This window comes from Rhopalosiphum maidis, chromosome 3 (genome assembly GCF_003676215.2).
Source record: "Rhopalosiphum maidis isolate BTI-1 chromosome 3, ASM367621v3, whole genome shotgun sequence".
Lineage (NCBI taxonomy): Eukaryota > Metazoa > Arthropoda > Insecta > Hemiptera > Aphididae > Rhopalosiphum > Rhopalosiphum maidis.
Window position 1 is genome coordinate 50554554 of NC_040879.1, and position 72089 is coordinate 50626642.

Consider the following 72089-nt stretch of genomic DNA (forward strand, 5'->3'; position numbering starts at 1 on the left):
TTCATATATACTCCACAATACACGATTGTACGTAAAACGTTTGTGGTTATTTCTCTACTGCTATAGGTCGTAGCGTGACGTTAGACAAACAAAAACCTTCTTCAACAAACGGATGACTATAACACAAAAATAATTATTCAAATCGAACTGGTAGTTTCAGGAATTAGCCCGTTCAAACGAAAACTCCAGATTTATAACATTAATAATATAGGTAATTTAAAATGCTTTTAATGCGTGCTGTGGTTATAACGTTATGCAACACTAAATAAACATTTGCAATTATTTAACGTAATTAAAACATAAAAAGATAAACGAACAAAATAAAATACCACTAAACAAAATATAGGTATGACGATAAACAAAATAATGCGTTTAATGGAAATTGAATAATTATTTTAAAAAATATACCAATAAAGCCAAAATCACGAGTAAATGAAAATAAAATCGTCCTTATAAAATAATATATTATTATTATTTCACTGTGTATTACCCTATTACGCGGACGGTGGCGCGGTCGCACAATTAAGAGGACGTTATTCCCGTATGGCTGCATGTGTTGCCCCTGTCTTATAATGTAGATCATAACAAGTTTTCGTTCAGCAGAACACATTTTGTGATGTTAGCTTTAATATTAGAGTAAACTTACCCATAATCAAATTTAAAGGTAAGAATATTATCTAGGGCGTCTTATAGGCTTTTATTGATATCTTAATTTTAAAGTGAGTTATGGTTATGTAAAATATTAAAACTTTAAAATGCTCGTAACTCGCTTAAAAATTAAAATACCTATAAAAGCCTATGAGATGCCCTAGATAATATTATTACCTTAAAGTTTGATAATAGGTAAATTGACTCTAATATTAAAGCTAACATCACAAAATGTGTTCTGCTGAACGAAAATTCACTATGATCTACATTAGTAAGACAGAGACAACACATGCGGGTATAAAATACTCTTAATAAAATATATTTCCAATAGTCCATAGTAAGTCGCATATTATAATATTATAAAGAATATTTTTTTTTATCTAAACTGGATAATTATTACTGGTTTACTAGGGAAACTTTATTTATACTTGTATTTTATGCTTCATTTTAAACTATGTACGTAGACATTTGTATTTGACAGGCTATACATTAAAAAAAATCAATTCGACTCCCCAGCCGGATATCGCGAATTGTAGCCGCAAATCAAAGCAGTGTTGGATTAATCACATTGGGCACCTCTAATATATAAGCACAAGGCTCAAGGCAGTAATACCTACGACTAATGGATGGCGTATAGACGATATCAATAACAAACGGAAATTTCATCATAATACAAATCGGGGAACTCGCTCTGTCGCGTGTACATACCTCGTCGTAGAATTGGTATAGTTACAACTGTATAATGGATATTTTGTTAAATTCTAATGAAGGCAGTGACGTACGCAAGGGGGGGGGGTTAATAGACTAAAGCCTATTAGTATTATTATTATTTTTTTTTAAATCTACCAATGATTCGACATAACGTGTATTTACCCATTTATTAGAACTACGGACTAAGATATTGATAAATATTATATAGGTATTATATTATCTTAGTCTGTGATTACGACCACCCATAGATGGGTATTTATAATATAAATTTATATATAATTTTTTCATATATTTTTTGTTTATTTTATGCTTAATTTAAGTAAAAAATAAAAAAGCAACTATTTTAATTTTTAAGCCAATGCGCTTGTTATAACTACTGAGTATTTTTTTTATTTTCAAGCTCCCCCCCCATTGTAAAATCCTGCGTACGCCACTGAATGAAGGTATACGATGAATAATGATTTTGAGTGGACGGAACAGTCAACCTATAATATTTCTCAGGATATTTTATCACATATTTATACCGATATATTACATACCTATAGTAATTCATTTTTTTATATTACAACGTTCGATTGACTTAATTATTTTTCAAAAACTAAAAATCGTATTTGTGCATTTAATACTTTATTATTGCTATAGTATTATTATACTATCTGTCAATATCTGCGTAGCGTTTTATTTTATATGTTCGTGGTATAACGGCTTATAAAATTAATATAAATATTTCTAAGCGCGCGCCTTTAAGTAATAGTAGATAATAATAAATCCAGAATGACAAGTTCCCCCCACAAACAATGTATTACATCAAATAGATATTTTATTCTCAACGAAGAATAAATAGAGTTGATTAAAAATAGTAATAACAATGATTTTTATTATTGTGAAGTATATGGGGAAGTGAAATGTTATAATAATCGTTATATTATTAATGGACATTGTTATGTCTTGACAATTTAGGATCCTATTTATCTAGGGCCCAGCGAATCGCTTGATCCAACCCTGCAGCAAAGTACTTGCAGTTATATAATTATAAATATAATAAAGCGCACTGCGTATTTTCGTTCGCTAATACGCACGTCATCGAAAATCGAATTAAAAATAAATAATATTGTATCGAACAAATAACTGCAATCGGGTTTGATTTTTATCGTGGAAATAACTTTTTGATTACTAAACATTCAAAAAAAAATGTATAATCTTTAAATTTAACCCTTTTTATTTTTTTTTTAGATTACAACAAAATAACGAGATTTTTTCAAAAATGTTTTTGAATTTTATTAATCAGTTAAGTTTGAAAGTATTTAAAAACAATTACATTTATAAATTTGTAATGCCTCCTTCCCCGTCGGTAATTTCATAATAATAAATAATGATAAATTTATCATCTAATATCTACAGCAGTGTTGTACAATGCATGGATAATCGGAAAAAATGTACCGCATAGTGAACAAAATAAGATAATATTTCACATAATATGTAGTATTTATTAGGTTGGTTGTCGATGCGTGAAAAGATTATAAATTAACATAGTGATGGAAGGGCTCCCCCCCGTGGTTTACAAGTATATTGACATCAAAAGTAATTTGCACCTACTGAGCTAATCTTCAATGTCCGTCGTTGTTCAGCAATTAGACGTTCTTTCGTTACGTATTTTATAATATGATATTATATAGTATCGTATTGTATTACTTGTACAAATACAATACACTATAGTACTAAATATTTTATATATAATTAAGTATGTATTGATCATATTATTCTTGTTTTTTCTTATACATAAATCATGTATAAATGTTTTGTACCAGTAAAGGTTTTTTATGTATTTTTAACGACTAAATTTTAAATATATACATTAAATAGGTACTATATGTATAGTAAAGTTAAACATAATTATTAATTGCAATATTAGTAATACTATAGACATAGGTTCAAGGCTGTAGGCTGTAAAATATTAAAATCTGGAAACTTGTTAATTGTTTTACTTTATTTTCTACTATTTTTTAATAAATAAAATAATAACTTACCTATACTCAAATACTGATTAAGAAGAACTTGGATATATTTTATTTATGAAAGTTTTATTAAATTATAATTATGATGATAATAGATTTTGGTTTTCATTATAATTTTTTTTTCAGTAATATTATTTATAGTTCCAAATATTTATAATTAATAGTAAAAAAAAAAAAAAATATATTAAATAGAAAAAGTTTATAACAATAAAATAGTATTTAAAATGTACTCAAATACTTGTAAATAGACAATATTAAGAATACGTATTAAATAATTGAAAAAGTATTTTAATACCAATATTTAAATATATTTTATAATGCTGCATAATATATGTAAGAAATATGCAGTGTTTATCATCGAAATATTTAAAATATAATTTATGTCAATTTATTGAAAATATTATTAAATTTTTAATTTATTCAATTTTAGTAAAATTTTTATTATAGAATAATATAAAATATTTATTTCAATTAACATGGATTCTCTTCATGGTAAAAAGTAGAACAAGGATTTTAATGGATTAAAAAATAATCGAATATATATTTAAAGTTGTGCACTCTTATGCATCAAACAATTAAAAATATGTGATAAAAAAATAAATAACTATTGAACACCATCGTCACGCATACTATTCGTAATATTCAATAAAAACAAACGTAATAAATGATTTGATAAACTTTGTCTACCTACTGACCGTTAAGATAAAAAAATAGTCTCTATATCATGTTCGTGAAAAAACACAGTTTAATTAAATAGTCGTTGACCTTAATCCGCGAAAAACAATTACTAAAGTGCTAAATTTACAATAAACATTAAAAATTTGCTTTTAAAATATAATATACAATCTATAAATACGCAAAACATGCAAGAGTGTACACTAAGAATGTAACTTTGTGAATTATTAATTGTATTTTTTTTCTTACTATAAAAGCGTACGATAAAATTAACTGAAACGAACTGTGTATACTTGAACGCATTGCCCTAGAATACCCAAAAAATAATGGGCTTTTTATTAAACTCCAAGCTCTTGTGACGAGACACGTATATGTCATAGGTATTTTGTGAAATTGATATTGAGAAGAGAGATTTCATTTAGTGGCTACGACGTATATGTCTTGTATTGATTATAGTTTAACAACAATCTGAACAATCCATTACACAGAGAGGCTCGGGCGAACAGTATACATCATGGAGTTGGTGGTTTTATATTAATGTGTAGGTGTGCACCTCAATACCATGATAATAAAAAGTAAACGTGTGATTTTTAAAGTTAGGTGGGTAGGTACATTGTACTTAAATGGTAGACTACCCATTGGTACAATGGAGCTACAATTATAGTTACATTTATCAGCTGTTACACTTATCAGACAAATAATATAATCGTTATCTATTTATTTATTTTTTGTTAATATTAAAAACCGTCAACACGTATAAGGATTAAGGATTATTCAAAAATAAAAGATTTTTAAAACAATATAATATAGATAAGTATCATATATTTTATACGAATTGTTTTTTTTATTAAAAATAACATAATTGCATTTTCTTGTTACTTTCAGTAAATTTAAATTTATACATCATATTTATACATCATAATATACCTATACACTCATGTATTTAACAATAAATAATTATTTTCTAACACAAAGGGGGTACCTATTTATACGCATATGTTTTTCCGGTGTTACACGATTGAGAAAGATTTTCGGCAAATCAAATAAATAATATTTTACGCCTTATATTCAAACGATCGAGAACGATTTTTCGAGCTACGTTGTCGTTTATCTAAATTTTTAGCAAGCATCTTCCTACACGTGTAGCGATTTCAGTTTTGGTGGAAATTCAACACAAACTGTGACAATTATGAAATCAATCTAAAGCAATATTGACAAAATCATGACCAGTAATCACTATGATCGTATTATTTCTACAATTAATTCTTACCGAGAGTTCGAACAAACTAAAGATATCATGCTTCGTGCGGTATCTAAAATTTATCAGAAATAAGTACTTATGAGTAAAAAATTTAAATTGTATCTTAAACTGATAATTAATTGATATTTGTATATTTTTTAAATGACAAAATTATCTATGTTAAATTTTAATAATACATCATATTAAAATTTAATATCAGATATACTATTTGGTGTTTTCAATCAACGCGGCAACGTTGCATAAAAGTTAGCAGGTATAAAAACGTTCTCAACCGTGTTCTAACAGTTTTTTCAATACCGTATAGCAAAACTCATTAACCGCATAAACATACGTAAAAACGCGGATCTAGCAGAAGGGATTTAACCTCTCCCCGAAAATGTTATATATTATACGCATTTATTTATATAAGAAACAGTTCATGTACGTCTTAAAATATACATATACATTTAAAATATTAATACAATTGTTACTATTGTTTTCTAATCTTATCTATAATCTATTATAATAAGTACTAAAATTATAACTGTATGTTTCTGATAAAAAAGTTGTACTACTTTCCCGCTTCAGATTTCTAGTTTCGCGTTTGCTGCAGGTACCTACAAACCGGGTTGATACAAACCGTACAAAATATTAATGTCAACTTCTAAATTCGAATTTAAACATTAAAAAGTTACTAAAATATATTATTATATCATGTATACCTACTATTAGTTTTTGTGCTATGCTATATTGTTATCGAGTATGATCGACATTTTTGTGCGAATCGCGGCCGCCAGCACCATTGGACGATTAAATTATACAAAGGCGACCATAATTTGAGCGACAGAACGTCTGAAAATCGTTGTTACAATATTCGTTTTGTTAGCTATGTAAGATCGAGAGTATGTTAATGTCATACATATACATACACGCGTAGTTTCCCAACAACATTTGTATGCATTTTTTTCTCAATATTTTTTTTTTATGTGGCCCGCATGGTACCTATAGGTCTTTGCCCCTGCTGATACGTTATTGATATGCCTGCTGCAGCGGGTTATAGTGTTTGGATATTTTTTTTCTCGGGCGTACCCGTCGTTTCGTAAGTCTTCCTATATATACGTTTACAAATAATAATATACATACGTGCATACACGTATAGTCACTATAAAAACAAAATTGAAAATAGATTGACACGGACGATATTAAAATAAAAATCGAAGTTCAATAATAATAATACTTATATTAATAACAGTGTCGTACGTACATGATATTATTATATTAAATTCGCAACAGCAGGTGTCTTTATTATCACACATACACATGCTTACATATAATATTAATATAGCCATACTATAGAGGCGTAGCTTGTGTCGTTCGACGTCGATGACGGGACAGGGACGGGCGCGTGTGGCGTTCCTCCCGAGCCGTATAATAATATAAAATATGTGTATAATAATAAAATAATTAAGTGCACATTGCAGTAGTTTTCATGTACGACTGGTCGATGATGAAACGTATAGATAACTGCATGTCACGAAACGGGTACTGTTTTTCTATAAATATTTTTCGATCACAATGCGTAGGTATACGATTTACCAGTGATTTCAGAGGTGACGAAAATGTATGATTATATTATAACGAATACAATACCGTATCATCGTTGTACACAATAATGTTGTTTTAGTGTGCAACGTTGACAGAGGAAGGGAGAAAGTGTTTAAAGTGTTTTCAAAAAAAAAAAAAAAAAAAAACACTACCGGCTAAAAACTATGTAACACCGGTGATATCAACGTGGTGTAGATAACTTTGAGTTTGTACAGCGACATGTACACGGCCAATTCCAGTTTTTCGAAAAACATGCTCGCGGCGGTCAATATGATTTGCTCGATCATTTTCACGCCGGCCGTCCTCGGTCGGACGTCGATTAAGCCGTATTCGTCGGCGCGGCGGTGAGGATTCGCGTCGAGACTTCGGTCCGTTCGTCCGCGGTCGTCGTGGACCCGCGCGACCGGCGACTCGTCCGCACCGTGTCCGATCCTCAGAGCAGACGCGACCGTACTGCAATCGTCGTCGTTTCTGTTTTTGGCGGAAGTGGCGGCGGCCGCGGTGTTGCACAGGTCGGCGGTATCATTGTCGCAAGCGATCGTGTCCACTGCGGCGGCCGACGGGTCAGTGGCGATAGCCGAGGAGGCGGTTGCGATGGCCGAAGACGCAGTGGCGATGGCCGACGAAGCGGTGGCGATGGCCGAAGACGCGGTGGCGATGGCGGAGGAAGCGCTGGCCACGGCCGAGGAGACAGTGGCGGTGGTCGGCGGCGGAGCAGCGGAGTCGGCGGAAAACACATCGTCCACAAGCCACAACAGCACCACTCCTGAGGAAAAGGAAAATTTTCCGTCAGAATATTTCGTACCATATTTCGTACATTAAACAGTATATATTATATAGACAGTTGGCGTAGCCATGGGGGGGAGACAGTAGTCCGTGCCCCCCCCCCTATCGGTTGATACAACTTAATGTATAAAAATGAACTATTATTGTTAATTGTTGATTATGTTTTTTTAGTATTTTGGGTTTGCCCCCCCTTTTTTTAAATCGTGGTTACGCTACTGTATTAGATATTGTTTCTAATAACGTTTGAGGGCAGCGCCGGATTGGGAAGAAATCGCCGGGCTCTCCACCTAGACCGGCCCAAGTTCCTAAACAATTTTATTCTAAACCTATATGGATCTCATTAGTATTATAAAACACGATTTAATTTACCGACCCTTATTGTAAATACAAACACTACTACTATTTTCCCTTTCTCTAATTTTAAATAAAAAATTTAAACACTAGTTATTATAATTACGAACACGAGTAAAATTGTAATAGGTATGGTTTATTTTTATCATTATTATTGTATTATTATTGTACGACAGTAGCGTCGCTATGCCTTTGTAGACCTGGGGCGGAAATATTTGAGAGGCCCCGCAGACAACGATAAATCATTAACAACTGTTTTAAAAATAAAATTAAGGAAGAAATTAAATACAAAGTATGAGTCATGAAGCTATGAAAGGGTCAAGTATTTAGGTAAGTTTAAAAAAAAAAAATAAAATAATAACTAATAAGCTGAGAACAGTTTTAAAAATACCAATTACTTAATATTTAATTTTTATAATTTAATTATACATTTTAAATAGCCAAATAGGTACTATAATTACAAACAATTATCATTATCAATTATCACAGAACTTACATAAGGCAGACTATAAAAATAAAATAAAAATACGGGATACTCGTGTTTTGATGCAACTGATAACGCAAAAAATGTTTTTTCTCTTTTGTAGTGTGTAGCTTATGTTTGAACGTCTATCATGTTTTATAGAAAACACCGATTTACACAATATCGTACAAAATATTTTTCCAACCTCATAAGTATCTTTTAAAAAAGGAATATCTGATTATAAATTTGGAATGAAACTTCTTTGCAAATTATTTTCGAATCGGACCAAAACTTTCGAATTTTTAGCGGCCCCCCTGGTTTGCCCGGTAGCCCGCAGGCTCAATCCGGGCCTGTCTGAGGGCGGTGTTTACTAGTTGCGGTCAAAATCAAAAATTACGTACTAGTTGCGATCAGCCAATTAAAAGGTTACCTACTAATTGCGGTCGCTGTTTGCGCTTTAATAACTCAATAGTGGGATAAAAGCACAAAAATTTATAAATATTTCTTAAATGTATAGTAATTTTATATTTCAAAAACAATAGTGATCGACTTCAGTTAGCAAAGTACGGTGACGGTTTATAATCATTTACTATACAGTATATTATATAGCATAAAGTATAAACTTACATCAAATGGTATTTAATATCTCGTAAGTCAACTCTAATATAAAAGCATGGAACTTGTACATACCAACAAAATTTCCAGATTGGATTACTTATGCAGCTCAAATTTCAAATTAAATTTTTTAAGTACTCATTATAATATCATACTACTAATATATAATTTCAATTCTATATTATTAACTCATTTTATTATCAGTGTAAAAGCTCAGTCTTCGCTGTGACCGCAACTTAGACATTACCCACAATTGCAGCAACCGCGACTGTTATATTATGTGCTTAACTCAAAAATCATCCATGACCGCAACTAGTATGCAGCCTCCGAGGGACTAGGAAAATAAGTGACGATAACCAATTAACATAACAAGAATCATTCTATCTAGATATTTGTTTTTTTGCCTTTTATTAAAAGTATGTTCATCACAAGTTAAAAAAAAAACTGTTAGTTTTGTTTGCAATGGTTTTTTTCTTATAAAAACCATGCCATTGCATTCGTATGGCCATTATAAGAACGTCATAACAACCGATGCAAATTAGCATATTATTATAAATAAAATGAGGTTTTTAATTTTTATGTCATTATTAAGCCTGGTATGCCACTACAACCGGTATCATTATAATATATAAACGATTTGTACTGTATTTATGTATAATAACACTTGTGCGTTGTATATTAATTAATTTAGATATAGGGGTCGGTATTACCCATATTATACAGAGTGATTCAACGATATGCATGCTCATCCTCGTTTTTCCTCATTGATAATTAATTCATACAAATTATGACTTTTGAAATAGTTCAGTACCTACTTATATTCATACGACAAGACCATATTATCAAGTAATCTGATTTCTTTTGTCATGCCACTTAAAGAATGTCCTGTGGCGATATAAACATTTTCTTTACCAATTAAAATTGTCCATATTTATGTTAAGTTTTTGAGGAGATAATAATGTCAAAAATATAATATATATATTTTGTTTGTTTATGTATACAGATCGAAAGTCAATCGGGTGGTTTTGAATTATTATACTTAAAATACTAAAGGTAATCATAATGGTACTAATACTAATGGTAGTTCATAAATTATACGTTTAGAAGATATTACGTGAAACGGGGTTTATCAAGGGTTAAAAATCATAGTAGTTATTATATTGTTTATAATAGTTCATAATTTATAAAAACTTTTCGAGTATAATAGCAGGTAGATACTAAACAAAATACTTCATATGTTTTATATTTTGTGCCCTTATAGTAGTTAGTAGTACATAAAGTTTAATGACTACCTATGTCCTATATTAAAATCTAGTGACTGACCTTGTTTTTAATTAAGATTTAGATGCGCCAAAATTGAAAAATATTTCACTCGATTTACAATTTACAGCAAACAATAGGGTGTTTTTCATTTGAAAAAACAAAATTCGTAACGCGTCACGATTTACTCTTTAATAGCATGACAAATCTTATTATTTTTTTTTGTCTTTAAAAACATATTATCTACAACTTTTATAAACCTATAATTAAAAAAATATCCTAATATAGTATTTAATTTAATGCATAATATTTATGACATCTTATACGTATCAAGAAAAGTAAAACCAAATTTTATTCTGTTTATTTTTATAGATATTTAAATTCTAGTGCAAGACCTTCTAAGTCTATACATTACTGTATCCACATTGACCTCAACTGGAACGATTTCTATTTATTTAAAAAATGGATGGATATGATATTTGAAAAAAAATATCTTCATGGCCTGTACCCGTAATTAGTATTACATGTAATTGGTAATTATTATTTAATTGTTTATGCCCCTTATTAATGATAATATGTTTTACAAGGAGAGACGTCATTTTTATGCTAATAAATTAGATAACACTGAAAAACAGTAGTACTGCAAGCAATTATAATAAAACAAGACAAGTTATTGGTCGATTTATGAATAGTTTCATTCTTATACTCACGTTTTGAAACATATAATAATCAAGTATTATAAAACGTTGAAATATTCATTTTGTTTTATTATACAAGACATATCAGGAAGACTATGTTAATTTAATAATAGTTTTAATCGAACTATTAGGTACGTTTATTGTTTTATTGAATTAATTACGGTCAAAACAGAAATTTATTACATTTTCTCTGATCAATGTCAATCGGATAATAATTATGAGGCACACATCATACAACTTCGACGTTTTTTAAGATACTGAATGAAATTAAAATATTTTAAATTCAATAGGGTTTCAAGATATTGATTGTTACAACGGACAAAGAGGCTATTTTTTTATTTCACTTCCCCTTTTTCTATTGGATAGAATATACTATGGAATCTATGCGTTGGCGATTAATGACGACGTTAATATTGACATTATAATAATATACTGTACTAATCACAAATAATTTCATAATGAGTAGCAAAACGAGATCAATGTTGTTAAGAGCGACATTCTTAAACAGCTATTTTGTCGGCTATTTATTATGCTTTCCATTTTATTTTTATTGCATACTTGACAGATTTTTTTTTAACAGATAATTTTAATTTATTTATTATGTTATGTAAACCTGAGAGCCGCAATTATTCTAACACTGTTAAACTCAAATCTATAAAGGCAATTTTAAGACATGTCAATTGTATCACCAAAACATTTTAAACATTATAAATAAACACAATTCTTATAATGTATATAAGTCCTATAAGATGTGTGTAGTAGGTGTATATGAATATGCATACATGTTATACGTGTAATTTAATCGTTTTTATCAATTAAAAATAATATGATAAACGACATGACCACTAACAAGTAAATTAAATAATAACCTTACTGATATTTCCTGAAAAAATTAATAGATTGATGTTTCCACAAGGCTTTCTTATACCGGGAAATACAAAATAGATGTCCACTGTCGAAAATAACCAAAGTATTATCACGTGTTCACTGGTATTACCTTTGATTGCAGTTTTTGTTTTTGATTTTATTTTCAAAGTAAATATGAGAGCAAGTAGTCTTAGTTCTTTGGTATTTATAAAAGTTATAGAAACATGTTTCAAAATCTATAAATACCGTAATTAAGAGTTTTATTTAATTAAATACAATAATAATTATAGTACATAAATTATTGTTTATAATTATTTAGAAATTGTCCTAAATATTTATACGGAATAAGGAAAAATGTAGTATGTACCGTATTTTTGCCGAGTATAGTTATTTTACGAAAATTTTTCTTAATAACTGTGCATTTTATGACAATTCACAGAGTTTCAACTGTTTAAATATTGTTTTTATTTCAAATCTACCTTCGGCATATTCACCTATATCACAATTGAATTTTATAATTTTTAATTTGACTTAGGTCATGCATGATGCACGTGTATGTTTATACTACATAATTCCATGTGTATGTTCTCAAAAAATAATTACAGTAGATTCTCGTCGTATCAAATTTTAAAGGGAACAGAAAAAAGTTCGAGATATCAAAAACATTGATATATCGAGTTTATTAAAATTCTTGAAAAAAATGGTAAACAATTTGAATGCTTAAATGCATAATTTGAATACTTAGAGTATTAATATAGTACATTACAACATACATATCAATAAACTACAATAATGAATAAATTATTTTTTTTTCATTTCACTGTACATTGTATACAAATGACTACAGCTATTAGTATAATGTTGTTCGAGATAACGACGTTTGAAATAATAAGAATCTACTGTACATTAATAATTTAAATTGATCTTTTACTCTTAGTATGTGATGACTTGAAACGTACACATTTTTTTTTGGAAAACTTCAAGGAATATCCTAAAATAATCTTTTTAAAGTATACAAACTATTACAGTAACTTGCATAATATGTCAATATGTGTAAAATAGTGTTTAAGAATAGAAAGTTGTTTTTATCTTAGTCATATGGTTTTACCTACTTATACGCTAAAAAGGTGTAAGCTCACGCAATTTTTTTTCGAATAGATACAATAATATGTTACAAAAAATATAAGTAATATTAAACAAACCGTAATGACTACGGATATAAAAAAAAAAAATTATTCATCATTGTAGTTTTGTTGATATGTATAGTATTTTAATTTTAAGTATTCAAATTATGCATTTTAAACATATTTACCAATATTTTTTTAAGAATTTTAATAAAATTCGATATTTTGAGGTTTTTGATATTTCGAACATTTTTCTGTTCCCATTGAGATTTTACACAACGAGAATCTACTTTATTTATTGATAATTCGAGATGTCTGTACGTGAGTTGTTCGTTGCGCTTTTTCAAGCTGCAAATCCACGTAAAGGCTTATATCTCTGGCAAGAGGCAGCATAGGTTTACAGTTTTACAATAATATGATATGTGACCCGCTGAAATTGGATTGTACGACATCATAGCCGCGGGCACTACATACATACAATCGCAATAATGATCGATTTTTTATACTCAACCATAACATGTTATTTTACGGCGGAATCGGTAGATACTCGAAAATTTTACACACGGCTTTTCAACTCCGTTTTACCTATTGAAAGAAATCGAATAAAATTATTGGTGAGGAGGGGAGCTATAACAAAAATGTTTGAATAATTTCACAAATTTTTAAAACGATTGTTTCAAGTCTCCCCCCCTCCTCTCCCAAAGTGTTACACTGTTTTATTTTCCTATATATTAGGCCAACCAAATGAAGGGGAGGATACATAGGTGTTTCGTTGTGACAATATTTTGCAGGGGCATTTTAATAATTTAACGATTTTTTTATTTTGTTACTATGAACGAAGCTCACGTTATTCAGCTATAGAATATTATAGGTGCCTACTAATATTTTGAGCGATATAATCTACCTTTTTACTATCGTGTAAATTTAAAAATAAATAATTTAGGAATATAGTACTTGTAGGTATAGTTAAAAAGTTACAATGTACGCTCGAATCGCCATAATAACCAGAGAGATAACTCAAGCGAAAAACGGTGAGAATATAATATTATTCTCAAGAGGTAATCCGCTGATTATAAACACACCAGAGTTTACGCTAACTTGTGCAGTTTGCAATTAAAACGTGTAGTTTTCATTCAAATGTAGTTCAGTACGTAAAAATATTAAGACTTAAGAGTTATGAATAATTGTAATGCTTCATTTTATGAATTGTGATTATAACGGCTAAGTGGTTGTCATTATTGTTATGAGCATTGATGATATAATTATAATAATTATTTAATGCGAAATGGATTGCGTGTTTATATAGCTATAAGAAAATGGTTTAAAATATTTTAAATTGTGTGTACAAACCGGGTATGTGGTTGATGAATGTTTAATTTACTATTTAATGGTTAAAATATGAATTATTTAACGTCAAATCGTAAAACATGGTATAACCTGCAACGTTCTAATAATATTTTCTTACCATTTGGCATTTACCAATGTTCGCACGATAAATTATTAACTATATCGCTTATTATTCAGAATCACATCACACTTTCAGTTGTTTAAAATGTTTAAACTGTTTAAATTGCCATTGCCTAATTATAATTTATATTTAATAGTTCAATAATTCAATAAATAATTTAAAAAAAATATATATTAAATCTAATATAAAATATTATTAATTTATGTATTTATTTTAATATTACTAAACTACACTAAATTTTGTATTCATAGTTTGAACGACAATAGTCCAGTAAAATTTGAAAAAAAATCCAATATAGGTATAATTTATCGTAATTATAACTATAAAACCATTGGATTTGCAACTATTGAAGTTTAAACGAAGCAATATGGATATTGGTGAAACAAATAGTTGTATAAATTCATCATTTGCACAAGTATGCATTGTTCTAAAATCTCTAAGATTTCCTTAGCATAAATTCTCTGTATTGGGTATCAATAATTGTTGTCTATATCTTTTATATCATATTCAAAAGAGTAAAAACTATACCAATTCAGATTTCATACATCAGTACTAATAGGTGTGATCGATGTAATAACAACGTGATAGTGATTATATAAACAGATTTTTATTAAGCGTAAAGTAAAGTTCACAAAATCGATCATCGCACTATTTTGAATTTCATTCCTTATGTAACAACCAACAATTTTAAAGTCTCAAAATTAAATTTTTATTTAAAAAATATAACTTCTATTAAATTGAAAAATGTAGCTAAAATGATGATCTATTCTGTCTAAATCTAAACGCTAACTTCAAACTTATAATATTTATCGCTTCATCAAATCGATTAAATACCTACTGCTGTTTAGACGTAAATTAAGGAAAATTGTATTATGTTGCGTGAGTGAAAGACAGAGACAATTGCTAATATCGGTAACCGTCATTCCCTTCGGGGCTTACACACACCTCGTTACGTTTAATGTTCCAATAATATTATGAGTATTATGTTTTAGAGACGAAAAACAAAAACATCGCAGTAACGCCGTTACTAAGGCGCCGTGCGAAATAATAAAAATTTCGATTCAAGTAAGTATCATTATAACCGCCGCGACCACGACTTTTATGGCCTAAAATAAAAAAATATATTATTCCAGCACAGGCTTTGACGTACACTATATATTACTATATGTGTAATTTCTGAGATTCGTTTTAGAACTGTGGCAGATCAAATAAATAATCACAACAATGTGCTTGTGTGCTTGTTTTTTTTTTTTTTTAGTATAAGAACACCATGCGTGGTGATAGGAACAGTAAAGAGTGTCAAAAGTTTCGTGCGTAACCTAACTTAACTTGAAGTGGTAGCTAATAGAAAGAGAGCAAATCGGCCAAGCCCGCTCGTCACCCCCAAAGCTCACAACGCACAGTACATAATTTGACATTGTTTAAATTAAATTTTTATAAAAAAAAAAAAAACCAATTTATCTAATAGTTTAATTATATGTGTAATAAAATAAAATAATATGCAAGTAAAAATGGTGAAATCTATAAGTATATATAATATGCACTATGTATTTATTGCACTTAGATCCTGTATAAGTAGATGTATACCTACAAGGTGATTCACCAAGCATGTCCATCTTCATATTTTCCTTTAATAATTAATATTTACGAATTTTGATTTTTGATTTTTAAATCTACTCTCAGTAACATATTTTCTAATTTTTGAGTGTGTTGATGTGTTTTTTTTTTTTTTGTTAATTTTTGTGTCTAAAGACACATTTTTTGTAAAAAAAAGTTTTGATAATCATTTTTAGTGAATTTTCTGATAGAAAATTGGATCTAATTGATACTTTTGGAACGTCAAAAATTCAAAATTCAAAATTATCAGTATTTTTTAAGATAATCGCGATAAAGCGGATAAAAACACTAAAAACATTTGTTAAGATTTTAATATTATTATTAAAATACATTTGTTTTTGTGACCTTGGAATTACTAAAAAGTCAGACCTTCTTCGAATCGTTACATATTTGTCGTACAAATACAACGATTTATCATTATATTAAAATGTATCTCATCCATTTCAGTGCCTACTCAATGACGAAATACACTTGACGCCTACTGCACAACAGAGCGGTTACCTATTTGGCGGTGTTTTTTGTTTTGTTTTTGGAGTGGTAAGAGGTTACTGTTTTTCTTTAGTTAAATGTTATAATAAACCATTTTACTATGATATTATTGAATTGTGTATTACAAAATATATAAATAGATTAAGGGGTGTTGAAAGTGCGTCTTTTTTTTCTTTAAGGAGTATTCGATAGGCAATTATTATTACAAGCGTGATTGCGTTTATCTATAATACAGTAGGGCTGTACGAGTAGCAAACGATAATTTTTTTGCGTGAGTCTCCAACACCGCCAACATAATTGAACCGTATAATATATTAATAGACGTGTATATTATATACACGATGATCATCTTTACTAATGCGATTTTTGAAAATCTGATTTTTTTTTGAATATTTAAATATAGTTTGACATTATTTCCGGATTCTTGAAATTTATCGTTATATTTGAGGAGTAAGAAAAACTCATCCAATAGATAATTTACATTTAAAAAAGGATTTTAATTTTAAAAACAGAAGTTTGTATCAACACAGACACCATTAAGCAGTAGGTATAAAAAAAAATTTAAGAATTTGAAAATAATATGTTCTTAAAGATTAAAGTATATTAAAGAAAATAGCAAAAATAAGAATTTGAATAAATTCATTATTAAAATAAAAAATAGAAGAAGTAAGCATTTTTATTTTTTTAGTGAATCATCTTGTAAAGTAGATGTAATCATGACAGACTCGAGTTCTCCGTTATGGCTTTATCGAAAACAAGATTGGCGCGGCTTGAATACACGATGGAGGTATCTAGGTAATATTATAAAAAAGAAAATCTTTCCCTTAGCGGGCTTCAGGTGGGATGCGTAAAAGTATATTATACTTGTCGGGTTCGATAAACACCCAAATGTATAAAAAAAACTGTTTTTGCTACTTTAATTTGAACGGATTTCTTTACGCGTGGCTGAACACTGAGAGGAAATATGATTTAAAAGGTCATATGAACATTATATAGGTATATATATTTACTACATATTATAAGTAAATTACTTATGCAACTATATATAATATAATAAACACGTGTACAGGATGATTCACTGAAAATATATTCGACCTCATTTTTTCTTCAATTATTATTAAAGTATTTATTCAAATTTTGATTTTTCAACCAATATTATTCGAGTTATTTAAATATTATTCGGGTTACAAAACTTGCGTATTTTTAATTACTCAGATTTATTATGTATTATATAATATTTATAGAATATCCTCTACGAATTTTTTTGTTCGAATGGGTACCACCTTTTTACCTAAAGTAAAATATTATAATGATATTATGAAGTAAATTATTTTTTTTTTTTTTTAATGTTTATACATCAAAAGCCGCGTCATTCAAATGAGTAGTTTCTAAGTTATTAAATTCTATATAAAAAATATTATATCTTTACTATAATGATTTTACATAAAATAAAATGCAGTAGTAATTTTTAGTCTAATATGTATTACACTCGGACAGTTTTTAAAAATTATTATAAAATGCATAAACTTACGTATTTATATTATTTTATATTTTACATTCAAATCACCACATATTCCTCACTTGAAATAACATTATAACATATTATATTATCATATACGTAAATACTACATTTTATATACTATACACTATACAGATAGCTATACTAAAGCTCAATAGTCTAATCGATTGAATATGAATGTTTACATTATGCGTTATTTTTTTTTTTAATCAGCCGCAGCTTACCAATTGACTGTAACAAAAAATATGGTGTCTTTTAAAAAACAATTTTGTTTCGTTAGATATACAGGAAAAGAGGACACATATTTTTAATGGCATAACAAAAAGTGTACATATATATATATATATAGTTTACACATGGCCTAAAATATAAATGATTAAGTATTAAAGAACAAATGCGGGTGAGGATGTCCTCACCCTGTATATATTGCTTATATTACTATATATACAAATAGATGGTAGTTATTCGCCACGGGTTATTATTAGGTATATAATGGCTGCCATCGACGTTCCGACAACGCAAATATAACTGCAACAATGACAGACTACGTTTAAAGTCCAAACACGGACAATTAGCATTAATAAAATAAACGCACTATCTATGTTTTGTTTATGTCGTCGTAATTATAATATTATATACACGATGACTCATCAGTCATCACCCCGTTTTTTTTTTCAACAGTGGGGTTATTTAAAATCGGATTTTTATAATTTTCAAATATACTTTTAAAGTCTTAAATATACCATATTTTGAAATTCTTGAAATTGGTTGTACTACTTACAGAGTGTCTTCTGCTATAAACTATATTGCAGATAATATTTTGAAAATTTTGACGCATCGAAATCACAATTCGAACGAGTAATTAGAAATAAAAAAGCAGTCAGTTTTTTTTTAGTTAGGTACTTTTTTAAATTTATTTACTAAGGATAATATAGATGCGTTATTAAAGACTATTATTTTTAGTATAAAACATACTAAATTTTAATAACTGATAAATCACTCGTTCAAATTTTGAAATAAGTTGAATTAACATTAAAAAGGAATTTCTTAATCTTAATTAAAAGGGAATAAGGAAGTTAAATCACCCTGTATATACAGTACTGTATAAGTCATATATTATTAACTACTGTCCGAAAACTCTGCGGGAAATATTTCGATAATTGTGATAATATTATATACATATACTAACTATAGCTGATCCTGCATGTCGTTTTCCGTGACAAATTTAATTTACCACTTCTTAAACTTTGTTAAATGTAAACTGCATACAGTTATTTGGAATGTTTTGACACAATATTAAATACAGGTCTAAAATTATATTAGATATTAGATAACTAATATATAAGTATACGTGTAATATATATTAAATAAATATAAAATATGTCAATATGACATTGCGTGTTACGGTCAAAGTCCAAAATTGGCTAATGTGAACGTTAACCTCTGCAGAACGGCTAAAGTAAAAATTCAAAATTATCTGTTATAAACTTACCAATTTAGACGTTAATGATGTATGTAATATTGTGTTTGTTTTGATAAATCGTGTATTTGTATTATTTGTAAATACACCACCCACAGACGAAAGAATATGTGAAAAAAAATCAACTTGTAACTCAACATGTCATAACTCATCATAGTTTAACACGTTCAAATCGAATACAAAGCTGATGGTACGATCATTAAATAAGAACTGATTTGAAACGTAAAAGGGCGTTGGTGTTATAGTTCGGAGGGTTTTGGACTGGGAACACTGAATTCGGTTGGTGTTAGAGATTTTGGATTTCGTACGTTCATATATCGGCTTAAGATAGAGTTTATAAATTGGTAGTTTAATTGTTAATGTGAAGGGACTGGAGGTTAAAAAAATAGTGGAGAAGACGAAATCGATAATTTAAAGATAAGAGTTTTTTGCGTTTATTTAAAGCTTTAAGTTAAAAGTTAAATAAAAAAAAATAAAAATTTAAGTAACAGCTATCTGTTGTATTATAGTCTCAAGTACACCGCGTAGTTGAGTAAGTTATTTTAATGTATCGTTATTTATTAAATTTGAATCAAATAATAATTAATCATTGTATACAAAAAACGATTCTGAGCAAAGACAAACTTTCAGCTTGTCTTACTATAAGCATATTTTATGATAAAAATTAAATGTATTAATATTTTATAGTATAAATGTATAATATAGTGTAGTACTGTATAGTAATGTATTATATTTTAGTTTATATTATATTGCTATTATAATATGGTAGGTTGAGTTGAATATTATTGTCAATAATATTGTACTTGAAAATGTCATTGTGTGTATACAAATATGTATTGAATCATTACACTTATGACACTAATGGTGTGTATTAAACATTTCAAGTATTATAATTAGTACTAACAAATAATATTTTTAAATTACGAGATAACTAAAATCGTTATTATTTATTTAAATATCTAATTTTGTTAATTTTAAACTTAAAATGTCTATGTAATGGAACTGTGCTTGAATATTTTTATGATTGTTTTGGATATAGTAAGAGCTACAATTGAAAAATCTTGTATTAAATTATTAATCCTTAGCTATAATACAAATTGGAAATATTATAAATCTACAACTATAAAATGATTTGAACATTCTCGTAATTTTGTAAAAATGTCAACATCAAATGCTTTACGAAAAAATCATACCATAATTCTTTAATATTTTTAAATAGCTATAATACAAATTTATGAAAAACCTTGTATTAAATTTTTAAGCTTTTTTACTTTGCGATAAATGCTTTATCGATAATTTTAAGAGAAAACTAAATTGAAAATAGAAAATATCTACGAGTAGCTCAAATGCAGTCAAAATTATTTTAGCGCGTATAGAAAATGTTAGTATATAAATATTTGATGAAAACTTCGAGTATTTGCGGTAATTCGTTTTTAAGTTACACCAAATAAATAAAATCGATTATGTAAACTTGATTAACGTACTAAAAGTTGTTTTTCGTGATTATTCATGTTCCGCTCAGAATCTAATATAAATATTAAATTATTCATTAGTAAAAGTAAAAATCTTAATCCATAGTATTGCATACCGAATTATTTACGTATTTTATTATATCTTTATAATATTTAGTATGTATACATAGGTGCCTTGCAACAATATAAATCATGCATTGCTGCTATAAGCCAGTAATACTTTATTGGTTAAAGCTAAATTAGCCGGTTAATGTATATGTTTTATACACAATTTTACAATTTTATTGTTCTTCGTGGCCAAAGCTCGAATAATTGGCTAATGCGTACTTCAACATGCAGTAAGTAAGGTGTGAATACACCTTAGTAAGTAATATACGCACTGCATGTTAAACAATGGCGTATACGGTATACCAAGTGATCCATTTAAAGTAAAACACTATAATAATTACAAAAAATATTCGTTCTTACATAATTTATTTAAAGCATTCAAAAACAAAATTTTTCTAAAAATAAATACTATTTATTTTAATTTTTAGCTCATCTATTTTTTTTTTATTATGTCTATTTTTAGTGACAACATGTATTTATAGAGGAACGAAGTGGATTCGTACTAAAGTACAAAATGTTGATCCACTTTACACCGCCCATCTAAACCTTAATATTTATACATAGCCAATAAACTTCCTAAATAAAATATGTAACTTAAAATTATTTTGAATATATTAGCGAAAGTTTAGTCACGGTTGGTCAACACGGGGAAGTGAACTTCACTCGCGCCCTAGCCTTCTAGAGTACGGCTATTACCGTACAGATTTTATTTTATATTAAGCTATGATATTATTTTAATGTAAATTAATAAAGTAAAATATGTAATAAACGAAGTATATCAACGAATCGGACCTACTTCTACTAATATTAGTACCCGTATTCCTAACACAATAGTCAATAAGTGATAACGTGAAGCCCGTCAAAAATGTCGAGCTTCGGAAAACCATTTATTAATAATAATAATTTTAACGAAACAGGCTATTATGTGTAGCGCGTCGTTTAACGTTAAACACTAGAGTTTCTAGAAAAAACCTAATAATGTATTGAAAAAATATTTATCCAACATAATTTTAAGTCGTTGCAAAACAACATTTTTGGAAAAGAAATTACATTTTTTATCGTTATTATTTGTTTAAGTTTTTTTCTCTTTTGAATTACAATAATATACATTTTTCGTTTTACATTTACCTAAGCAGAATATTATTGTTCGGACTTTTTCGATCAATAAAAATTAAATTTTAAAGAAGTTGTCTAATGGTTAGAAGTATTATAAAAGTCTAGATGACGAGAGGAGAAGTGGACCGACATTTTGTGGGGTATCCTCGTACACGACTTCACTTCGTTATTCATTTATTTAAACGCCGGTGATGTCGTTCAAAAAAATAATAATAATAATAATAATATCACGTGAAACGTTAAAAGATTTTAAAACAACGAGCGGTGTCTTACGTTAAATTTTGATCATCCGGCATCCGGTATATCAAACATTATAGAAGGACATCGTAGAATTATTGGGCATTAAGACCGCAGAAAGGACGTCAACAAGACGATCAAAACGATCGAGTCGATCAGGCGCCAATCGGAGACGTAATATATCGGTTGGAAACGCTATGATAATAATAACGCACGAAATCGCGGACACGCAATACACTCGGAACGACTTCCGGTTCTATAGAACAGTTTCTCGACGCGTATAAGAGCAACAGTGCTTAAACGGTGAGTATGTGGGTAAGTATATTATTTTTCTTTTCAAAAAAATGCACGTTCGACTCGTCATCGTTATCGTATCGTTGCTGTCGTTATTGCGTTATCTTTGCGAACGGAGCGCGCACTATGCCACGAGTCGAGGACGCGGTGACATCTTTCGAGCGTAGTAAATTTAAACGCTTTTTACACGCTCTTCGTAATATTATGAATCGCCATAAATTTATTCGTGTTTTACGCGCGTGATTAATTCTCGGTAAAACTAAATATTATACACTATGACGTAAAATTATGTATCATATTTTATACTGTATGTTATATATACTCGTGGGTACGTAAATTCACTCAACATTATTACGCTATAAATTATAAAGCTAAAGTTTAACGACATTTTTTACGTCCCAAAGCTGCAAGTTCTTGTCGCCTAAAGGATGCGATGATAGTTAGCGCGCTTGTGTGTGTGTGTGTGTGTGTGTGCGTAGCTGGTGTTTTTTTTTTTTCATCGAAGACGAATATTCGGAATATTCGCTTTATTTTATGTCGATTATGACGTGACGCGTTGTACAAAAAATATATAATATATCATAGAGATGGGCGACTGGCGGCCCGCATATACCATTTTTGACTGGCCCTTGCTACATTTCAAATTACTTAATATAAAAATATAAAACGTTAGAATTTTTTTGTATTTTATTTTATTATATGTATATGAAACGGACATAATTTTTATTGTAAAACGTGGGTATAAATTGTCATCTAGTATTGAACTATAAAAATGTCAATTGTGAATTGATTTGACTTTTTATTTTTATTTTTGCCTTTCTATTCTGGCCCGTTAGATTCTCACTCACAACAAATTGGCCCTCTAGTAGTATTGAGTTGCCCATCTCTGTAATACATAGTAATTATGAGCTATCGACAAATTGCGAAATGATCGCATTATTGGTTGTTATATCATTACCTTGTGGCTTGTGCACACGTCATATAGAACGATTGGAAAATGACCTCCAACCGCGGATGGTATTTACCGCGAGTGGAAATAATGGAATAACGTTGACGCCTTAGACACACATAGCATTTCGTCAGCCGACAATTATTTACATTTTATATTTATTAAACCATTAAGATTTAAATTAATTGTTTACTACAAACATATTTTCTTAATCTTTTAGCAGTAAATAAATAAACCACCGTTTATACACATGTACATTGAAGTCGTTTATTAGTTAATAATTAATGTGTGCACTAAAAATGTCATTTACAAATAATATTAATATAATAGTATATCATATATATTACATTATTATAATCTTTGTTACAATCATAACACCGGACCGTTATGATCGTTATAGTGATGCGTATTGCGCGTCTACAGCTCTACAGCTGCGTGTAGTATTAAATATTGAAATCCAATAATTATTATATTGCGACGTACCTAATTGCTATTATAATGAATATAAACAGTATAAACAATAATTCATTAGTTGTTTAAATTACATAATTATATGGACATATAGTCCGCTTTCGGTAAGACGTAAAATGCACATGAAGACAAATAATATTTTACGACCATCTCAAAAATCTCAAAACTAATGAAACACAAATTACTAGTATAGACTGCAGTCGGGGCTTATTGTAGAGATTATTCGGTATTATCCTGATAAAATAATAACATTTTCACTAAAAGAAACATTTATCTTAAAGTAGTATACATAGTGCATAGTATATATTATAATAATATTATACTTAATATTGAATAGTACACATTAAAATATGTTATCAATATTCGTAATAATAATTATTGCTCGGTAAGTAGGTATGTATGTACTGTGTATAGTGTTTCTATCAAAAACGTGTGCTCGTTGATGAATTGGTAATGGGGACGATTTCGGTGCTTCCTTCCTCTTAATATTTACCAGGATATCAGTCTATCGTGGCTGACGATACTGCGTCGGATGTCGAATGTTCTAGTTTCACAGAACGATCGTCGTGTCCGAATACCCGCTATTACGTACTTATATGTAATATATAATTTCCCGGACAAATAATTTTTCGACCGCAATAAATGGCGCAAAACGAAGCTCCTAACGTCACGTTTAGCCACCAGTCACCACCATTGTATAATATATTATAATGTAAGTAAACGCTGTGGCGTAATATCAATACATATTCTATTTATAACGAATTGTAATAAAATAATTATATAGTCGTTATGCGCGGACAAAATGATGGTATAAAACGAGGTACCTGTTATATACCTATATACGAGTATATATAAATAGCGGTTTCAATTATAATATACATTATAAACTCGGGATACCGCAACTATATAATTCCCACGTGTACGTGAATTACACGCTGGTTGGCTTTGAAGTTTAGAACTTATAATACTTGTATATAATATACAAAATAAGCACATATTATATTATGTATTTATAAGGTAGGTACTCGTATAATTGACTAAGCGCTAAATAATTATAAACACGACGTAATACCGACAGCCCATGTAATCGGGAGATCCGTTTAACGTAAGACACTCGTTATTTAACAACTAAAAATAAACGTTTTTAAAATACATATTTTCGAGTCGTTAAAGATAAAACATTGTTAAAGCTGTTCATTTTTTTTCTTGATGAAAATAGTTTAGAATTTTAAATCAGATAATTTTTTTACCCACAGAAAAAAATAACTAACACAAATCAAATGTCTATAAATAGTTTACAAAAGAGTCAAATTTCAAGCTAGTATCTATACGGTTATTTGTTTTTAAATTTCGACGAAATAATAAATGTAGTTAGGAAAATGTCTGTTTTTACCTGCAATAATATAATAATGATAAAGAAAACTAGCTACCCACTGTGAATTTTAAATTTCTTTTAAACTTCTAAAGTATTAAGTAGATTTACTTTCTTACTAGAAAAAGATTACGATCAAAGTTAAAAATATAAGCACTTTTTCTACTACAAAAAGTTTCATAGGACAAACAAATCCACACATCATAGTAAAATAAATATAATATTCATAATGGCTCCGCTTAGAATCTAATAGAGAAGAATATTAACTACATATACAGATTATATTATTACTATAATAATAAGTAGAAATATGGCATATAGAAATATTTTTATAAATACATTTATGAACATTTAAACATTTTTTTATTTTTTTAATTTTGAAGTGACTTAAGAGGATTTCTTAAATTTTTTAATGTTTATACATAATATAAAACTCACTTCAAAATTAAAATATCGAAAAAACACTTCCAATAAGCACAATAATATATTTTTATCATAATTCTTAAGTTAAACACAAATTTATTTTCTTATTTCTTATCACTTTGATGGATCCACCTGTAGATACATTAAACATAGAATACGGCTAAGTTATTATTGTTGCTCCTAAGAGGACGCAACACTCGCGTGTGTTACATCTTTGTTACAAATGTAGGTATGCCATAATAAATTTGTGTTTAGCCGCTTCAATTTTGAGCTCTAATAAGTAAACAAGTAGTAGTAAGTATACACAACGAGTAGTTATGTAAAATATTACAATTTACGAATTATCATACTTCACTTAAGATTTTAAATATCATACAAACCACGTGAAAACACACAATATAATATTTAGGTACCTTTAAATTTGATAATAATTCAATTCACTCTATTATTGAAAGTATGTAACAATACGAATTTGAAACCACTAAAAACAAATTCTGCCATCTTGTATGTTTGTAAGACAGATACAACATAATATGATATTATTATTATTGTTGTGTCAAAGTCCGATATGGTGTCAATTATTTAGACTATATTTGTAAACAATATGATTTTAAAATTATGTTTAAAACATTTATATTTTATATACAGCGTGTACAATAGTGTATGGGTCGATTTAAGGTTAGACGTGTGTGCAGCATGTCTGCGTGTGCTGGTACAGCGTCATTCGGAGTACGAAGCGCGGTGGTTCATTTTTCCAAACGATTTCATTGTGGTTATATATCGAATAACTATAATTCAATGTTTACCAAATGTTAACCATGTGTTTATTTTCAGCACTTATGTTGGGGAGAGGGGGGGCAGCGTAAACAACAACTTAAATATCGCCCAGATTCGAGCTGAACACCTAAAATCGTTCGCTATTTTCGGTGGACCAAATTATTACTAATATTATGTTATTATTATTTCTCAGTTTTATTGCTTCATTGCAGGGTACGCGAACTTAAATGTTTACTGATTAATAAACAATATTTTGCATTAACTTTATCATGGAAAAACTTAAAGTTACAGTGTCTTTCATCGTGACAGAACAGTGTAATAATAACGTATTTAAAAATTGAAACCTAGACACCTAGTACTAGTACTATTTGATAATAGTTTTCGTATCCTACGAAAAAGTTTATTTGCTGAATACCCATTTCGTCATTACGTTGACGGCGTATGTTACCTTTTGAATGGGTATTTTTTACAATTTACTTTTAACTTTATAAAAATGAATTTTGGCCAAAATTGTTTATTCTGTGTTATTTTGAACTTAAATAAAAATACATTTGTCGAATCTATAGTGATTCGAATATTAAAATATAATGAATAATACTAATACATTTTTGTGATATTTGATAACACCGATAATGGTACCAAAATACCGATAATAAGTTAAGATGTGATTGAAGTGAGCTATTTTTTTTTATGGGTATTGTTTCTGCAATCTGTACATTTCCGCCCAATTATTGTTTAATTTTTACTTGTTTTTCATTTATCAAACGACTGAAATTACACCTTTGGAAGTACATATATCGTATAATTACTATAATTAATAATATGTTATGTACCTATATAATATGTTACGATTGTTACGGGCAATGAACACGTTGTCCAGGTAATTTGAATTACGAATATTTTAAAATAATGACAATTTATTTTATTAAATAGTATTATATTATGATTATTTTAAAACAATTGTAATTTATTATATAAAATATAATAATTATATTATTATTTAAAAATTCTTCAAATGCGGATGGTCGTAAAATGGTTCGCAGCTTTGCAAGACAAATAAATGCAAGCATAGAAAATAAATAAATTTTGCGATTCATAAGTGCTATTCTAATCAATCATGTACTTACAAATAAATATAGTTTATGATCAAATTCTAAATAATCCTAATATTATATAATAAATAATAACTCATTTATTTATTTACCATGGCGTTGTAGATATTAATAAAACGTTCAGAATATTAATTATTAATACAATTAAAAATATTAATATTTTTTTCTATTAATATTATAGGTATAATTATTACTAATAGTGAATTTAATGCAATATATATATATATATATATAATGTACAAAATTAATTTGTTTTTAATGTTTCTATTCGCTGTTCAAATTGCCTGGACAGGACAAAATATTTCCTGTAGTTCGTAACTTACATATTATAAATACGTAGTAGATTTTGTACCTATGAAAACAAATATTTACGCAACTAATGTTCAGTTGGCCGTAAAATTGCATTCGAGCTCGACACTTCTCATTAACTTCTAAATTAGAATTTTCCGAGATGCAGCGACTATTTTATTATAAAATAACTATTACCTTTATTTAATTAAATATTGTAGTTTTCGTTTAATCCAAGTCTTAAATTAAAAAAAAAAAACTCAGTTTTACCTATTTTAAGTATTTAAACGTTATCAAAAATTAGTGTTCAACGTTATTTAATCCTTTAAGTTTTACGTTAAAAATAAGATTGTAAGCACCAATGAAATTTAACATAAATATAAGATTTACCAAGTTGAATTTTAGAAATATTCTAATGACAAATATATTATTTAATAAAAAAGAAGAACAACTAAATTGTTCAGAATAAATTAGTTATTTTTGTTAACAGAAGTTAGTCAACATAAAATTTATCTTACCTACAAGTTTAACTAAAATAAATAGAATTTAAGTATTCATTAGAATGATAAGTATGTAAAAAAAAAGTAGATACAACTATTATTTTTAATAACGTTATTTATAATTAAATTTTTAATTTACAAATTTAAATAAGATATTTTTCGTTTTTCTTTTGATTTTTTTAAATATTTGTTTTCCATTGTAACGTTATTTAAAAAACGATTTAAAACCTTAGTTCGATTTTCTATTATACTATTTATGCTATATTATGATAGCATGATCTAGTTGTTCATGACATGTACAAAATTGGCAGTGTTTCTATGTACCTACTGGCTACTGAAACATATTATGCTAATAGTTTTACATTCCGTTGATTATATAAAGAAAAGTTATTAAAGTTTCGTGGTATTTATTTTACCTTTAATTTAACGAACAATGAATTAAATTATGCGTCACGACTCGCAATATTATATTATTTCTGTGAACTCGAAATCTTACAAATTCTACATGATATAAAATATAGGTGTTTAATTTATTTTATACAGTTGCCAAAGCTGGCGATATTTACATTTAAAAAAAATTAAAGATTATTTACTTGGAAATGTTAAACGTTAATTCTTATAAATAAAAGCTTTTTCGATTTATCAAAAATAATTTTTGGTTATTTTTTTTATTTCGTTTATACCTGCGTAGGAGCAAGTTATATTATTTAAAGTTATATATTCAAGTTATTTTGAATATGTTTTGTAGAATATAAGAAATACTTTTTTTGTTTAACAGTACTGTATGAAAAAATGAGGAAAAGAAACATAAAGAACATCAAAGACCTGCTGCACAGCGACTTCGCCGGTTTTATTTATAAAAGTATCGTACAACTACTTGTTGTGTATTTGTGAATATTTTTCTCATACGAAATCGAATATTTTATACGGATTTATTCACATGTAAATGAAAAAATATACATACTTTTACCTAACTGCTTTGCATTATTTTAAAATGAAAAAAATAAAATAATAGAAATCGTTTTTATAGTTATAAATTAAATGCGTGTAATTGCTTATAATAATAATATATGATGGTTTACGTACAAGTAATGAAACTAAAAAACTGTTTCTTCTTAGTCACATGGTTAAAATAATTTGAATTAAACATTCGTTCATCAATGACGTTCAAAAGAATATTAAAATAATAATCTCAAAAAAATTAGTATAAAGTGCTTTGAAACTATTTTTAAGACTCATAATTTAAAAAATATATAAATTTAATTGGAAATAAATCTTTCAACTATAAAATATTATAAATTAAGTGCGACGTGCGTATACAAAACTGTGAAATAATTATTTATAAAACATGTGTAAGCAATTTTAATTGGTAGACATTTTTAAAAATACCATAAAAAGTAATAAAAATGAAAAAATAACTTAAAAAAGTAAAAATACAGAACAATGTGAAATAAAATCGTCAAAATTAAATTGGTAAGTAACTAATCAAAACATTATTGCGTTATCAATTAAACTAATTATTACAGACTACACGCAGTATGTGATAACTAATAGTATTATATTATAATGTAAAAAGTATATTAACGGTTGTCGACTAAAACAAATACGATCCGTGACGGTGGAGGGGAGCTACATAGACTTCTCGGCCTCCCCTTGGCCACGCCACGTCTGGGTAAAAGTATCTGTATAACGTCACTCACCTGCAGTGATCGGGACAAAGACTGCGTACAACGCGTAAAATCGTTTCATGTCTGAAAATCGTCCTGCAGAATCGCGGGCGGAGACCAAACATCTGCAGTCGCGTGTACCGCGCAATGTCGTAGGCAGGTAACTATTATGATATCAGTCCGCGTACGACTGACTACTGCGATGCAGGTGGACTTTAGCTACGTACAACTGTATTGCGGGCGCGTCAAACGAAATCGGGAACGACAAAGCAACCGACGGTGTGCTCGGACCGCCAAACCGCTAATGGAGGAAACGATAATAATATATATATATATATCTGAGGGCCCTCGTCTTATAGGTGCGTCTCGAGTCCAACTAGTCCGCCGATCTATAGCCGTTATAACACCACTGTGGGGCGAGCCGGAACGACAAAATCGAATTGATCGACTGCGAGTCGTTTTCTCATAATATTATATATTATATATATATATCTACCAACGTATATATATATATATATATATATATGTATACAAGTATTTTAGGACGCCCCTGACGGACAATTATAGGTAATAGCCGATTTAACGTTACATATATATACCTAATACGATAAATGAGTAATAATAATAGTGTTACTATTACCACATCGTATATAGTTATAATAGTTATGATATTGTGTTCTGCAAGTAGGTATATACATCTAAACAGAGCGATTATTCGCGCGCAGTTATTTCGGTTTATTTACTTTTTTTTTCTGCGGTGAGACAATAATGTATAGGTCCCGTGCAACGTAATGGAAACGCAGCGCGTTGTTCTATATGATGGCCGCTATATAATATCAAGACACGACAATTATTATAGAATTCTCTGGAACGAAAAACAAAATATTGGACGCACAAGTATATATATATAGGTAATATTAAATTATAGTGACGTACATTTTTGTTGTTGTAATTATTTAATGAACACATTTTACCAGTAAATTTCCAGAATTAATAAATCTCTATTGAACATGATTTATATTATAAATTAATAAATGTTATAGTAAGTTTATAGTGTTTACACCCATTCAATTTTGTAACAATCATTTTCACTATATTATGTACAAAGAAAGCAAATAAAACATAAATACAATAATTCTCGATCTCTTCGATACCATACAATAAAAATATAATAATTATTGATCATGAACCATAATCTTTAATTTGTTATATTTTTTAAAAATTTCAATTTGTATTATAGTCCTAATCTACTGATAAAAAGTACAACAACATGCAAATTAAGTGGTCATTGAATTTTTAGAATAGTTAGCAAAATTGGTTTCGAACGTTTTACTTTTTTTATAACACGATTGCGAAAGAATGTCGCTTATTAAAAAAAAAATTTTAACCGAAAAACGAACAATTTCAAACGTTTTCTATAAAAACGTTGCCAAGTTAAAATTTTTGAATATGTTTTACTTTTTTCGGGAACCCGTATGGGAGCTTACCGTCTTAATGGCCCACCCAATTTGTTTTTGTGATAGAGCTTTAAGTTTTTGTGCACAAACGATGCACAAACGTTAGGTTTAATCAGAGGTTCTAATTTTGAAAGTGCCCCCATCACAAGTAATCAATTATAAAATATACAGGAATATACGCAATTACCAATAAAATATTTTTACACGAAGGTTTTGTATATTATTCATCTGAAGTTTTAATTAAAAAAAACTTTGACCAAAAAATCGATTATATTCGACGTACACATTTATATATAATAATTGCGTATAGATTTAAGTCACGACGTGTTTTATTTTTAATAGGTACTTTCGATTAAGTTTTTCAAAGTTTTTAAACAATCACTTGTCATCTTTATTGGGTCAGCTTTGGAAAACTAAAAATTATTTTAAAATATTACCATATATATATAGCGGGTATCACAATAGAACAATCGATATCTAAACTTATATTAAATCGAAAACAAAAATCAAACTACTGTAGTAGTGTAGTTGTTGTCTGGCAGTGTCGATTAAATTATTATTGTGATAATATATTCATCTCTCGAAAATACAATTCCTAAAGTGCAGAGACTATATATTATTATATGCATTATTATAAAATAATACGATGACAAACAAATAAAATGCTGTGTAGTGTGTGGTTGTGAGCTTAAGTAGATTTTTTAAAATGGAATTGGCTTAATGCAATACGACCAGATGACTCTATTTTTTGGTAAATCTGTTTTATTCGATAAAGTAAAAAATATGATAAAGACAAAATGTATTCACAAGTGGGCAGTGGTGGATCTAATGTTTATCTTATTTGGATGAAAAGTGAAAAAATAATTTTAATATCTCTACTTAAATTAATACAATTACTATGTAATATCTGGTACCCACTGATATTTGATAATGACATTGGAGTTTAATTAATTCACTTAACTGAATAGGTATCTATATTACATTAACCATTACATATTATCATAGATAAATATGGCATATTAAAAGCCCACGGTATGAAATCTGGTATATAGTTTTCAATTAATACCGTTTGGACATTTAGTATAAACCAATATTTATATTTTATTTATTTATTTAATTTATTTAATTTTGTATACACATAAGTATTGCGCCTCACTGCGAGAACTCGTGTGGGGGCCCAGGAGTTCTAAATCAAATTATATATAAATAACATTTCTATAGAAACATAGTATATATAAACTGAAAGTTATCTGACATTGATCATAACTCTTATTAGTAAAAACTTAAGAATAATAAATCCCTGATTAGTGATTATAATCACAGTTGTGTGTAAATATTTAGGAAATTTAAAATCCGAGATCGATTATAATAATATTTAATACAATTCGCGAGAAAATTCCATTATCTATTGCAAAGTGCCTTTTTTGAATAAATTAATTGACTAACTGTATTAAATTATTCAAATTGAGTTCTCTGTGCATATCTAATAAACAAATACCCGTAAGCTGAGCTTCATCTATTCAGGTCGCAACCAAGTTTTCGTTACCTAAGCGAAAATATGAAAAGGTTCTTTCAGCAAATGCTACTCCAGCATACATTGGATTTGAAGATGAAATTATATGTTTGGAAAGCATAGTTCACTATTCACTAGATCTACGATAAATAAACATATAACTATAACACTTATGTTATGTAATTAGACCGGAAAACTTTATTCTAAAAATTCAAAATTGTTGTTTACAATGTTCAAAATAATATACTATATAGAAACTGAATTTTGAAACTCTAAGCTATGGACACATAACTGCACTTGGGCCGCATACGAATTGCGTCCCAATTATCTGATATCAATATACGTATATATGATTGTATAAATCAATAACCGAAACAAGATTGTTAATTTATTTATTACTTTGTTTATATCGTTCCAAAAGCCGTTTGGCGTTTAATCTAATAAAATAAATAAATAACTATTATCTATCGAATAATATTTTGAAACTTATGTAATAAATGTATACGGTAATTATTACTTATTAGTATGTGTTTCGATTGTGAAACGTTAACCATCGTGCGCTGTTATATTTTAAAAACGTATTAAAAAAATGACAGACAGTGTTTAATGTGTTGTAAGAAATACGTAAGTCATACATTAAGTTAAATAATAAAAATAAAATATTAAAAATGATAGTGAGCATAATCATGCAAATTATTCTGATGAAATGCGAAATAGACAAAAATTAAACAACAATTTAGAACACAAGACGATAGACGATCTCTAATGATAATAAGCCATCAAAACTAATTCGTAGGGAATTATCAAATTATATACGGTGAAACCCAAAAGCGCAAATTCATTTTGTGTTTTTATACCTTAGTAGTGTGATAAAAGCGCAAAAATAATCTATATTAGCTGATACAATATAATATAGTATTTGTTACACTGCAAGTTTCACAGCCATAAATTTATAATTTTATCGAAGTGTTTAAAGAACACCAGGCAGAAGTTTACTGAAAAAATTCAATCAAATAGACGAAAAACTACAAATCGCAGTTATAATGTCAATTCTTATACAAAACACGGAACTTGTATATATAGAAAAAAAATTTCCCGATTGGACTATTTAAAAACTGTGGGCTTCTAAGTTCAAACTTAATTTTAAGATACCCATTATAATTATACTATAATAACTACTAATATGTGATTTTAATTTAAAATTTTTTTACTCATTTTACGCAATATTACCACTGTAAAACATTAATTAACAACTAAACGATTTTGATAAAACACACTTTATTTTTGTAAAATTTATTTGCGCTTAAGGAATATTTATTTTTGCGCTTATGGGCCACAGCCATTATGTATTCAAATCGCATTGGACGCAATTACTATATAGTCATATAAATTATATCGGACGCAATTAGTGTAGCTGTTAAATATTATCGAGACGCAATTAGTACATAGAAAAGGGATTTTGGGACGCAATTTGTTTGCTACGGGAAATATGAATATCTGCGGAATCTATTTACACCCACTACGGCACTACAGAGGAAAACACGCTAAAATATGCTACACAGCTAAGGTATTTGGGAAAGGAGGCAAATGCTGTCTTCGTCCCTTGCATCCAACACTTCGAGTGGGCGCAACAGACATAGGTATTTGTACTTCCGAATTATTACTGAACATTATTCGGGAGTGTTGGTCGTTGATGTGAACTGACGTGCAACAAACATAATATAACTTTAGAGATGGTCGCATTGTTGTCGCGCCGATTATATTGTTTTATTTCATTCTTTATAATAGTCCTGAATATATTACCTTAGTCTATTTTATTATTTATTTTCTATTTCATGTGTGAATTTATTAATTAACACGTGATATTATGATCGATAACCAGACAACTCCTGAAAGTATAGTATTTAACTTTTAAAATATTTTAAGATACGAAAAAACTCATCATATAAAAGTTATATTATTACATTTTATAATATTATTGTCACGCAATATCTAATTTATAATTAAATTATTAAAAAAAGAATAATTATTCAATGAAATTTTATTTTTCTCTAATACAGTTTTTACTCTATCTTAAAAACTTCACGTCATATAAATGCAGTTGTCTATGCGCATACGGGAACCATTCGATTACATTTACAGCAGTTATAAAAAACAATAAATCAATATCTCTAGCGTGCAAATCGAATACATCCGACAGAATTAGAAAATTATGATATAATGCTATCCATAAAACAAATATTTGTCAAACGTTTTACATACGTAAAACATATAATATTTATCGTCTATATAAATTGAATCTCCGGTATAGGTACGATATTGTAATATCGTATACCTGTCCTGTATCATGATATCCGACGAGCGCAGCTGCTAAAACTATTCGTTACGGTAAGAAAACAAAAAAAAACGTAGTTATAAGAAAAAAATATAAAACGTCAATACGATACGATATTATACGTTACTGCGTATAAATATTGCAGCAAATATATTTTAACAATTTAAATAATATCATACTCTGAGCATATTGTACATATTGTACACTCACAGCTTTAATGTGTACATAATGATAGATAATAATACGCGTCTACACAGTATAATATTTGTCCAGACGAGACGTTTCAAATGTATATATAAGCAATGGTGTGTAATCTATAGCTGAATGTTTGTTTTGGACTCATCTGCGTTGGCGGTTTGGACGTTTTTCGTATTGAATTTGAATATTATAATAGTATAGTGTTCTCGAAAACCGAGAAATTTCCCGTTTCTGCAACAATAATGACCAATGGGTACAACTGAAGTGATTGTTTAATGGTAAAAAAACAACCGAAGATAAATTTATTTTGTATGTTTAGAATATTATGTTACCCGTCAAATAATAAGATTGAACATTTTTCAACTAAAAATGAATTCATAATTTTCACTATTTTCATAAATGTACCATTAACTTATTTACTTATTTATCTTATACTAAATTAAATTACGTTCTTTTTAATCAAATATTTATTTTTTATTAACACTTAAAATTATTCTAAATATTTTTAAAATGTTATTGAGTATAAAAAATTGTAATTTAAGTAACACTGGAATGTTTCGAGTTCTTACAATTAAAGCCTTTTGAATAGTATTGAATACAACTAAAATCGTTTGATGAAAAATTGAGATTTTTTGCGTGAAATGTGAATTGCGAGTTTGTCAAAACTATGTAATTTCAGACGCTCGTCGTGACTTAGTAGTGTAATTTCATTATTCTATTATTACTATTCTAATAAGAAAAAAATATAAGGGACATTATATTAAATTTTAAACTCAGAGTAGGTATGAATATTGTAAATTTTAAGAATTATATAATATATAGGTGTTACAAAATAATTTGCAAATGTTGGTGATTTTAAGGAATTTCGTAAACATTTTATCTTAACTATAGCTTATAAAACGATGTATTTTAAAAATTGTATATACATAAATTTAAAAAAGCTAAAATATTTTAAAATTATTTCATGTTTAGTAAATTCTTACCTATATAGTTATCTTGATATTTAGTGGAACTTTCAATGTTTTCAGTTATTCATTTATCAGTTTACTACAAAACAAACACAATAAATATCATCAAAAATCAGTTGTGAGTAAAAGTTTTCGTTAATTTTTTTTATTGGTTTTTATTAAAAGTCAGAATGGGAAAACGGTGACGACTAAATGTGAAAACGTCATTGAAATGTTTTTTTTTTTTTTTAAATTTTCTTCGTATACAACGATATATTACAAAACGTGCAATTCGTAATCGTGGCCGATTTTTTTAAAGCTAGTACATGATATGTACTATGATTGCAGTAGTATTTTGCCAGTCAACTGAAAATAGTTTCGATTATAATGTACGTAGTTACTTAAGTGCGGCGCGAAATTTAAGATATGTGACGGTCGACGTTATCGATCAAGATTCTTCGAACGATCGTGCCCGCAGGAAACTAAACCACAGGAATATTAGAGTTTGAATAGAAAAAGGATGTGTATAATAAAGGATAATAGCCAGTTATACAATATATACGTAGTTTAGTTGACGTTGACGTTGAATATTTTAAACTTTAACACGTAGTTTTATGTACGTGCGACGGCCGCACGTCACACGACGTGCATATGTATATGTAAAATATTTATGACATTAATTATTTTGAGGCATAGGTATAGTATATGGCCTCCGACGAGGGCGTACCGTGCGCAGGGATGGGTCGAGGGATATTACAGGACACGAGTGACGGGTCCAACCACGTAATAATATATATACGTATATAATATGTATAGTGCTTTTTTTTATTTTCTCATTGCACCATCAATTTATTATTAAGGTCGTTTTTCTGTCCGTTTTACAGTTGTAATTATACGGAATGCAAATCTTATATTATATATTAACATGGTTTCTAGGTAGATTTCCTTAGTTGTCCATTAAAACTAATTAATATTTAAAAACACATCATCAATCAGCGAATATACTCCCGGGTACACTACAAATCGAATGTATATTCCGCGGATATTCCTGACTCATTTTTTGATAAGCGTGTTTTTTTTTTTAATGATTACGAATTACGATAGATCGGTAATATATATAAGACTTTAAATAATATATACATTTCTATCGGGCGAAATGACAATTTTAAAATTATTAAGCACATTGCAGTTATAGATCGACTGTAGCAAAATCAAGTTTAGCGTTTTTTAATTGGTAACACCACTATATTTTTTAATGCGTTCTGGTAGCAAATTTTTATCTGTTATTATTGCAGGTCGAATTATCAATTTTAGTTTACCAAGTACTTTATGAATTATTATGAACCATATATACGCGACCTTTCAGAGTTTAATAACTCATTAATAGTTTTAATTGAAATAATTAGAATGATTGGAATAAATTGAATAAACTAGTGCAAAATATATTTTTAACTCTGAGTGCCGAGTGGAGGGATGAATTTATCGATTATACAATCATATGTAATTTTGTGTGTTTTGTTACCCTTCGGCGCAATAATTAGAAAAATATAAATAAAACGAAAAAAGTGGAAAAGAATATTTTCCTAGTGGCTTGAATTTTTTAATAAATTTAATATGCATAATAGTATTTTCTATCTTTATTTCAAAATACATAACGTTTTTGTTTTTGTACAAAAAAAGCTTGAAAATTTAGCGTAATAGGTTTAACATATAAGTTATCTCAATTAAAAAATATCGAAAATGTATACTTAGCTAAAGTTTTTCATGAGCGTTGAGAGTTTATATTTAAAGACAAAATATTCAAGATTAAAATATACCAACGCATAAGGGACAAAATATTTAAATTTAAATTAAATTTAAAAATGGCCTGTTTATAATAATTACACATACGTTGTTTATTGTTTAGTCACATATGAAAAAAAAACATTGTATAAGTAATATTATATATTATAATAATTGCTTTATGAAAAACATAAATCTGGTTATATACACTTATAATATCATTTTTTTCGTTATTTTTATAACTATTAATGTCATATTAATTGTAATAATCAGATACTCGGATATAATAATTCTATGAAAAAATAAATATTCAAAACACTAATGATTTTTTAAATTGCTATTTTATTTATTTTTTTAATTTGAACATTTTCTCTTATTCATTGATCATTTAACCACGAACATTTATTTATCTATTAGATACTATTTTATATACTCTGCATTTATTACAGGATATATTGAAAAATACTTACACGTACTATATACAGTAGACTGACTAGACTAGTTTCCCAATTTTTTTTCCCCCCTTTATTTTGTTAAAATAATTTTTAAATATAATTTTTATAAGATTAACATATAATAAAACATACAAAAATAAAAATATTTTTCTCTCACTCTTGGGGTGGATATCTAAAAAGTAACTGATGACCGTACTAGTTAATTATTTTTAAATAATAGTTATTAATCAATAATACAATATGTGTGTACTTCCCAATTCATTATTGTAAAATCACGATTTATTACATTTTTGAAATTTTTCCCATTCGGTATAACTATACTTGCTCAAAAGAACTCAAATCCTATACTGTTATATAAAATAATATATCGATCGACAATCATATTAAAAAAAAAAAAAAACACGTGCGTTTAACAACAGACGATAAACTGCGGCGTTATACTTAAACAAGACTTATATACGCATACAATACACTATTAAATCCAGCCTATAAGAAACGATTGTACCTATTTTATTATTCATATAAAATATGAATGGTTCCGCAGACTACGAAATGTCGTCGTCAACGGTCGACATGTTTTCGCGCAACAATTCCATAATATGTGTTATCTTGTATGGTTGTGAAAGGGGGTAGGTTGAGAAAAATAAAAACAACAAAATAGCATTTACGGGCGGGCGGGATTTTTTTCGCCCAAGAATATTATAGCACTCTCTGACGACCAGCAATTATCAGGTACTCTATAAATATATTGTGTATTTGTCCATCTATTGGTTTATTTCAATAAAGCGTTAAGAACAAAAAAATATATATATATATATAGATTTGAGTTAAGAATATTATAAATTCAAACGTTTTAATATAAAAAATATAAACCGTTAAATCGTATAGTTATTAAATTCATAATTTATGACGATTAAACGCCATTGGTTTAATAAAATCATATCAACTAATCGCTTCCGATTATCGTTGTATTTTTTTTCTCGTCGTACGTCATAAAAATGTGGTCAAAAAGTGGTATGATATTCTTTGGCGCAAAGGTAGAGTGCGAAAACCAAAACAGTTTCGATTCACGAAAAAAAGTAATAATAGACAATATTTATTTATTTATTTGTCATGGCGCGAAGATGACAGGAAATCACATTGATATATAAATGAAAAAACCAAGAAGCGTTTGCACCGAAGCCCACGGCAGTAGGTACGATATATATGTGTGTGTGTGTGTGTGTGGCCGTAAGCCCGCGGAATGAGCTGCAGTAGCGCGAGTCGTGCGCGTGTGCCCGCGACACAGTTAAGTGTTAATCTGCCAGCAGCGCATATCATAATAAATCTATTCTTCGTATACACGTTCGCGTTGTTTTCTCCGTATACCTACGCGTGTCGTGACGATTCTTATAACGGCGGTGCCGTAAACCGTTTTAACGAGGTAAGCGCACACGTCGCCTTCAGAAAGGTAATAATAATATAATAGTAATAGCTACGATCGGGTTGCGCAGATATACAGATATGCGTAACACTAGACGGGTGGGGGGGGGGAGGGCTGCGTATAATGCGTGTACACTGCAAATCGGCAAATCGCGTAATCTTAAAAATATAAATATTATAATGTATTGCACTTTAAAACGTCGTCGTGTCATACAGGGCGATCGACGCGAACGCGCTCGCTCTTTTATTTATTTATTTTTTTATTTCAATATCTAACGATGTCGAATTCGTTCGTGTTCCGGTGGTTGGAGTTTTCGAGCATACTCAGCTGCAACGACTGCATAATACGATGGCTATCATTCGAGGAGTGTCTGTCTAATTTTTTCCAAATTAGAACTATCATACCTTTTCGGCTGTAAATCGTCATGATTTTTTTTTGATGTTTTATTTGAAAATTTTATGAAACACCTAAACCAAAATGTAAACGAGTAGTTATATTTAGAGAAAAAATAAATATATATCAAATGTATTATTGTTTAATCAGTCGTCCGCTTGATAATTCACACTAAAAAAAGATTGCTTTTAACTTAGAAAATGAAATTTGTACATAGACTAACTACGCAACACGCGTTTATAAACAGAGTTCGGTAAACCTTGATTAGAAGAGCTGAAACATGGTTCTATTTTTCATAAGTTTTATTTCAATTATTATAATATTATTATATTATATATTTCATATTAAAAATTAGAATCATCAATCAGTTATTGAATTAAATATAGATTTTTGATCATTTTGATGTATATAAATCAAAATTTAAACTGTTTCTAGTAGATTTCGACTTCTGAATAATTTAACTTTTTATGATTTGTAAAATTAATACGTGTATATAGTACTTATACTATACTAAAATGTATAGCGTAAATACACATATTTTGTATAAAACCATTATTAGGAACTATTTTTCATATAATACAATATTATAAACCAGAAACTACTGTATGAACGATACATTTCTAATATGCTTCAATACATTTTTGATTGACAAGATTTGAAGACAATAGTTTTGTATGAAAAAAATAAGTTTGTATCACCACAGAATTCTCTTCGAGTGATTTAAAAATAATTACATACACATTTCAAAATATGGTATTTGAGAGGACGCTACACTGGTCGTTTTCAGATGTAGAAACTTGTCTACGGAAAACAAACAAAACGGCATCAAAAAATGTTTTTAGAGTAATAATACTTACTATGAAATTTATAGAAAACAATAAAAAAAAAAAAAAAAAGTCTTCCTCCAGAATTCAAAAAATCATATTTTGAATAAATGTGCAATAAAAATTAAAACGATATAGTTGGGTGAGCATGTTTGATGAATTCCTCCATGGCCTGAATTTAAATGCTTAGGTTTGATATAAATATTAATTAATCTATTTTGAGAACAATTATAAATATGCTTCTAGTTATACAGTCTAACTAAAGATTACTTATAAGTAGGTACAGTGTTTTATTTTGAGGGGGAGGGACTATTTATGTTTACGAAGGCTTAGCTTCACCCGAGTCATTCACTAGCTCCACGAATGATCAAATTCCATTTATGGTATAGGAAATCCAAATAAGTAAAAATAAGATTCTCAAGTGGGTGTACTTGAAAATTCCAAAAATCAAAGTTCGTATAAATTATTCATCAGCAAATTAAAATAAAACGAGAGCTAGTCTGTTTAGTGAATCGCCCTGTATATACATTAAATTACACACACACACACACACACATTAGCGTATTGTGCTCAGTCTCTATTGCGGTGGCGTGCCGCCTCGGCTTTGTCAGCGTGCGGATCAGACGAGAATGTTTTATGGTCGTCGTCCGTAAACCGCTGCTGATGTATGAAATATGTGTATATACACGCGAATATATAATATATTGTGGATGGAGTGTTACGGTATGACCGGGGATTAATAGCGTGGTGCTCCAGAGGTATTATATTTATAATATATATGTATTTATACGTGTGTGTAACAGATAATGTATAATACTGGACAATTTGATCCTGTCCGGTCAATTTGAATCACGAATACGAAAAAATTATTTTTGAACAATAATTTTTTATTAAATGTTTTATTACTAATAATTACATAATATTGTTAACAACTATATATACATACAGGAACCTGATATTTATATCTGAACAAATCACTTGTACACAGTTTAGCAAGAACAAACAAATGAATGCTTAGAAAAGTAGATGGACTTTTAAATCATGTAAAAATAAATAGGTTGTAATGATAAAATTCTAAATAATCTTAATACGATATATTTTTTTTTTAACTATTAGTACAGTATAGATTTTTGTTATGTCGAACTCGAGGAGAACGGGAAAAAGTTCCAGATATAAAAAACTTCGATATATCAATTTTTATTAAAATTCTTAAAAAAAATTGAAAAAATTGGTAAATAATTTGAATACTTAAATTATTAATACTAGTAATACTACATACATAATATAAAAATAGACTACAATAATGAATGAATGAATTTTTTTTTTAATCTGTCATATAAGTTTGTTTGATATTACTTTTGTCTTTGTAAGAATGTTAAAATTAATTGTAAGGACATTTAATTTACGCTTATTTTCCATTTCGTTGTATAACTGTACGAATGACTGCAAATATTGACTATCAACGCGTGAAATTAAAATCCCTGTACTGAATGGTAGGTACTGCTCAATTTTCCGTTCTTACCGTAATAAAAATATCATTTGTGTACTCCAGATAACGAAAAACGATTAATTTTATTTCGAGTTATCGAGAGAAAAACGCTATTAAGTGTAATGCTAGTTTCAAGGGGTTTTCAATATAGTTCGAGATACTGACGTTCGACATAGATAATAAGAATTTATGCTATATACTCATTTTTTGTTGTTTTTTATCTTTTTCATCAATAATATTATAAGTAATAAAGTAATAATACATTTAAAACAAAATATTGCACAACAATTAATTGTTTGTATTTGTGATTCCAATTATTTCCCAGGCAGTACCAAATTGCCCGAGGTGCCTATTTCAAGTTTCTCATAAGATAATATATATATATATTTAAACATAATCTTAAACACCTTCGACGAAACTATCAAAATGCATATTAATTCATGATATACAATATTATAACGAACACATCGCAGTTCAAATATTATAATCATGTTATTGGTGCATAATAAAATTAATATAGTATGAAGTTTATAAATTAATTAAAGATACAAAACTGCTTAATATTGTATACTCATCTACATAATACTGTGTTTAATTTTAATACTTTAATATTAATAAATGGTAAACCAATCACTGATTAAAAAAAAAGTCGGAAAATAGGTTTGACTGCAGTTTTGTACAGTTGTAGATGTCGAGTGTTGAGTACTTCGTCGTTGAATAATAATAGCAATTGTAAATTGCAATATGTATGTGTAATATATACTAATACTCGTATGTGTGCAATGTAGGTATTGTATTACATACGAAAAACGTTTTTGAAAGAGACGGGCGAAGGCGACTTAGACCTGTACTATTGCTAAGCATATTTTATCTTATATGTAAATTGCTATCAATTTATTTATTTATAGATAAAATTGGATTTATACCTATCTATAATATAATATAACGTTTATAATGTTTATATACGTAAATTAATATTTCTTTTTACTTTGTCCTCTATAAACTAAAAAATTATAAAACCATTTTTCAATATAAGTTATATCATTTCTCGAGATTCGGGAGGGTTTGTAGTTTTTAATCCATATAGTGGTTGATTTTTTTTTTTTTTTAATTTATTATAATAGTAATATAATCTGACAGTGTAATAATAATAAACAAAAACATGTTTGATTTTTATAATAAAAAACTAAATTCATATACATAGATCATGTATAGGATATGGCCTTCAAAAATGTATAGAGGTCAGAAAAAAATGAAAGTATAAACACTCCCCAATTCTCAAGGAATCTATTGATTTAACTTTTATTAAAAATAGTCCAGTAGTTCTTGAGTTTATCGAGGACAAACAAAGAAACATTTATTCATAATATAAGCGGTTTCTATTGGTTACAGAAAATGAGATAGGTAATAAAATAGTTATTATGATTGGATACCATTTTCTGTATTATATTATATATATATATGTATTGTAATTTGAGATAATAAAGCTGTTCTATGTAAATGTAAAATTGAGTAACGGCTATTTTGCTATACAAGAGACAAAATGTATGACTGAACTCTGAAGTTTATATATACACCTACTAAAAAAATCTTCAATCAATTTTGACAAAAAGAAGCAATAATTGAAAATGTTCTAATTAAAGCAAAACGGAAACGACAGTCTAGTATTATTAGTCGGGTTATATATATATAATTGACGCACGTGTTATTCACAGATTTTGACCAATTAACACCAAAGTTTGTACACTTATTATTTGGGTTTCCGGGTGAAGTCGTAAAAGCATTAAAATCAAAGCCACGGGCAACAGCTATAATATTATATAGCAGGCAAAGCGCTAAGGATTATAAAATAAAAAAAATCAACACATTTACACATTTAAATGATTCAATGAATATATTTATATCCCTAATATTATACTGAGGCATAGAGCCATTTGATCTTTGCGGTGGCTTAGCCGCTGCTAATTATATTATAATTATAATCGCATATAAATGTATTTCTACTTGAAACATTATTTAATTATGCACAAGACAGCAAAAAAAACATCAGTTACAGTTGAATTGGTCATCTCGGGATCGAGTTAATATGCCGAGTAGTCCGGATAGTTTAAAGTACAATACATTATACATAAAACTAGATGTGACCGTGTAAAAATAACAAAATGAGTTTCGGGATATGAATTACAATAATGATACTGCAAGATTATAAAGTTAAGTATGTATAAGGCCGGATATCAGCGTTAATATAATTTAAACGTCAAACATAGTTTTGATCAAGAAAAAATCAAATACCTTTCTAAGTTAGGTATACAAAAATAATCGATTTTTTTCAAAAACTGATTTCGCGTAAGAAACCCTGCTTTTTATTACATTTTAACGATTATCCCCCTCTACCACCCACAACTTCAAAATATCGGCTTGATATAAATCGTTCTAGAATCATCTTTATATAGTTAAAAATCGAAGCATTATACTCGTAATAATTATAAATACTCTAAAAGGCGATAACAAACACAATGTAAAAAATATAAAAATACACTCGTCATTATAAATCAATAATCCTGTTCAGAATTTACATACTATTCTTACTAATTGATTGAACTTTAACACGTACAGTGTTTATCTTTTACACGGCCATATATATATATACACACACTTGTGAAAAACATGCAACTTTTTATAAAATACCTACATGATTCATTTGCGCTTCGACGAAAAAAAAATAATTTCAAAATTTTAATGATTGTCCGTGGTATACCCGCACAAATAAGATACCTAAATATTGTCGTAATTATATTCGTAATACAAGAATAAACGGACCTCGAACCACAATTTCAAAAATATCATATTTTCTGTTACGATCGAGACACAGCCGATACTGGAAATTGTACACTTCATAAGCACCTATAATTAAATGTGTCTAACGGTACAAACTTCGTAAATCAAGACCTTAAAAGCCCGAATTCTGGTACAGGTATGATGTCGAATATGAGCTATATAACGTGCGACTATCGTTTTATCCACGTCCGTGTTGACATATAATAACACCATCCCCCAGTAATAACAATATAATTTATAATTATAATACGCACGTGCCGGCTTGCAGGACGTCATCATCGTTATAATGACATGATGTATAATGCTGCTGCCTTGACAGATTTCATGTTCATAATATTATTGTGTATTAAACAAAGATGGGAATTAACTAATTTAAATGATTGTTGAAATAACTTAGTTTTTTTCATTGACTTATAAAGTTATAAATAATCCATCGAGTTAAATGTTTTTAAAATTATTGTTTTATAATTGTTATTTACACATTAACTACTGAATACTGTTTACCTATATGCAGTTTCAAATAAAAATACCTAATATTCGTACAATAATTTATTTCAGTTATGTTTCCTGATTCTATAATAATAATTTATATTATATTGGTAGGCACAAATTATTGTTTATAATAAATATAAAATCTGTATGATCCACGTATTACCTATATAATTGAAAAATAAGATTAACTTTTTTTATTAAGTTAATATTTTTTCCAACACGTAATATTAACTTACACTCAGAGTGTTAAATTTATTATTTTTTAAATATTAACTTCTAATTACACAGGTAACGGATTCGTGTTGATTTAACTTAACACAATTTGAGTTAATGGGTTTTCATTGTTCATCTTTTATTATATTACGTATACATGGACATATATGTGGATGGATAGTAATTTTTGTATGTAATTGGAAATATACATAGAAGCAGCTAGGCCATGTATGAAAATAATATGTTTATATGTATAATATTTAATATTATTATTAATATGTATTTTTAATTTTATAATATGATATATGTTTTTTAATAATACACTCTTCACAAATATTTTCTTTACAGACATGTTTATACATGCATATATATAATAGAAAATATAAAAATTATTTTACTACCATCTTACTATTTATTTTATATACAAATGATATCTACAAAGAATTAGAAAAAAAATAATTTATCGTGATGCGTGAAGACGATATTTAAAAAATATTGAAAAAAATTTATATTTGTCAAATTAAGTAATGGACAACTTTTTTATAGACTATATTTGTAGCAAATATGTTAATAAAAATCATAAAAATATTCTCAGTGACTTCTTGAATCTTATTGAAACCGCCTGTAACAGTTTGGGCCTAAAGAAAAAAAAATCACATAATAGACTACTGCTAAATGTATATTAGAAACAGGGTAGATGTGCGACGTGCCGTATAGTCTGTCATCCTCATCTATCTGCACACCTAAAAAACGAAGTAAAAAAAAACAGAAAACTCACTTTGCTGCATAGTAAAATAATTGAATGTACTTCATCGTTGAGTAGACTACTGTACTGATGTGTTAAATTTGAATTTATTAGAAAGAACCCCAAAGGTATTATGCCATATTGATATATATTATAGTTCGATAGATATATAAAGATTACATAGGCGCAACTAGACCTCTAAAACAAACTGTTGACAGTTTACCAATTTATGGTATTTCACTTAAATAATAATTGTTAGGTATAAAAAACAAGGGGTACTAAATTTCAACTTGGGGGTGCTGAAGAGCTTTTTGCACCACTGGAAGATTAGAAAGAACTATAAATTCCACAATAGTTTTAAGACATTTTTTTTCTCTAAACGTTATCTTTTCAGAAAAATGTATGTTCATTTATTTTTACGAGAAATTGACCGATACAGTTAGTAGTATCCATATCATTTATATGAGATTAAAAATGTACAAATACATTAAATAAATATAATTAGATAACAATTAAAATATTCATTTAAAACGTAAACATTTACTTATTAAAATATATCAATACTATACTTATTAATTAAGTTAATTCTTGCATCTATTAACAGTAACAATGAGACAATCGACTGAAAATGCATTACAATTTTTTTTTAATACTGGGACTGTAGAAATTGAAAAATTTAATTTGGTAAGAAAGATTGAACAGTAAAATATAATATGACCGTTAAGTATTTTGAAAATAAAACAATGATCCTTGTTATCGATAATAAATGTTTAAAAAAAAAATGAACTATGGACAAGTTTTATGTTATGTATTTTAATCAAACGATACCTTCTAATCTAATTATAAATATAGATATCCATATAAAGACGGTTTTTACTTTTGTCGAAATTAAGTGTTATTTTTTTAGAAGATTTTTTTTTTAATTTTAATTAATTTAAGATTTATTTTATACAGAATTTAGTGAATTATCTGGAAAAAAATATACGACTACCGTCTGTATAATATTATGTGTATATTGAACCATTATAATTACTGAACTGGAAATACTGTTTACATTATAAATAAAATTATACATAATACACACTCTTGTGGTACATCTTGAATCAATTTTAGCCCATCATCCTGTACATAATACTATTTAATATAACCAATTGAATTCTATCATTCAAATAACAAGAAAAATATTTATGGCTTTTATTGATTATATTCCAAAACTGGGTCATATATGTTCTAAAGTACTTACTTTATGGTCTGCTGTATCAAATGTTTTGGAAAAATCTAGGAAAATTGCTATTAATTTTTACCCCAGTATCTGGCGTTTTATATATATATAGAGTAATTTATCAAACATAATCAACTTTATTGTTTTCTTTAAATTCTGAAGTTATTACAATTTTTAAGTATATTCGTCATATTTTTAAACATTAGATTTTATATGGTATAAAATTAAGAAGTGCACTATGGTGATTTAAACTTCTTTTTTCGACGATAATTGCCTATTTCCTATAGTTTATTTAAGTAGATGAATTTCTTTTAAAATATTAATTTAGGTATCCTAATATCAATTCAAATGACTAGTATTTAAGTTGTGAAAATTGTCTGGGTAAAATTGGCTCTAGGTATACATTAAAGATAAATTAACCATTTTTATGAAGAGTTTTTTTTATTATTTATTAATTTAAATTGTGTTTTCAAATATTTATAAGCTGAGTTAAAAACACTAAGTTGCATAATTTTGTTTCTTTTAAGAAGTTAATGATATTTTTGTTTGATAACTACATGTCTGGCTGTAGTAACGTAGTATTATTTATATTTTAAAGTTTATTATTCTTAGTATGTTATATATTTAAAAAAAAAATCATCTGTTTAATACTTTATTGTAAAAAATTGATTTTAATTTAAAAAAAAGAAATTCATATCACCATAGGACTTTTTAAATTGAAAAAAATAATCCGAGTATTTGAAAATATAATGATTCTTAAGTCAACTTAAAATATCCAAAAAGTAGAATTTAAATAAATTTGTTACTAAAAAAAAAGAAAAAATATGTTTGGTAATCACCATGTAAAGAAATTGAAAACACTGTTTAATAGATATTTAACTCATAAGGATAATCCTGAACTAAACCCAAATTGATTTACTGAAAGTAGTAAGTGTTTTTTAAAAAATGTACAAGCCCCAATTTAACTATATTTTGTGATAATTTATTGAAAAATTACAGATTATTAAGATTAATCTATAATAACTTATAATTATTTCTTTGTTATCGTTTTGAAAAAAAAAATTTTAATTATTCTGTGATATCGTTGATAAAATACATAGAAATAGGTGGTCATACTACATAGTGGTAACCTTAATGATTCACGAATTAACTATACAATTTTTAACTTTTTAGTACTGTTATTCTTTCCTTTTATCAATAATTGTATACGATTTTCTCATATAATTTATTATTTGATAATTAATTATCTCTCACTTTTTGTTAAAAAAATAAAAATGTATAAAAGCAAACGATACAGAAACAAATAATTTTATAAATTTATCAGAATATATAAGTTGTAATTAATGTTTAAAATATTCAAACTTATAATTGAATGTTATTTTGTTCGAATAATTTTGAATTTGAATAATTATAATCCATAGGTACATTTGCACTTAAAGGGGTCACAAGCACATTATATATTGCATTAGCGTACAACTGTATTGTTGTGCACTAATGTAATATAACATCGACACTACGTCTTTTACATAAAAGGAGTGCTGTATGCGCCAACCCATTCGGTGCATACAAAATAACAGCAATAATAATAATAATAATAATAATAATAATAAAAATAATATTATTAAATAGAAAAATGTTTGTATGTTTGTTTTTATATACTAATAGAGTAGTTCAGTAGTGTGAATTATAAAATTATAATTTTATTTTGAATAGCTGCGATTACTCATAGTCTTATTCGTAGTCTGATCTGTAACCGATTAATTTATAGTCGTTTTGAGTTCTTAATGTTAGGTAGAGGCGTACCATCGAGAGTTAGGCATACGACAGTAGTGTATATAAAATGTAAATTGCAGATTAAGAACACTTAACGTCACGTACACTTGTAGTTGGTAGATACGTTGCAAATGCATAAAAAAAAAAAAATCACCACGTGAAACTTTTGAAGCATTTACTACGCCTACACTGCAGGCTTATTTGGCCGTAAATAAAACATTTCCGGTCCCGGTCACGTACTGGAGTAAAATAAATACAATCACTCCAGTCGTCGTGTAAGATTCAAACATTATTATTATGACACCCACTGCGACGTGAACGCGTCCCCGGCAAATAACTGCGTTACACGTAATATTATCACATATAAACGTGTGTGGATGGGATTTGCGTGCAAAAAAAAAAACAAAAACCGAATGTTTAAGTCGCCCCAGCCATTCAGAAGAAGAACCCAAGCAAGGCAGTGAAATCTGCCGCAGTAAGTAACAATACGGTCTTTATTACATTATTGTATTGTGTATCGCACCACCGTCACGTCATGTGTATACGCCGCAGTATATTATATTATATACATATAGCGGTATACTCGAAAAACCGCGTTTCCAGACGACCGAATTCAAACGTTTTGCACGACGTTACAGTGCGAAAAGCGTATCACAGCTATTTAAACACCACAACATATCATTATCACACGATAGTATTGCGAAAAGTGCATAAGACTAATGCAAAAGTGCGTCGCGAAGAAAGTGACTGTACGTTATACTCATAATTTTATCGCACGAAAAACACGTTTAACCGAAAACCAAAATTATTTTCGGGACGATACGCTAATGGTTTTTGTCTATTCGATGGTATCTTTAAGCGCGTCACACATCACATTTGTACGTTTTACAACGAAAAATTGTATTAAACAATATATCGTTATAATCGCTCGGCGGTGTGTCATCCGCCGCAGAGACGCCTGCAGGCTGTACAGTGTACACATTACATATAAATATATATATATGTATAGATAATAAAAATGATTACTATATATTTTACTGTAGACGACGCTTTTTTTTTTTGTTTGGTTATGTTTTGTTTTGTTTTTTTTCAAAATACCTATGTCATTTGACGACTTATCGCTATGAATAGAATATAGTGTATAGTCTTTAAAAAATGGAATTTGTCAAAATAATCAATAAACCGTTGGCGTCGTTATAAGCAATTATATACCTATATATATATATATAATATAAAAGCTCTGGTATTATACTTTTTTTGTAGATTTTCATTTAACTTCTAAAATATCACGAATTTTAGTAAATATAATTATTCGGAAAAAAGTTACGAAAATCGGCACATATAGTACTTGATTGTTATTCATCAGACAGTGTACGTATTAAGTTTAAATAGGTATAATAATATATTAATACGCAAACTCGCAATGTGCTGCTGAAAATTCACCGCACCAACACGTTTCTGTATGCGTACACAATTTAAAAGCAAATGTCCCCAATCTGTGAATCGTTATTATATTTTTAATGGCATACGTAGTTTTAAGATATTAAGTTTAGAGATATTTATATATACGTACTATAATGTACCTATAGTATATTTTATATACAAATGTCTAATTTATTTACTATGCATATTATATTTTATATTCTGAGTAGATTTCGATTTATTTAAGTTTTTATTTTGTGTAAATCGATCATTTGTAGAGTTCGGAATTAAATGCCGTAATGACTAACAAAAAAGTATATAAAAAAAAACTCTAAAAAATTTTCCAGATTTTTTTATCTCAACTTAACTAACAATACTTAATACAAAGCAACATTTAAACACGCCCAATAAATAAACAGCAAGTATATTCGAAATAAACGCGATTGCTGCATAATGTAAAACTCTAACTGGCCAATTATTGATTATTTATTTGAGTAAGACCCGATAAGACACCATATTTGATCAACACTGTAAGTAAATAAGGACGTTATCACATACATAAATGGAACGATTGGTATTTGGTACGGATGAAAAATACCTAAACTGAGAATTATTAAATTCAATATTATGAAAACAATATGTCTTGATATAATATTTTGAATTTCTTAATTTACCCAATAAGTTCGTACAATATATTAATATCTGGTCAAAGGTAAAAACGCGAGCTAGTAGATATAACCGCTCCGCTGCAATTTAGTATAAGTGTCATGTGTACCTCGTAATCGAGTATTTCATTGCAATGGATGTGTTAAATTATAATGAATTAATTTTGTTAAAAAAAAAACAAATTTGAACGAAGACCAAGTACAAGGTTTATTTATTTTATTATAAGTTAAACGTGGAAGTTTGAATTAATTTTTGCCGAAATCATAGTTATTTTTGATAATGCATAATTTATTATAATCATTTTTTGTTTATTTAGTATGTTATACGTCTATTTCGAAGTTGCTGATGTTAAAATACTACAATTAAACATATAAATTAGTTTAAACTAATCAATAATTAGCTATTAACAGCAGAACATAAACGAAGAGCCAAAAAGATAACATAGACTATACCCTTAAATAGACCGTACGGAATGTGTATAAATAAAAATAAAAACGTAGTTTTGTCGCCGCGCCCAGGACAATAGAGTGGTGGCTACCCATGTCTCGCCGTAGTTGTGTTCAATGTTTTTGTACTTCTCTGCTTGCCTTCTAATTATACTGTAAAACCTCCAAATCGACCAAATCTACGTGAAATGTATTAACTAAAATTTAAATAAGTGACGATTGACTTCACAATTTATTTATGAACCTGCATAAATTATTACACCGTTAATATTTTACCATTTCAAGAAAAGAAAAAAACAAATCAATAAAATAATAATCAAAACAATTTGTGAAAATTGTGTTTTTTTGTAACACGCACATAACGGTATGATACTTTGCCTACAAAACGTCAGATAATCAAAAAAATCATCATTAAAACGTTGCGAAGAATACCTAGCCAGTAAATTAAATTAATATCACATGGAAATATCTAACCAGTATAGCGGTTGTCCTAAAGGATATAGGTCTAAAGAAACATAAAAAGTAACTATCCACTAAGAACGTAGTCTACTCCCCTCTGCACAGGTTAAAAATCAATGTGAAATACATTTTAGTAAAAAAAACTTACAATACCATTTTCAAATTTTTACTTACAAACACGAGTATTCAATAAGCATTTTACTTTGTTAAAAAAACCTTTTCGTAATATTATCGTTCTAAATTTCAATGTCAAATTCGCAACCAATAATTTATAGGATTTTCCAACCTTCCTTCAGTCAATAATATAATATATATTATATAGGTAATTATAATATTTTAATAAATCATTAGAATTTTCATTTCATTAATATTTGTCCTAAGACATTATAGTTTAAAAAATGTTTTGCCTTTCAATACTGTTATTTTCAACTTTCCGAATTTTCGTCATTATTTTAACTCAAATTTCTCGTGAAACCATTATATTAAGTGTAAATACATATAGGCGAGACTTGTAGAATTGTAAATTGTAAGTTTTATAATAACACTCGTTTGTTCGCGAAAAATTGAAAAATTAGGTTTTCATAGAAATTAAATTAATATTTATTTTATTATTTATATATAATGTATAATAATTGTATATTGAGTAATATACTTTGGATCAAACATAGATTCTGTAGCTTACACATATGTAAAAAATCGAGATCCGTCATCTATACGTATATAATTATTATAAATAAAATCAGTCAATTCCGAGCAAACATTGTTATTTGAATAAACACTCATAAGTCGTCATGCTTTATGATCACACATCTCATCCCATGCGACTCGTAATAACGATTGACGATTTTTCACAAATATTCACGAACAACTGACAACGTTGCATTCGTTTGATTGTGCTCAATCATATAGTTCAAAAATCAAGGCTGGGCATTAACGAGTTAATAAGTTAAAAGTTAAGTTAATTTTAACTTATTAACTAAACTAGTTACGTTTGGATTTTCATCAACTTAACTGTTAGCTTACTAAATTTATTTTTTAAGTAACATGAATTAACGAATTTTTTTTCATTTTAAGAAATAAGTTAAATTAATTTTTTTTTTTTTTTTTACATTCACTATTTCAGTTGTTGTCATGTTAAAAATATTTTTATTGTGAATTTATTAGTTAAAAATGTTATTTTTCCAATCACTTTGTATTTTAAAGGAACACCCTGTATATTTAAAAAAAATATGAAAATATAGAAACTACAGTATGTTGTATGAAGTATAAGCATTATAGTCTATAATTTAGTTGTGTGTTGAAAGAAAATAAAGTAGGTACGCTAACGAATAAAAAAAAATAACTTTTTTTTAACTTCATAAAAAGTTTTAAAAAAATGTGTATTAATCTTTAACTTAACTGAGTTAACCAAAAATTTTATTAACTTTTAACTTTTTCTTATTGATGCATATTAACTTTACTGAGTTAAAAAAAATCATTAACTTGCTCAACCTTGTCAAAAATAGAGAACGTACTTAATCTATAGCAGACATGAAGCGTACCCATTCTCTATTAAAGTATTGCTAGAGAAATACTTTTACCATAGGATAGCCGCCACCGTGTCTCATCATACTACAAACATACCAGCATGTGTTGTCTCTGTCTTACTAACGTACTTACATCAGTAGCGTAACTGGAGCTGAATCTAGGGAGGGGTGCTACTCGTATTTTAAAAATTCTATGTTTCGTATTATCTATAAAGGCTACAATCGTGATTAAGACATCACCAATAAAAAATTCCAAGGGGCCATACACTCATGCCTCCCCTAATATTAGAGTAAATTTACTTATCATACAATTTAAAGATAAGACTATTATCCAAGAAATATCATATAATTTTATTGATATTATCATTTTAAGTGTATTATAGCTATGTAAAATATTACAACTTTAAAATGTTAATATCGATAAAAGCGAATATGACATTTCACAATAATAATCACATCCCTTTAAATTTGATAATAGGTAAATTTATTCTAATATTAAAGCTAACATCACAAAATGAATTCTGCTGAACGAAAATTGTCCAAATTATATGCATGTAAAACAAAGACAACACATGCGGGTATAACGTGCTCTTAATATGTATAAATAATACTTGATGGAAAACTCACTGATTCAAATTTTAAAATATTTACATAAATTGTATGCCATCAATAAAGTGGCGTCTTCAAACTTATGAGTACAACTCAATAAGAAAACTATAATAGTTTTAATTTTTATTTTGGTAAACCTAAAAGTAAATACCTATTTAAAATTGTATAAGATATGACAAATTTGACGAAAAAAAAGTATTTGACGATAATAGACTTTAGACGAGACAAGCATGTGCACAGTATAAAATAACACTGTAATATTAGTTATCATTATATAATATATAATTGACAATTAATTATTGTAGTGGTTTAATGGAGTATTACCATTGTACAACTGTGTTCACGCCATCGGCCCGTCGCCAAGGATGCGATTTAAATATTTAAGTGACCATAAAGTGATGCAATCTACATATTCCTATCTATTACAATAGTACCTATTCGAGTAGGTACTTATGTATAATATCATATGCACGATGTGTACACAAATTGAAACATTACGCATTATTATAACATTCATTTTAATGACGTATAATGTACGGTATAAACACATTAACATTTAAGCATAAGATTTCGTGAGTGTTGTTATTAGAGTTCTGAAATTGAAGTATTTCACTTGATATTTCAAAACTGGAAATTGTGCTCTACTTGAAATATTTCAATGAAATTATGAATACTTCAAAAAAGCCGATGGACAAAACCGCATAATCGGACCATTGTTCATAAAAATACCGCACAGTAGCTATTTTTAATCTACAAACCAAGTGCGTTTTATGAACCTCGACAACTTTTAGCGAGTTAATCAAAAAATGTTATATTCTTACCAAAAAAATTTAAAAGTATTTTAGTCTTCGGTTTTTACAAAGAAAATTATTTTCACGGCATTTTAAATCTATAAATTTATAATAGACATTGAACTTGAACAAAAGAGAAAACGTGTTAGTATTTAATAATATATGCCAATTATATTTTCTAATCTTTGTTTTGGATAAAATTTAATGTACGCTGACCGTCGAACGTTTATCGTTTCAAAAAGTGATGACTGTAAAGTCACCGCACTATATACATACATATATATATATGCATTATATGCATAATACACCATAATATTATCTATCTCTGCGATATCACATGGAACCGTTTATTATAGATAAACAGTAGGTGTAATCAACGCATGAACTAATAATTACACAGCTGAAGGACCGAAATCATAAAATATAGCTACCTACACACTCAATGTACAGTCTAACGATTATATATTATGGATTTATGATGTATCGTATACCTATATATTGTATAATATGCTTTAAGCGTATTATAATAATAACAATAATATTATCAATAAATAATCGAACGTCGTTTGTTTATTGTACATAATAATTGCCATCACGGACGTCGCTATACGATTTATTTCAATAATAATAATTACCGAGTGATTCTGTATCGATTTAACGTAATTATTATGTATATAATCATCAAAATTCGAATGAAACACTCGAAATAATAATAATTGTAGGTACCTCCTATGGGTATTATAGGTACCCACTATTAGGAATAGGTAACAGTTTCCTTTTAGGATTGGATCACAATGATATGCGTTAATGCGTTATATGTCGGTCGCCGATCATATATTATCGTGCGTTTTATTTAAAAAATATCATTTGGTTTTATACGCATGATGACAAACGAATTTATACATCATAATATGTGAAACCATAAAATCATAAAGATTAAAAGTATTTTACTATTTACATTTACACGTATTTTTTGGTTAAGATTTCCATGCCTGATGCCTGTTATTTAGTACCAAGATTTGATGGAATGTGCATTATATATATATATATATTAAGCTTATATTGATCAATAACGAAAAAAATAAATCATATTCTTACAATAGTAATCAAAAATTAAAAATTAGGTTAAGTAAGCTAAATTAGATTATACACACATCTATTTTGTTTGAGTTTTATGCAGTTATACATTTATTAAATTATCAAAATAAATTATGCATGTTTGTTTAAATTATCTATGTATATACAAAAACGGAGACTATCTGTTAGCTTATAATATCACAAAATATATATCATATTTTTATGATAAGTTATTTTTATTGCTATATAAGTTATTTTATTTCACTATGAGTAATAGGTTCGGGGTTGATTTAATTTAAAGTTTCTAAAATTTAATTAATTTTTCGCTGTGTAAAAATTATTGAAAAAATGAATAAAAATCCCACATAAATAAGTTGATATTATGCCTATCTAAAAAAAATACATCGACGCTTTTTTTTTATATGCATTTTAATTTCTTATTTCTACAAATATTCATCAAAATCACAAAATTTACAAACTACCTATAGAAGTATTTTTTTTTTTTAAATGTATGAAATCTTTAATTATTATACCTAATATTTAAAAATGTAGTATAATATTCCTCATAAGTAGCTAACTTTGAAATTGAAATAATATCTAAAAATTATTGTTTTTTATGGATATTTTAAATTCAAATATAGACAAAATGACATATTTAAATGATGAATAATGGCAATAGCAATGTTTAATTTATTGTTATAATTTTAAAACATTTAATTTTTAACGTTTATGGGGAATTATAAATGTTTACGTATATTATAAGTTTTGATTTAAGAAATATTTTTAAAATATATATAAAAAATGTTTAGATATTACCTATGTATACCATGAACCTATTCACACTTTAAGATATGATGGTATCGACTCAAAAATGTATAGCTGATCAATCAACCTTTACTGTCATGATTCGTGCGCCTTAGTTTGTGTAAAATGCTTTTAATAAAAGCGCGGATAAACTTCGGCTTTTCAGCTTTTACCGAGAACGGTTAGAATTTATCCTAACTTTTCCCGACGATCAAACATTGTCGGTAACATAAACATTATATCTGTGATCGGTGTGTTTGTGTTTGCGTACGAGCATTCGCGCGTGTTTGTGGCATGCGCATTATTCAAAGTGAATCGGGAACATCAAAATTGATTTTGATCCCATGACATTTTATAAGTCTATTAAGTTATACAGTTTTAAAAATAGTGTACAGATGTCAGTATGCCACACATAAATGAATGCTACTCACTCTCATATCTAGAAAAAAAAAAGGCTTTATCAAATATTTACACTACCGTTGAATTATATCATATAAATAGCAATTACAATAGATGAATAAAGTTGACTTTGCTAGAGGGATTTCACTGTCTCCTATTATAAAAGGTTTATAGAAAATTCGATGTATATAAGAGTGTTACATATATAAACATATCTTGAAAAAAAATAAAACACAAATTCTAAAATATAATATAATATTGTATGCAGCAGTGGTTCTCAATGTATTTTCACGACAACGCCTCAACTTCTATCTAAGTGGCAATTGGTGACACGCCTGAAAAAAATTATTTATTTTTTTAAAACAATTATAAACTCATGTAAATCATCATATTTATATTTTATAATTTTAATAAAAAAAAACAAAAACAAATGAACAAAATATAAGGTGGACAAATTGATTCCATTCTGCTATACAACAGATTTCGAGTTGGTCATTACTCGTTATTAATAAATGTATTTAATTTGAATTTTATGATAGGTGTATCATAGTGAATGAAAAACAACTCTGAGGGAAAGAAATTCGTCAGTCTATACCATATTATAAGTTTAAAAAGGTAATTTATTTTATAATATGTTTTATGATCTTTTTAAATTGTATTCTTACATTTATAAATATTATAAATATTTAATTATTAAAGTAATATAATATATGTATACCATAATATGTGTAATATTATTAATTATTATTAAATTTGATTCAATATCACCTTACTGTAAGACAATGGAATAATTTCATGGTATGTATTATTTAAAAACTAATCTAAGTACTTTGAAAATGTCATTGCATAAAGTAAAATTCTTAGAATACGTAAAAGTTTTAATTCCTCGTGAATAATGTCTTTAACTTATAATAAAATAATTAACAGCATTTTTCATCATTTAAATAGGTAATCCTTTAAATATCAATAAAAAATAATAATTTATATATTTTTTTTTTTTTTGATTTCTTAGTTCCAGTGTAAACTATTTATGAAGAACTTTGTATTAAATTTATGAGCCTTATTTATAAAAACTGAACTTTAGATATATAAATTCTCCAAAATAGTTTTCAAATTTTCGTGATTTTGATATTTTAAAAACAATTTAAATTCAAATACTTATAATGATGAACTATAGATAATATGTATTCTAAAATTGATAAATATTAGCTTTAAAGACAACTTATGTACATTCCACGTATTAAATGTTCAAGTTTTTGAGTTATTTATGGATGATTGCAATTTTATTTTTTTATCATTTTAATTGTCAATAAAGGATTTTAAATTTTTCTATGATGGTGGTAAAATATTCTAGTATGATTTAGGTATATTTCTTATGTGAGATTATGAATTCAAATAATATATAAAGCTAGATTATGCATAATTTCGCATATATCAACGGTTTCCAAAGTATGCGCCACAACGTTAATCGTTATGTGTCTAAAATAAATTTAAAATGTTCTTTTCTTTATTTTATCTAAAAAAAAAAACGGTTTTATCAGGGGCGCCATAAGAAAAATTCAGTTCCAAAGGGCACCGTAAGACAAAAAAGTTTGGGAACCGTATAAATCATTATTTATAAATTATATTTAACAAAACACTAGAAGATATATTTTGCAAATTTAAAATCTTTCAACAATTATGAATACAATGGATATTATTAAATCAAAGTATATTTTCATGTTAGTTGAAACATATATCTTTTTAACTAATTTTTTTTTTTAATATAATTTTGAGTGCTTATTTTAAAGCGTGTTTTAGTAATATAAATTGCATATTTGCATCCACATTTTGAAAATTTGAAGTATTATAAATCTCGAATTCTTCTTATAGCTTTTATAATGGCATATGAATGAATATTTATAATTCTTGTGTTAAAACTGCATATTAAAAAATAGCTGGAAATATAATTCTGTTGTATAGTAGAAAATGAGTGTACCTTTAATCTTTATTAAAGATTTTAAAAATGTTTCATTTTTAACACCAATAAATTTTGCTAACAATAACGAAGTTTGCCATACATAATTTATCCTATTTTATTACTTAGTTTTTCTTTGCATTATACGTGCAGAGATGCAGAGTACTGATTTGAAAATAGAAAAGTAACTTATTCCTATAAATTACCGTAACAAGTTATATGCGTTTTGAATCTAATTTTTCCACTCTAAATTACTAAGTTTATAAAGGTGATGTACATTTAAAAAAAAATCACAACGTTGTGTAAAACTTATTAATCTTTATTGTACTTTCGTTTATTATTTATTTATTTATGTATACCAAACGGGTGTGGTCCAATTAAAAAACATATAGTAATACAATATTATTAAAAACACGATAAAACATGAAAAATAATACAATTAATATAGTTATTAACTATAATCAAACAAAGGATAAAAAATATGTGTCTTAATTGGCAAGTTGTATAACATTGAATGGGTGGAGAATTTATAGCTTATAATTTGTGGTGCAAAGAAGAATGACAAAAACTAAATTTGTTCTTTTAGTACGCGGGGCCACAGAGGGATACGAAAATGGACTACTATTGTTGTTGGTCAGTCATTTAAACCGGATAAAAATTTCGCAAAAAAAAAAATAAGTAAATCAGCATTTTTTTTACGAAGTGGTGAGAGAAGACAATCTAAGCTGTCGAAATACTGGATCGTAGTCATGGAGTAAACGCACAATAGGTACCTATACAAGAGCAGTCTTTTGTTTAAATTATTATTATAATAATCGTTTGAATATTAATTAACTCATTATACTCACCACACTATACATAATCTGTTCTGCAGTGTAGATTTAATTATAAATTATCCGAAATTGTATGCATATATAATGTAATATAGATATTATAATATATATATATATATATTATGTCATAGTTAATAACTGACATCTACAAAAACTAGTTTTATATCTAATCAATATTAGTTTCACTAACTCCTTTTGTCAAAAATGATTTGAATAGTTAAAACTATACAGATTTGACCAACATCGTCAGCAGCTTACTTTTTTTAGTTAGAGCTAGTTGTGTCTGAAATATATAGGTGAAAACTAGAACTAACTATGGTGAAAATTGATTTTCAGATTTATATTTTTGTTGTCCTTTAGAATTAAATAACTAAAGAACTACAAGCATTGGTCTAATTTCACCATCATCATCGCTCTTAATGCGCTTCAAAGCTATATGCTTTGAAAATTTCAAAGCGGTGAAAAATCATTGCATTCCTGTACTGTTTTTAGAAACGCTTGTTTTAGCCAAAACAGCGACAAAAAGAAGTAAACATAATGTTAACGTCACCGTTTTTTTTTTCACAATTTTTCAAATGTGTTTTTAAACCCACAAGGGAAATCAAGAAACAACCTCTTTAAAATACAATCTGCATGCGTGTTCAAATTACAATTCATGTGCGCCATATTAACACAAACGTTCTTATATGTGTATTTAAATTAAAAGTTCTATTATACTCGTGAAACGTTATCGAAACAATTTCAATTATTTTTAACTTAAAATAGTGTTTTAAGAAAGAAAAGAAACACTTACAGTTTACACAATTTATAACTGTAGAATACCACAGTATATGTTTATATTATACACACGGCTCTCTCGATAAAAATCTAAAAGAAATATTAACATAGTTTGGTATTTTATTTTATTTTATAATATGTATGGAGTAGACTTGACCCTTTTTAGTAACAACAATAATAATAACAATAATTTATTCATTAATTTGAATAAAACGAGCCAAAGTAAAACAAATTTGTAATAACTAATTATATATTTAAATTAAATCGAATAGGTTAATAAACAAAATAAAAAATAAAAATAAGTAAGCACCATAAGGTAATTTGTAATAATACTTATGTGTAATATGATAATGAAAACGCTTAAAATAGTAATACCTATAAAATTATAGAAAACAATATTATAGTGTGTTAGAACTTTAAGTAACGTTAAGTTATTGTATTTATTATATCAGCGAAAGATCAAAATTAGAACAATTATTACATAAAGGGGGTGAGATTTTTGCGAAAATAGTTTAATGTGATGAGAATAGGTATGAGACGCAGAAATGCTACAAGAGAGATCAGTGATAATGAAGCGGGACTTAAATGAAACAGACGTTATATATGTCTCTATGTCTACAATCTACATTGTCTATTGCCATGCAAAGGCAAGGCCATCATAGTACATGATACCGTATGTGATGTAAATATGTAATATACATTTATATTTTTTACTCTCCTGCGGTATCATAATAAATATTGGGATTTAGGATTTTTTATAGTTGTCGAGTTTATAATAATTACAACAGTAAATGGGTTAAAAAAAACAAATTAATACAAATAACATTATAAAATCTCAATATCACGATAACTTACATTCGATCACGAATAAGATTGTATTTTATTTTAAGCACTTCAGAAGTGTATCATTCGGTTAAAATATTATGATATTTTATTGTTAGATGAACTCCGTTTTCCGTAAAAAAGGCACGTCATTATTGTAATTTCTTTGTTATCCACAAGAAACTGAGTGCGAAATGTGTATAACGGATAATGCGTAACCCCGCAGGCGATGTCGCCATGACTGGAGCTCTAGTCCAGTAATTTTCAATGAGCCTCAACTCCCCATATACAGGCTTTAAAATAAATTTTATAATCTTTCAATATATCGTAATAAAATTGTTTGATTTTTAATTAAAAAATAACATATTACTTAAGAATTATTTGTTATTATAATATATATAATTAATGTAATATGTTGTACATATTTTTATTTTATAATTGCACGCATACCTACAATAGAAAATAATAATTTTATTGTGAAAATAAAAATGTAATATTAATTAATTAAATAATACGTTATTGTTAAAATTGTCGTTTTTTTTTAACACATTGCTGGAAGATCCTAACATAGGTTAACCTTGGTCCAAAAATTCATTGAAACTTATTCAAAAAACAGACAAGTTAAGAGATCCAGATGTTGTTGGTTTATTGGAAATTTAAATTTTTTAAATCCTCGTTTAAATACTGATCACTTGATGAAAACTGATGTAGTTCACTAGAACCTATTGTAAAATGTATAAGAACGTACTTATTTTAATGTTATGTGTAATGTGTTGAATAAACCAAACTTATTATTGCTTTTTACAGTATTCACTAATTGATTAGATTGAGCACGATTCGTGAGTGATTTATATTATATACATTTTATCATTTGGCTATGACGCCCAGATATTGAAAAATATCCAAGGACCCTCAGAGATGGCCGAATAGCTACGAGGATAAGACTCACATACTGTCTGCGGGCTGTTATTGCAATCTCAAACTTCCCCATAATTTTAATACAGTAAAATATTTTTTCGTGTATACAATGCAATTAATCCCTGAAGTGATCACTTGGCCATTGGATTTCTAAATTACTATTGTCGGACACCTTTATCTATAAACTTATACAATGATCATTGCAAATCAACGATTACTGCAAATGTTAAGTTATTATTTTTCTAGAATTACGTTTTTAACGACGTCCGTTATAAACAATCCTTTTATATGGGTACAATAATTTACAACGTTTAAACAAAACTATAACAATACAAATACCACTTTATCATATACTTGTTTATTATTATTAATTATATTACATAATAAGATTGTAATATAATTTTTATACATATTAGAACCAATTTAAGGGTAAGACTGAATAAAATCCAATATGGAAAAATAAGGGACACCCAGTGGCGGATCTAAGATTTAATTTTTTTTTTGGGAGTGGAGGGCCATAGTCCAAAACTCAAATCTTCAATTTTTTCAGTAATTAACAAATACATACAAATAGACAATAATTTTAAATGTGTAATTAACTTATACCAATGTGGGGGCGAGGCCATTCGGGCCCCTCCCCCTTAAATCCGCCATTGGGGACACTACCTAATATATATACTAATTATTTTAAATATTCTATATTTATTTCAAAACAATTTAAAATACTTACCTACATTTAGGAAAAAGTAATACGATACATCGTATTCTAAACATTTGAGACATTTTATTTAAACGTTTCTATTGATATTATGATATATGGGTTTGACGTGTATTTATATTTCTATTATTTATCTACACGATATATTGGATAATATATTTAATAAACTATATTTAAATAAAATTTCAAAACTATGTATTTTTAACAAGTATAATAAGCAAACTGTATCAATACGGTAAAATAAGTAGTACACATACGTAATATCAATGTAAATAATATAATATTGATTTCTTATATACACATACACAGATACATATAATATATATGTCATAAGCTATTACTTTTGGGAAGATATATAATATGAAAGATGGAAAGATGTAAGTATAGAGATTCCATGCCGAGTGAAAAGGTTATTAGTTTTTTTGACAGCTCGTGTGCGCATAGTTATATTGATGGTATAGCTAGATGGGTTGTACAAATATAGATGTACGACTATATGTAAATAACATTTTCGTAAAGATACCATAAAATTAATTTTTTTTTTTTTTTTATAATAACTAATAAAATATGATTCGGTTGTTGCGTATTCATATGTACCTATATGTGCACGCCTCGGGCGCACATCAATAAACGTATTTTATATTGTATACCTTCGCTATTATTCATGTTTGTTGAAAAACGCGACATTTCTATTGATTTCCGAGAAAATTTAATGACACACGTTGATTTTGAATATCAAAAAAACCAAATGCATCACGTACTTAGCACCTACATTATGATATGTGATTATATTCGATCGTTTAACGTTCGGCTTTTAAGGAAAGATTGAAGGGTTATAAAACATAAATAGGTACTATACAAGTCGATAATGACGTATTAACTAAAATAATGAATTATGTTAGGACGGCATACGTACTACATAATATATGAGTCGATAAGCTTTTAAAAAGAATGGTCGTCAAGTGATAAATGTGTCATCGCGTCTATTGTGTTGAAATTGCTAGCATGCATTATAGGTACTAAGTCAAAATGCTAAATTCAATTTTGGATATGGGTCTTGGAGTGTACGAGACCAAGACGTTAAAGTAAACATATCGGTTATATTCGATACGACTAAATACGAGTGACACGCGACGTATTATATTTCATAAAGCAATTATTTTAAAAAATTAAATGCTTTTTTTAAACGTTATTAAACAATATACTATATCTTGTAATAATTTAATATTAATATTCTTTATTTAAAACAATCTATCTGAATTTTTTTTTTTTTTTGATAATTTGTTCTATTTATTCGTTGTTTTAACTCTGGATAGGGGAATCGTTTTTTCTATAAATAATAGTGTTCAATAAGTCTTTAAAGCAAAAAAATCAGTGAAGACAACGACACCCAAATCTACTCTATGTCTCGAATACTAATGACATTGAAACTTATTTTTAAATTTTCCGTTATTAATTTTTACAACTTAATTAATGAAATCAAGAGGATATATTGTTATGTCTGTTACCTATATGCGTTGCACTGACTTACAATATATATGTACAGAAAAGTAAATTTGTGTTCGGTAGAACCGATTTTTATGTTATTTGCTTTAATTTTAATTTACCCAAATTAATGGTAAAAACATTATTTCTTATTTTTCGTCGGTTTTTTACGATATTTTAAATTTTTAAGCGAGTTATAAACATGTAAAATACAAAAAAAAAATGCTTATAATTCGTTCAAAAATTAAAATATCGTAAAAACACTAAAAATCGATAAGGTACAATAAATAATGTTTTTATCATTAATTTTAATAATAAATCCAAAAACAATAAATCAATTCTACTGAACGCATATTTGCTGCTATTCTATGTATCTTAATAATAAACCGGAACCTTTAATTACTTTCTTCTACTTAAGGAAAATACAATACATTGGCTGTTATTGAAGAAATCATCACAAACACCTAAATTATGTTTAAAATGGTATCGTAAGACAATATGTTCATTTGGCATTTTGTAACAATAAGGAATAAATCATCAGCATACTAATCATTTTGTCAAAAATATAACAGACAAACGACATGTCGGATAGCGGCAGATTATAAATTTATAATGTTAGGACTAAATCATCAGAATATAATAAATAATTTAAAGTTGTATGCAAAGCAAATATACCGGCGAGTGTCCACAGTTCACCGCACAAAATTATACTTACAGCACGCAATATCATTGTTAATACACAACGAAGTTCATCTATCGATAATTTATTTGTAAATTATACATTTATTGAGTGGACTGGAGGAGATTAGTCAAATGTTATATGGTTAGCTTAATTGTTTTAAAATAAAATTTACATTAAAATATTTTTTTTAAAAACAACCTCACTTCATATTAATGTTTAAAATATATTTGTTCCACTTATCATAAATATTAGGAAATGAAAAATAATAAACAGGGTTATTTTCTATGCACTTATATAGCATTGTTTTCCCATCTAGCTGCGCGATGCTTATTTTATGATATACCCATAATATTATATACGTTTCATGTATTTTGGAATCTGTATAAATACAACTTATTTTGCATTTTTTTTTTTTTCATTTATTTGGGATATTTAAATTTTTTAGGACATTTAACATTAAAAACCGGGTTTTATAAATTTTCACTTCAAAAAGTAACATTACGTTATAGCACGTTACGCGTTTACAAAGGTTTTTAGCTAATTGAATTGTACGAATTTGTATGGCGTTATTGTTAATATTTAAAATGGTGATCGAAAATAAAATAAAAATAAATTTTTTTTTTCATCTGTCTAAATCTTAAAATTCCACCACTTAGACAACTTAAAATTGCAGTCCTGCAAAACTTTTTTGAAATTAAGAAAAAAATGTTAGTACATTTTATGGGTGCATTATTTTGAAGTTTTTAGGCATAAAACAATTTTTGGAATTTTCTTTTATAGCTACAAGAAAATTTTCACCATATTATATAAGATCACAATAGCGTGAAGCCTAACATTTATTTATATACAATATAACATTTTTGTCCAATGTAAAATAGTCCATTATTCTTACAGTGCATTGTAAATTAGTTCATTATTTTTAAAGTCCTATTATGCACTTTTATTTATTATTTTCATAAACGTTTGTCTTAAAAAAATAAATGAATACAAACGAAACATTTATTATAAATTTATTTAGTAGACTTCACAATTACACCCATACTTAATGCTCTAAGATATGTTGATATTATTTCCTTTGTATTGAGTATAAAAATAATTACTTGCTACATTTTTAAAACGTTCTCGATTCGCAGTAAAGGATGTAACGGACTAGAGGTTTGACAAGTGAATTACCGCCTCTTATCTAGATTAAATAATAGTATTTTCTGTTTCTTCTTTTATTATATTTTCAAAGAACCTCCGAATATTTAGAGTGATCAGTTAATAAGACTTTTCTCAATTTTGAATTGAAACTTTCTTCAATATTGCATGTTTGTACAATGGTATTATTTCTTTTTTTTAATACAAATTCATATAATATATTCCACATTTCTGGATAGAATTTAGAAAAAATTGTACTTAACACACACAAAAGTAACGTTGTTGAACTAAACGTTATTAGAGACTTATGAATTTAACCAAAACTATATGCTAACCTTTTTAGAGCATTATGTTCAACATTTATGGTTCAAAATAAGTAGGAAGGGTTCGGTTACAAAAGTTTAACTAATATCAACAAACGTTTTAATAAGATAATAAATGTCTTCTATTAAATTCATTAAAAATATATATATATATTTCATTAAACGGCCAATAAATTGGAACTTACTCACATAATTATTCAATTTGTGATTTTCGAAAAAAAAATCTTTTTAAGTTTTAATTAAAGTAAAATACCGCAAGGCTTTCACGATCAGAGTCAAAATACATTGGCTACCTGTAATAGACAACACTGTGTGTAACAAACTTTATCATAATAAAATTTATTATATTTCTCAAAAGTTAAAGTAAAAATATATTATAAGCCCTAATCAAAAAAAACTTACTACAATGCATAAAAGTAATATAATTTTAAGAAAGGTTGCATTTTTTTTTTAGATAAAACTAGTGGTAAGATGGAAAATCCAATTTAAAAGAATAGTGGACGATTATAATTAGGGCTCGAGACTTATAACATTTGCTTATTTTCATGGATTGACTCAAATTGTAGCAGAATGCTATGGAAGTGTATGTAATATTACAACACGTTCAATTATGAAATTTGAAAGTTTTTTTTTTTTGCTTTTTTCAAGGATTTTTTAAAAAGATGCTTATTTCAATCAGTTTTTCTGATTACTTTTGCTTTTTTGACCAGTTTTTCTACTTTTTATGGTTTTTTTTCAGAAAATCTATAAACAATAAGACAAAATGTCTCGGAAGTGAAGTTTGATTTATTTATTCATTTTGATTTTTTAGTTAGAAATTTTTCCTAATCATTTTGTTTCAATATTTGGAATCTTTAATTTTTAGCACAGTTACAAATTAAATCTAGTACCTGCTTTATCATGTAAAAAGAAAATTATTTTTTTTGATTAATTATTTTTGTTCAAATTTAAGTTTTTTAAATTCTTATTTGAGTGATTAAAATTATGTTTTTAAGTGCTTATTTTAATGATTTTATGTGCTATATGTCCCAAACCCTGGTTATAATCTACCTATATATACACTCACTCCTATCAATTCGTCCACTCCTCGGATAATATTATATAGATATAATATAGGTACAATAAATACACAGAGACGAAGTACCTATAAATACATACGAGTATATATATGTGTATTCATAAGCGTTGAATATTGTTTTTTTATGGATCAAAAATAAAAAGTCTACGAGCAAATCGAGCGATGCCGGATGAAATTACATAAAAATCAGATTATCACATTTAAACGTTTTAAACACGCGTGAGTAGGTATATACGCACACCTCATGCCTATATTATTATACTCGCCGACTGTTATTATCGTATATAAAATATCATTCGTATCGTATTTATTATTTTTTTATTCGCACACATGCGAGTTGTGTGGTTGTGCACACAATGCGTATTCGACTGCAGCAGTGTAGCTGTGCGCGTTGCTAAACATCGGGTTTGTATTTAGAGAGAGACAGTGCTACTGAAGCTTTAACACCCCCCCCCCTCTCCGTTCATTTCGTGTTGATTTTTATATAGTAAAACTTTTTTAATTTTTAATACCATAAGATAACGAGTATTTAAGAAAATAAATAATTGTTTTTGAGTCTGCACCGCCGTGTAAAGCAATCGCCCTTGCACTCCATAAAAAATCCAAGTTTTTCCCCCGGTTTACCTGCGTGTAAATAATAGTACGATATACATACACGAAACGACTTTCCCGAAACACTATTACTCGAAAATTATCGTCGTCAATTATTCAGCTCGGCCGCTACAGTGAAATGAATTCCGTACGTGCACAGTGCGACGGCGTGTGTGCGTGTGCAGTACACGTATACGGATACACCGCGCGTTTATAGTAATTTAACGTTCTCGAGAACGGGCGACGAAATCGGAAACACAATAATAAAAACAATAAAATAGCGACGATATTACGCGAATAAATAAGTGTCGACGCAATATAAAACCGTGATGTCCAGTTTTCCGGTTTTACCACCGAGACGTGCAAATCCGTGTACATGTGTATATATATATATATATATACGACGTTTTAATATCGTTTCGTTTGTATAATGTGCCGAAACGAACACGGAAACACGCACAAACGCCATAAACCGCTGCAGATACATCGCGAAGAGAGACAGAGACAGGGTCAGCGGGAGACGTTTAGCGAGAGCTTTTGGTGCAGGTGTGTGTACACGGTCGTCCGCAATAGTAATTTGGTCGGAAACTAACCGTTAGTTCGTATCGTTATTATTTATATATAGATGTGCGGTTTACCGGGAACCGAAATAAAAAAATAACGCATCACTTTCCATTTATATAATATATATTTTTTTTTGGAAGTGTATTACAATGGACAACAATGGAACGGGGCCAGATCAGATTTCCAGCCCCTTTCCCGTCGCCACCGAAGACTCGCAATATACAATTTTCGCGGTATCCCCCCCCCAATACTAAACTTTTGTTTCCCCCTCGTCGCGACAGGTTTTACAGTATCAGTAGACGCGAGTGACGTTTTTGTTTAACGCACACGAAAAGTGATTGTGTACGGAAAAGGTTTGTCAACCTATAAATATATATAATATAATACTCGTATTACTAAATATACTTTACGATATTTATATTGCCATTATAGTAATTTATTTTACTATCAATAATATAATAGGTTGAGTTGATTTTTGCCGAAAATATTGCATTTGACAATGTCGTTGTATATTTGTATTTTCTGTATAAAATATAATAATATAGATATATAAGTTCTGACTTTCCCTGAGTAATATTTTTAAACCACAACAAATAACTAATAATAGTTATTCATGGTTAAAATAGAAAAATTAAAAAAAGTGACTACACATAATACTATATACTTTAGACTTTTTTGACTTTTAGTATTATCTACTTATGAAGAACCTTGTACAACATTTATTGTATATCTTACCTAAATAAATATTAAACATTTTATACATCTTAAATTACGAAATAATTTGCAAAATTTCTTGATTTTGATAAACAATTTATCAAATGTATTACTTTTGAGAAAAAATTGTGCTTATATGTATTTTCGACATTTTTTTATTTGTATATGAACAACTTATAAGAAATATTGAAAAAAATATATTTAAAATAATAATATAATAATATGTATATTTTATTCTAAATTTTTTTCAATTTCGACTTCTCAGAAGCATAAGCTAGATTTAATTTCCCATCAACAGTTATGATATCGAAGTTGAAAATCAAAGCAATTTTTTCTACAATAAATCGTGTTTAGGTACATTGTAAAATCAATACTCAATCGCTTCACACAACATTTTGAAAATTGTATTGTTTTTTTGACAAGTGATGCATAGGATATAAGTGCATAACAATACAAATATAAGAGACATATAAGACACAAATGATGGTATTAGACTATAGGTGCATAATTATATTTTAAGTCTAAGTACAATATTTTATGGACGTTGGGCTTACATTAATATAATATCAAACAATAATAAAATTTAATTGGATAAAATATTAAATTGTTAAATTTAAATTCTGAACGGAGCAATTTTATAATTTATTTGTTTGTGTAATAGAATTTTATCAAACACTTGGTAACATCGAAAATAAAATCATTTTTATTTAAATAAATATTGAGTAAATGACTTCCTCGTGTAAAACAAAAAAAATAACACAATTTTATTCTC

The 72089-nt window shown here is 27.7% G+C and overlaps 1 protein-coding gene across 1 annotated transcript; it reads right to left on the reverse strand.

The window, feature by feature from the left end:
* Positions 1 to 7049: 7049 nt before the first annotated feature.
* Positions 7050 to 30516, reverse strand: LOC113557956. Its single transcript, XM_026963495.1, has 2 exons — positions 30451 to 30516; positions 7050 to 7660 (listed from the first exon to the last, which is right to left on the reverse strand). Exons 1-2 carry the CDS (start codon positions 30497 to 30499, stop codon positions 7050 to 7052), a joined length of 660 nt encoding a protein of 219 aa, XP_026819296.1. The 5' UTR covers positions 30500 to 30516.
* Positions 30517 to 72089: the final 41573 nt, after the last annotated feature.

Bases quoted from the DNA above. Each gene is read 5' to 3' on its own strand.
- LOC113557956 (XM_026963495.1), bottom strand. From the start codon at position 30,499: ATGAAACGATTTTACGCGTTGTACGCAGTCTTTGTCCCGATCACTGCA. The intron at 7,661-30,450 runs GTGAGTGACGTT...CCTTTTCCTCAG, and splicing joins CTTTGTCCCGATCACTGCAG to GAGTGGTGCTGTTGTGGCTT.